This window comes from Bufo gargarizans, chromosome 3, assembly GCF_014858855.1.
Source record: "Bufo gargarizans isolate SCDJY-AF-19 chromosome 3, ASM1485885v1, whole genome shotgun sequence".
NCBI classification, from domain to species: Eukaryota; Metazoa; Chordata; class Amphibia; order Anura; family Bufonidae; genus Bufo; species Bufo gargarizans.
In genome coordinates, this window is record NC_058082.1 from 217,703,079 (window position 1) to 217,775,167 (window position 72,089).

Below are 72,089 nucleotides of genomic sequence, written 5' to 3' on the forward strand. Positions count from 1 at the left end.
CAGTGTGTTCAAGGTGGACTGTAGCCAAACCAGCAAGAGCTGGATGGATGACGTGCTCGGCTGATGCTTGACCTGTGAAAAAAAGAGAAGCCAGGAGGGATGATGGAGTAAAGAACCGAGTAGGTGCGAGAAAACGGACATATGAACGTACCCGAATACAGAACACCGCAACACGGACTAGCAAGAGAAAATTGACCTGCCTGGATAGATGAAGAATCTGATTAACCGTGAAACATTGACCCGATGGGGTCGCAGAGGATGTCAGTAAGCACTTACCTGGACAGGACTGACTGGAATCTGGAAATAGGCTAGAACCTGAAAGAAAACAGGAAAATAGAAAAAGAAACAAGCGAACCTGAGAGTGCTGTATGAGGAATGACCCCAGACCTGTTGAGCCAGGCGTACTGGCCAATATGGGGCGTACCCCCGGAGCCAATTAAATGATCTGAGTGTATCAGATTGGCTCTTGATGGAAGAAGGCAACCTGAGCATACCAGGTGGTCGGAAAGAAAGAGATGGCGCGTTGCCATATGACGAGACAGAAGCTGCGCATAGCAGCGGCCTGCGGAGGGCCGGACAACATTACCTGTGAGCCAGGTGGACAAAGAGCATGGAAAACCTGAGGATCAGGGAGGAAAGTGGCCCCGTGGGCTGTGCTAGATCAGAAAGCACACTGCCAGCTAGCGGGAAGGTGGGAAAGTGCAAGGAGACCAAAGTACCAATAGAAGGTGAGCAGACCAGGAGGACCTGGGCATACCAGGAACGGGAACTGTGCCCTGAGCGAACCAGTGGACGACAATGAAACAAAGAAAAGACAAGTGACCGTGCCTAGGTGAACAATCCGGGCTCAAGAAGTGGCTGAGGACACAAGGACAACAGTGACCTGGGCGTACCAGGCAGACGATGACAGGCCTGGGCGTGACCAGGAGGAGAGAAAAGATATAGAAAAAAGGGGACACCTGGGCGACCCAGGCAAAAGAGAGAGACGACCTGAGCGTATCAGTTTTTTTTTCTTTTCTTCCGGAGCCAGTGCCGGCAGGGCCGCATGACTAGACACACACCATGCGGTAGGGAAACAGGGGGAAAACTCAAGTTGTCCTCTGACCAAGACATCCCGGGCCCTGAGGAGTGCAGGGATGCTAATGTTACCGGAACTGGCCCCCAAATTTTTTTGCCAGTGTGTACAAACATGGCTGACTCATGGCTGGCGCTGTGTGACATGCTTCCTTATGATGGTCTCTTTACACCTGCACATGCAGGGTCTGTGAACAAGATGGGTGGTGCTGAAGTCTGTGATGCGCCCCCACTACAGAAAACATGCCGGTGGGCCATGCGGTAAGACCCTTCCTGACCTGCAGATCCCACATGAACACCAGCACATTCCCATTGAACCTAGGGTCGTCTGTGCCTTATGGAGAAGGTTCCATGGGCACCCCTCTATATGTCCCATGAACAACCCCTCGAAATGATCTAGCTGGCACCGTTGGTACGACCTGTCCAGAAAATATCTGTCCCTGCTGAGTATAAGGGTGGCTTCTGCTTATCTGCATTTGTGGCTGCCCGTCCTTGCATCCTTTCTTGGTGAAAGCAGTGCGCCGCGTGCGTTCCACGGTGGAACGCACAAAGCCGGCCGAGGCATTGGTGGTTCGGCGGTGCCTAACCTGCGGAAGCTGGGTGCCACCGTTGACACGACCAGGGGGGGAACCCGCACGCAAGTCTCAAAGAGGAGGGGCCCCTACTTACCGTCCAGAGATGCGGAAGCTGCAGCGTGCAGGAGTAAACACGCGACTCCTCCTAACCGGAAGTGACGACCGGATCGCCTGCCGGGTAGCGGTGAGTTGGGCTGATAAAGGCTCAAGCCCCTCCCACAAATACAGGCTAAAGCTTCAGCCTTCCTATATATATAAAAACTCCATGGCACTTCCAAAAATAATGTGTATATTTTACTCCACCAGTGCCGTGGAGTTTTTATTTTTATGTTTGGTTGGTGGATCACATCCATAGCCACTGGCACTCCTATTTCTCTGTTTTGATTGCGGTGCTGCCCAGTGTTACATATATGTATAGACATGCTACTGCAATGCTTGTATTATACCTTTATTATACAGCGAATTGTTGTAAGTTGTTGCTATGCTACAGTATATTTGGGGGTTAACTGGCTTCTGAGTAAATTGTCCTTGTATTGATGTGTCAGTATGTCATTGTTCATTGCTTTGAGACAGGTTGATTGTTTATAGATAAAGGTTATTACCCAAGAGGCTTATTGTTCATCTTTTTGTGTCACCTTTGGCTTGTGTAACAGTGATTTGCATAGTAATTAGTGTTTGATTCATTTACTAGATTATTTATATTTTTGTGTGTATATTTTTTTATGCTTTCTTTAGACTACTACATCAGCTATACATGAAAATCAAAATGGAATTTCTACTTATCAATAAAGAAACTATCCTAGAAAATGAAGTAAAAATAAGAACGCAAAACCTTATGCACATGATCGTATTTTTCATCCGTGTGCTATCAGCAGTTTTTGCAGATAGCACTGAACCATTCATGCACACATCCATATTTTTCGCAGATTTGTCTGTCCATCCACAAATTATTGAATATGTCCTATTAAGGCTTGCATTGTCATTTCTATTGTTCAGAATTTGGAAAATGTGGTACATGGAAGGTATCCATAATTTGTGGATCAGTGGTTTGTGAACCAAAATGCGGACATAGCCGTGTGCATTAGGCCTAAGGCTAATTTCACATGAGCAAGTATTCAGTCCATTTTTACAATGGATACCATCCGGGCTGAATCAGATCCCATTTTCTTAATGGGTATATGCACCTGAGCATCGTTTTTCACTGATTATCTGTCCATTCAGGAAAAATTGCAGCATGTTCTATATTATCTGTTCATCACACAGGACTGGTCCATTCAAGTCAAATAGGTCAGTGAAAAAAACTGATGGCACACATATGCTATATGGGTGCAGTCCGTTTTTTTACTGCTGTTTGCTAGAACTTACCCTTTGTGATCTGGTGTTTGTACCGCACCGCCAGTGTGCACTCTGTATTGTTTGGGGTTTTTCCCTTCAATAGTATACAGCAATACCCATATATGTTTTATATGTTTTTCATCTTGTATCAATAAAATTATGTGACATTTTTATTCTTTGGCTCGCTCTTTTTTCTTTTTGGTTTGTTTATTTAAGATAACGGAGGCAGGGCTATCATCAGAGATTTCTGGGTCCTATATTATGAGATTAGTCAGGGCCCTGTCCCACATATCTTTATGAAGTTTATCACGCCTGTATCATACATGCACCAATAAATGATACAGTAAGCACACAAAATGTTCAGTACTGTTGCACCAATTCTATAGACATCGTCTCAGCGGCAGCATCAGGAGGCCAAAGAGTGGCACAGTGACAGTGTGGAGGTGGCAGCAGCAGCATGAGGAGACCACAGAGTGGCACAATGACAGAGTGCGAAAGTGGCGTTAGCAGCAGCATAAGGAAGAGGCTACAGGGTAGCACAATGACAGTGTGGAGGTGGCAGCAGCAGCATCAGGAAGAGGCCACAGGGTAGCACAATGACAGTGTGGAGGTGGCAGCAGCAGCATGAGGATACCACAGAGTGGCACAATGACAGAGTGTGGATATGCACATGGGAGTGGGAGGTCATTGAGGGGTCAGCCATTAAGAAAATGTAATCCATCAGTGGTGCTCCCTGCAATCCATCAGTGGTGCTCGTGCTTGAACACTATAGGAAAAAGTGCTGGCCTTTCTGGTGGTTGGCACCATGGGAGCACACATAGGCTAGTACTTTTTCCTATATTGTGCAAGCACCATCACTTATGGATTGCAGGGGGGTCTGTAACAATGGAAACGAGCAAGGTATAATGTGATGGAAAAATGAATTCAGCCAGTAAAGGAAGCAATATGGATAATAATAATATATTGGTAAGTGGCTTGTATTAACTTTCTCTACTTACTGAAGAGAGACAACCCCTTTAACCACCTAACTGTTTTGCCCTAGTCCAGCTCCAGCAGTAGAAAAAGTTGCTAAATGGAGAGGGGAGGGCTGCATTAAATGCTGCTATCTCCTGAATGGTAGCAGCTAGAAACATGCACAACAAAGCTGACATCCCAGGCTTTCAGACAATGCCAGAATGACAGCTAATGTCCAAGCAACAGAGGAGAAATCAATGTTAGAAATTGGGATGCTGTGAATGTAGCCGAAAGTGAAAGAAAAAACACATTTTACCAGCAATTATTCCTGTCTCAATTTCTAACAGTGATTTCTCCTCAGTTGCCTTGAATGTCAGCTTTCAAACAAGACCAGTTGCATGTTTCTAGCTTCTACTATTCAGGAGATAGCAGCATCTAAAGCAGCCCTCCCCACTCCAGTTAGCTACTATTCCCACTGCCCGAACAGTTAGGTAGTTAATTATGTGTTAAAAAGTCTAAAAATGTGATGATGATATGTATGGCATGTAATTTAAAACATGGGGTCCTGATGCTTATGCTCATCCCTGACTGGAAAGGGCAGTACGGTTTGGACTCATACATGAGTGCATAGTGTGCGAGTGTGTGGTTCAGAAAAATAAAGCCACTGTCTTGGAGCCAGGTGTTATACAATGGCCACCAGAGGAAAGACCACAGCCTCAGAGGTCAGGATACACAGACGGCAAAACCCTATCCACCAAAAGTCATACAGTATCCAAGTCGGCAGAGCATTGGCGCTTCAGAGCAGTCTGTTACAGCCTTACTCAAGAAATAGACATCTGGTGTATGAAGAGAATAATTGCAAGGGGAAGTAAATGAATTAGCCTCCCAGATTATCATTGAAGACCCTGACTTACACTGTTTGGAGCTGTTCTCGTTATTGTTCTTAGTCAACCCAGGGGAAAGCTGTGTTATGCCTCGTTTCCACTGAGCGGATCGGTTCGGCTCGGCACAGTTTGGAAGATTTGTAATGGTCCGGTCTATTTAGTTGAGCGTCTCCACTGCAAATCGGTCCGCCGGGTCCATACGTGGTTTAGGAAAAAAATGCGTAGCGTGACGTCACACTAGTGCGACAACAAACGCGACGCTACAAACAACAAAAATGGAGGTCATCCAGCAGCTTGTGTTTTCACTACTTGCATTTTGGTGTATGGTAGTTAAAATACATGCTGCTCTGTATGACAGAACATTGCGAGCGGCAAAGAGAAATACAGCACAAAAGAGACGAAAACTTCAATCTTGGATCTTGAGCCGGGAGGAGAAATACAGGCTTGTGCGACAAAGACAAAGACGGCAGATGCTTTTCCTTTCGTTAAAGCAGCGCCGCCGACCAGTCATTTGGGCTCTACCCCGTTCCAATGAGTGGTGGGATGTGACCGTCCTCGGATTTACACACACACAGTGGCTGCGCAATTTCAGAATGTCGGAGGAAACCTTTGGATACCTTTGTGCAAAGGTAAGTCCAGGAATGGAGAAGCAAAGCACCAACTTCAGAGCTAGTTTGCCAGTGAAGAAAAGAGTTGCCATTGCACTGTGGAAGCTGGCTACCAACAGTGAATACCGAAGTATAGGCCACCTTTTCGGTGTGAGCAAATCAACAGTGTGCCGGTGTGTGCAGGACTTCTGTAAGGCTGTCTGCACTTTGCTAGCTCCTGAGATTGTTCATTTTCCAGACAGTGAAAAGCTAAAAGACATGGCTAACTACTTTGAGGACAGGTGGGGCCTTCCACAGTGTGTTGGCGCTATTGATGGTTCACACATACCAATAATAGCACCACAAGTATACCACACTGACTATTTTAACCGCAAAGGCTGGCATTCCATCATCCTCCAGGGAGTAGTGGATGGAAAAGGACTATTCTGGAGTGTGAATGTGGGAAAACCTGGAAGTTTGCATGATGCTCGAGTTCTAAGATTGTCAACATTTTGGGACTGGGTTGGCCAGGGAGGCCTGTACTCTGGTCACACTAGGAACATTTCAGGGGTGAATGTTGGCTATTATGTGCTCGGGGATTCTGCATACCCTTTACAAAATTGGCTCCTGAAACCATTTGCTGACAATGGCCGCCTGACACCAGAACAGCAAATCTACAACAGGAAAACATCCAGGGCAAGGGTGGTTGTGGAGAATGCATTTGGAAGACTAAAGGGTAGATGGCGGTGTCTTATGAAAAGGAATGACAGTGACATTGAACTTGCAAAAGCCATGGTGCTTACTTGCTGTGCTCTTCACAATATTTGTGAAAGACATGGAGAAGACTTCTACCAGGACTGGAATACGAATGCAGAAGAGCCAGTACGGGTAGTAGCACAGGATATGGAGGAAGAGTGCAATGAGGTACGTCAGGCTCTGATGCGACACCTTAACACTTAATTTTTTATGTTGTATTCATTTTTTATTGGTCAAATAAAGTTTACCTTACATCAGACACAACCAGGGTCTCTCATGTCTTGCATTTTAAAAACAAAAAGTAATCTTGCTATATACTAAAAAATATACACATTTACATCCAATCTTTACATCAGAACAGTGCTGGCAGAGAGGGACTATTCCCTTGGTGGTGGTCTGGGATCACGACTGGCTCCTAGTACTTGAACAAGCTGCCCAAGGACACCCAGGAAGGCCTGGTTGAATGTAGCCAACTGCTCCATCTGTTGCCGTGCAATTTCAGCCTCTTGGCGCATAGCTTCTTGGGCATCCTGACGCAGTGCCTGAAACCTCCGCTCAGAAAGGTTATCCAGCCTTTCCAGCTGCCTTTCCTCAGCTGCCCGCATATCCTCCATGACTGTGCGCAGATCCAGCTGCGAGCGTCTCCTTTCAACTGGAATATACAACAGAACACAATAGTGTTTTTGTTAGAAATTGGTATGTCTAATATTAGATAATAACACACATATGAAACGTACAGACAGAAAAAAGTTCACAAGTAATCTTGCTATGTACTCTTTCAAATGTGAGTGGACAAAATATATGCACAAATTAAAAAATAAGAAAAAAACCTGATCATGTCTTACCTGTTTGCCGGGGTGCATTGGGTGTACTATGTGGTTGGCTGGAAGGTGGTGATGCAATAGTGCTGGTGCTGCTGAACGACATAGACGGACTATCATCAGACAAGTTTGACGCATCATTGGACAGTCCTTCAACTGTATCTGAAAATGCAAATATGGTTATATATATATATTTTAGAGGCTTCGTTCACATCACCGTTCAGCCTTTCCGTTCTCCTGCTCCGTTTAGGGCAGGCATGTTCACACTGCGGCCCTCCAGCTGTTGCAAAACTACAACTCCCAGCATGCCTGGATAGCTTACAGCTATTATGGCATGCTGGGAGTTGTAGTTTTGCAACAGCTGGAGGGCCGCAGTTTGGACATGCCTGGTTTAGGGGCAGGAGAACGGAAAGGACGGATAAGCACATAACTGACGCCAAACTGAGTCAAACGGAGCCTGAGGACCCCGTAGACTATAATGGAGTCCGATAGGTTTCCGCTCACAAGATGATTTTTTAGCGGAGACAAAAGTCCTGCATGCACAACTTTGGTCTCCGCTTAAAAATCATCTTCTGAGCAGAAACAACCCCATAGTCTATATGGGGCCCTCAAGCTCCGTTTGACTCAGTTTGGTGTCAGTTATGTGCTTATCCGTCCTTTCTGTTCTCCTACCCCTAAAAGGAGCAGGAGAACGTAAAGGCTGAACGGTGATGTGAGCGTAGCCTAAGGTTAGCAGAGCGAAATGATATGCAGAATCCCCCAAAAAAACACTTACCAACAGGTTCTATCATGGACTCGAGAAGTGCAGTAGCAGAGTCCAGACCTCCCTCCCTGCCTTGGTTTGCCGGCCTATGACCGTAAATGGCGTCCATGGCATCGTACCACTTCCAGGTACTGCGACTGTTTCCACTACGGCCGTTGGCATCCTTAATTTTTTTATATTGTATTTTAAGCTTCTTAAGCTTAGCCCTACACTGACCCGACGTCCGTTCAAATCCTTCGGCCGCCATCCGCTGAGAAATATCTTGGAACACCTTTTCATTTCTCACTGATCCATCAAGCTCACACTGAATAGCGCCATCCCCAAGAATAGTTAAAAAAGTGGATAGTTCCTGAGACGACCACAGCTTGCTGTGGTTTGCAGGCATCCTCCTATTATCTGTACTAATCGCGGCGTGCTGTTTATGTTGCGCTTACGTTTGACGTAATTCAGGCCGCCAATCAGGAGAATGTATTGTGTGACGCAAGTAGCTCCGCCCTAACCGAACCGTTCCATTTTTCTATGGCCCTACATCAGAAGCAGGACCCTGAATGGTGCGGTACGGTTCGCTTGTATGGATCGCTTTCATAGTGGAAACACCCAAAATAGCGAACTGTACCGTACCGACCCGAACCGATCCGCTCAGTGGAAACGAGGCATTACAGAGACTGTTTAAGATATACAGAGTTGTAGAGAACACCTGTTGCAAATGGACACTGCTAAGATTCACTGCACTTTTAGTAAAAGAAGAATTATCTGCACTGGCCTAAAGTTGTCTATACACCTACCTGACAAACTTCTCCCAATAAAAATAAACATGAATGCTTGGCTGAGCTGAAGGTGCATGCTTACAGGGGATTTAGAAAAGATAGCTGTCTTTACAGTTCAGTTATCTTTCCTTCCATCACCCCGGCTTCCAGCACAACCAGTTCCTGATTCCTGTCTAGTCTAATCTCAGGGAGAGCAATTACTGTAAAGGTCCGCAGAATGCGGTGAAGAAGACCGCTGTATTTACATGCAGCAATATCCTCCACAGTATGGGGAGGAGCGACCTCTAATGCCATTGCTCGTCCCCATACAGAATCATTGTTTGCCGGCAGCAATTTGCTGTGTTTAGACAGCACAATCTGCTGCTGCCAAACATTGATTCTGGTGAATTGCACAAATGATCATATTACTTGATGAATGAGAGTTTTGCTCATTCATTGGGTAATCGGCAGCACCTTTACACTGGCAGATAATCACTAATCAGTGATCATACGAACGCTTGTTAGCAATTATCTGGCCAATGCTCAGCCAGTGTAAAGGGTCCTTCAGATAAAAATAGTATTATTATTTATTTAATTGCAGCTAGAGACGAGCAACCTTTGAAAAAAATTGATTGAGTAGCTTCGCTAAAGTTCTCCAAGAAATTTGACTTGTTACGAATTAATTTGTCATGAATTGCTATAAATTAGGTATACCCGGGCTACTCTCCCTTATGGTGCGGCCACGAGGGACGGGCGTGCAGCGGGAGGGTTGTGGCCATGCTGGGGTTAAGAACAGCATGGCAATTAACCCGTAGCTGCCTTTAATTTAATAATGAAGACTGCATTGTATAGTCCTTCTTCATTGTTAATGGCTCAGCGGCACTTTTAATGCACCTTTAAAAGGGTTGTCTCAATTCAGCAAATGGCATTTATCAGGTAGAAAAAGTTAATAAAAGGCACTTACTAATGCATTGTGATTGTCCTTGTTGCCTCCTTTGCTGGCTTGATTCATTTTTCCATCACATTATACACTTCTTCTTTCCATGGTTATGACCTGCTTGCAGTCTCCCAGCAGTGGCCATGCTTGCACACTATAGTAAAAATCAACAACATATGCCTCCTACTGCAGTCACCAGAGAGGCTGGAGCTTTTTCCTATAGTGTGCAAGCACAGCGACTGCTGCTGGATTGCCTAGTGTTTTCTGTCCCTAGTGTACGAGCGCTTGCCACGTCTTTCCCTATGCTCAGTTCACAGGATAATGGCGAAGGCCGCGTGGGATGAGAGTTTTATAGGGCTGTAACATCATAGGGGATGGCTATCTACAGATTGGCTGGCATGCATGGCATTATCAGCGATCTTGCATTCCTGGGTTTGTCTCCCCTACACTTAGCTTCGCTTTGTAACACATGCTGCCGCCAATTTAGAAAAACCTGATTTGTTACCACGAAGCGCAAGGAAATTCGGATTTGTTACATGTTATGAAACTATGACAAAAACTAGCAAATACATTAGCTGACCTGAGCATACAGAGTAAAGCTGGCCATACTAAAGTATATGGGGGCCTGCCAACTTTACTATGACTGCATATGTAGGGGACAGGCATTTTGGTTACTGACAGCGGCTGTTTCCCCGCTCCCTTTCACAAACGTGCATACCTGTCTGAGATGAGGGGGATCGGGAAAATAGCTATCAATCAAACAAGCATTCAGTTAAAAGAGTGTATAGCTGGCTTAGGCTCCATTCACACGTCCACTTCTCAGTGGGGCAGGAATGGATGCGGAGAGCACACCCTGTGCTCTTCGCATCTGCATTTTCGGAGCGCGGACCCGATCTTCTGGACCGCAGCTCCGGAAAAAAATAGAACATGTCCTATTCTTGTTCGCAATTGCGGATCCGCAATACACTACAGACGTGTAAATGGACCCTTAGACTAGCACAAAGGCAGTGGATCATTTCAAGTCATACACACACATGAACTCAATTTCACCATGGATGAAAAAATAATATTATTATTTCATCACGCTAGGGATGCCCAACCTGCGGCCATCCAGATGTCGCAAAACTACGACTCCCAACATGCCCTGATAGCTGTAAGCTGCCCAGGCATGCAGGAAGTCATAGTTTTGCAACAGCTGGAGGGAAGCAGTTTCAGCATCCCTGGGCTAGACAATCACAGAAGTCAATATGGTGCTTTGGTATGATTGCTTCCTATGCTCTGTAAATTATGTTATTTTTATGTTACCATTTTTAGTCTCAACTGTTACTGTAACTGTACATTATTAGGTTCAGGTGGAAAATAAAACTTAGCTGATCCCCTGTGACATGTATGGTTAACAAACATAATTACTACATTACTAGTATACTGCAATAAACACAATGGTATAAAACTGTTATAGTACCGTTCTTGTACGATTGGTATAGAATATTATACAATGAAGTGCAGAGATCTCACTGTTATCTTCAGCAAACTGTCCTTTCCTCTTGAACTGATGTAAAGCATAAGCCTTTAGGGGAAACAATCCACCTAGTGCGTTAGATAAAAAGATGAAGGACAATATGATATTAATATGAACACTGCCTTTCACACTCTTCTTGTGAAAAACACATCATCATCATTAATAAAACCTTAATAGAAAAAATATAAAACAGTTCCACAACACAGAAGGGTTGCACTGCTTTTGCTTTCTTTCCCTTTCTTAAAAAAATATATATCTCCAAGACTGTATCTTTTCTACCTCTCATGGCGGTGCTTCTGCCTCTAAGTCTTTCAAATGTACAACAAAGAAGAAACAACTAGTCGGCACTCACTAAAAAGTGTTCTTTATTTCAGATGTCATAAACATTCACTGATACAGACATGGGGCAGACAAACAAACAGCGTAGGCAAGTAGCTTGTGGCGACGGCCGTTTCGTGCCTTAGCGCTTCCTCAGGCCACTAACGTTCTGATGTGATTATGTCATCTTTAAGCGCTGCTTCATCTGTGAGGGGCACATTGATTCCGTCACAGAGGAACCGACAAATACATATAAACACCAAAAATGTGCAAATAAAACAAACAATAAAGATACATATATTTTTACTGAAATACTCAAGATCGTTTCTATCATTCAGTCCCAAAGGGCCCATAGCTCTGGATCACATGATCCATCTTGCTTCCTTCCTTAGGAGGGTACGATGTCTATCTATCCCTTGTGGGAGACTATGCACTATCTCAATCTCGGCAAACCTCAACACCTTACATGCTCAGATTTCACATGTTCTATTAACCTTTTCCTGTAACAATTGAATTAACATGTTCCCTAAATCTCTCACCAAGGCTTCTAATGGTTTTTCCTATGTAAAACCTACCACATACACATAATATGAGGAACACTACATATTTACTTTTGCAAGTAATCAAGGTATTTACTTTATGATGTAATCAACTAAAAAACAGTAAATCCCTTTGGGGATTGCATTTACAGTAGGAACAATTACCACACTTCCAGTTTCCCGCAAGTACCCAATCTTTAAGCAACATATCAGATTTTGGTTAAACAAAACAATGCCTAACCAGCCTATCTTTCAGAGTTTGGCTCCTCCTAAAGGCTACTAATGGTTTAGACCCTTTGATCTCTTTTAAACTTTCGTCAATTTCCACTATGCCCCAATTTTCTCTTATAACTTTCCTAATTTGATCCGCCATTGGACTATATTTAAAGGAGAAAACAAAAAATTTCTGACTGTCCTTTCTCTTCATAACATTTGTATTCCCCAATGTTACCACATTTCAGAGCAAAGATGAAGTCTTCTGCATAGGCTGTTTCAATAACACTATCGGGTACCCTCTAACTAAAAATCTTTTTTCAGATCTAAGAACTCTCCTCCATCCCGTTAATCCTTCTTAATCTGATAAACTGTCAATATGGGACTGCTCTCTTCACACTATCCGGGTGGTAACTGGAGAAATGTAGAGAAATGTAGAAGTGAATTGGTCGCAGTTGGCTTGCGATAGCCCTCGGTGACCAATTCACCATCTTTTACCAATACCAATACATCTAAAAATTCTAATTTGGAGCCTCCAAAATTATGGGTGAGCCTCATATTCATTTTATTCCCTGTATTGAGATACTCCACAAACTCCCTGAAAGGAAGTTCCGTGCCCGACCAAACAATAAATATATTGTCTATGAATCTTGAAATAGAGCTCCACTGAATACACATAATTATCTTTCAACCTTGCAAGATAAATATTTGCAAACGTTACATGCGACTGGGGTGCCCATGGCCATTCCAAATTTCAGTTTGCGCAACTTATCCCAAAACCTTTAAGCATTATTCTTCAAAATCAAGCCTAAAGCTTCTCTTATAAAATCTACAAAAATCTCACTTTTGTCAGTGCCACTGAATACTTCAGTCACTGCTTCAATTCCTTCATCTTGTGGGATACCCGTATACAAACTCTACATACATCTAAAGAGACCAGTTGGAACCGCCCTACCACTGAAAAGACTTTAGTGCCAGTAACAGGTCCTCTGTGTCTCTAAGGTAAGATGGTACCTGCTGAAGCAGAGATCTAAAGGTTCACTCATCATTTTGGAGGTTCCAAATTAGAATTTTTAGATGTATTGTTATTGGTAAAAGATGGTGAATTGGTCACCGAGGGCTATCGCAAACCAATGGAGATCAATTCACTTCTACATTTCTCCAGTTACCACCTGGATAGTGTAAAGAGAGCAGTCCCATAAGGACAGTTTATCAGATTAAGAAGAATTAATGGGATGGAGGAGAGTTTCAGAAAAGCAAACCTAAGATCTGAAGAAACTATTGTTAGCTAGAGGGTACCCAATGGAGTTATTGAATGAGGCTATGCAGAAGGCTCATCTTTGCACCAAAGTGTGTTAACATCGGGGAATATAAATGTTATGAAGAGAAAGGGCAATCAGAAATGTTTAGTTTTCTCCTTTAAATATAGTCCGATGGTGGATCAGATTAGGAAAGTGATAAGAGAAAATTGGGACATAGTGGAAAGGAACGATAGTTTAAAAGAGATGAAAGGATCAAAACCATTAGTAGCCTTTAGGAGGAGCCATACTCTGAAAGATATGCTGGTTAGGAGTCGTTTTGTGGAACCAAAATCTGATATGTGGCTGAAACCGCAGGTGCAGTAATTGCTCCTAGTGTAAATACAATCCCCAAAGGGATTTACTGGTTTTTGGTGAATTACATGATAAAGTAAATACCTGATAACTTACAAAAATTTATATGTAGTGTGCCTCATATTATGTGTATGTGGTAGGTTTTACATAGGAAAAACCATTAGGAGCATTGGTGAGAGATTTAGGGAACATGTTAATTCAATTGTTACAGCAAAAGGTTAATAGAACATGTGAAATCTGAGCATGATGGTAATAGTAAGGTGTTGAGGTTTGCCGGGATTGAGAGTGCAAAGTATCCCACAAGGGATAGATAGACATCGTGCCCTCCTAAGGAAGGAAGCAAGATGGATCATGTGATCCAGAGCTATGGGCCCTCTGCGACTGAATGATAGAAACTATCTTGGAGGATTTCGGTAAAAATATATATGTATCTTTATTGTTTGTTTTATTTGCACATTTTTGGTGATTATATGTATTTGGCCTGTTCCTCTGTGATGGAATCAATGTGCTCCGCACAGATTAAGCGGCGCATAAAGGTGACATAATCACATCAGAAAGTTAGTGGCCTGAGGAAGAAGCTACTTGCCTGCTCTGTTTGTTTGTCCACCCCATGTCTGTATCGGTGAATGTTTATGGCATCTGGAATAAAGAACATCCTCTTTTTGGTGAGTGCTACCTAGTTCTTTATTCTTTGTTGTACACTTAATAGGAAAAAAGGTGGACACTGTATGTCAAAACAGAAATCTTCTGAATACTGTGAGATACTGAGCCAGTCACTGGAAAAGACAGATCTCTGCATATTAATTTGACTTTTATGAAATAATTACTTGTTTTACGTGTTACATTAAAATGACTGCACATCAAAATGTTATCAAGTGTCCGATACTCACCTTGCTTAAAAGACAATCCTTGTCTTTCCCTGGTTTGTAGGGGGCTGATGTGCAGGTAGTTTGATTACTCTGTAATTCACTTTCATTTTTTCTGTGCAGTAGCACAGTCTTTATGTTTAAAATTTCTCAGTTCAATGAAATTATCATTTACCGCAGTGACCTTACTTCTTGATTTAGCTCAAGGACACTGTAAGAGGAACTGTGAAAGTTCAGGCATTAGACGGTCCTAAAAAACTGATTCTAATACCAAAGACTCATTTACAGAAGAAAACAATTAGTCAGATTCGAGGGCTAATGAGCGAGCTCACTTAATAATAAGTGAAGTATGTGAACAATTAGCAAAAATAACCATTGGTCATTCTGACATTGTAGAATAGAACTCTGCATTGCCTGACATGACAATTTTAAATAAGAACAAAGAATTATGTTTTTTTGCAAACTTTAAAATACTGATAGGAGTTTGTTATAAGCCACCCAATTTAACAGTCCACAGTAAATCTACTACTAAGGGAAATACACGAGGCATAATAGGGTCGTTATTATGGTGGACCTCAACTTCCCAAATATACAGTAGACTGGGAAACTGAAACCTCTGGATCTCAGAAAGGAAACAGGTTCTTGGCAATAAACAAAGACAATTACCTTTTCCAACTGATTCAGGATCCAACTAGCGGGATGGCCATACTGGACTTAGTATTAACCAATTGACCTTTTAGAATAACAGATGTGCAGGTTGGGGGACACCTGGGAAATTTTGACCATAAAATAATAACCTTCCAATTGTCATTCAAAAGAGTGTTTCTTCAGGGAGGAACAAAAAAAATAATTCAAAAAGCTATATTTAACCAGCTAAGAGAGGCTATTGGCCTCACAAACGGGGACAGTGTCCTCAAAAATAAAAATACAGCCACAAAATGGGATATTCTTAAAGGCATCCTAAACTCTAATTGTGAGAGTTACATACCCAGGCTCGGACTGGCCCACAGGGGTACAGGGGAATCCCCCGGTGGGCCCCTGAGCAAGGTGGGCCCCTAGTCTCCCACCTTCTGCACAAGTGGCACATAACACATTAGATTTAGTACACTACATAGATATATTCAATGTACAGCACCTGAACCAGCTTATGTTCATATAAAAAACTTAATGTATCCGTACCGTGGGCCCCCAAAATACATTTCCCAGTGGTCCCTAGGTACCCCAGTCCGACACTGTACATACCTTATGGCAATAAAAGGGTAAGGAACAAGAAAAAAACAATATGGATAAATAGAAATGTAAAGGAAGCAATAAATGACAAAAAAAGCATGTAAATCATTAAAACAGGAAGGTATCGAGAAAGCAGTGAAAAACCATAAGGCAAAAATAGAATTTGTAAAAGGCAAATGAAAGCGGCCAAGCTGGAGAGATTCATTGCCAAAGAGAGTAAAACTAACCCTAAAATGTTCTTCAGTTATAAATGTATAAAATGGTAAAAAGTGTAAACCTGATAAGGATATAGTTGTAGAGAGCAATGAGGAGAAAGCAAAGCTGTTTATTTATTTTTTCAACCATGGTATTTACTAAGGAAAATAAATTGCATAAAAGAAAATTTCCCATTAAAAGTGCCCTGTCTGAGCCAGGAAGAAGTACAATTGCGTCCTAAAAAGATTAAAATAGACTAATCGCCGCAACTAAATGGCATACACCCCTGTTTCCTAAGAGAATTAAGTAATGTCATAGACAGACCCTTATTTCTGATAGTTAAGGACTCTATATTGACAGGGAGCATTTCAAAGGATTGGCGCCAATATATAAAAAAAAAGGTCAAAAACAGAGCCTATAAATTTAACATCTGTCGTAGGTAAACTGTTTGAAGGTTTTCTAAGATATGCTAACTTGGAGTACCTAAATGAAAATAAGCATATAAGGCCATATCAGCATGGCTTCATGAGGGATCAGTCATGTCAAACTAATTTAAACAGTTTCTACGAGAAGGTAGGTTCTAGACTTGACCAGGTGAGTCAATGGGTGTCATATTTTTGACTTCTCCAAAGCATTTGATACTGTGCCACATAAAAGGTTAGTATATAAAATTAGAATGCTTGGACTAGGGGAAAATGTCTGTATGTGGTTAAGTAACTGTCTCAGTGATAGAAAACAGAGGGTGGTTATTAATGGTACAGACTCAGATTTGGTCACTGTTAGTGTTGGTCGAGCACCAAAGGGCTCGGGTGCTTGAGTAGAACAACTCGGGATGCTCGGATGCTCTTCTGAGCACCGAGCACAATGGAAGTCAACGGTAGAACCTGTCACACTGGACAGGATACAAGATACACAGAAGACCACCAAACAAGTGTCTAGGCAAGAAGATGGAGATAAAGGTCACCTCCTGACAAATCCCTACCAGCTCTACCTAGACTTCTATGCCCATGTTCAGACCCTAAAGATGGGAATAAACGTGTCCCCGTGCCTAGTCTGAAGATTCCCTAGAATCCCTAAGATGGTGAAAGGGGGAAAGAGACAGCCTGCTTCCTCAGGACCTGGAGGGGGCAGGCATCTCTCTAACAGCCTAGACAGAAAACCACAAGAAAAACAAAAACAACTTATCTTGTTACTGAGCAGGAACAGCAAATCCTTCCTTCTTCCTCTGAGCAAGACAGAAGCTAAAATCTGCAGAGGACACTGGGAATGGGCGTAATTTAAACTCATACCAACGACCCCACCCAGTGCACCTGAAGGGAGGCGGATACAGCTCAAATCCAAAACAAAAGGCTACACACATGCTGCTAACCTGCCAGACCTCTGCACATAACCTGAGCAGGGCATGACAGAACCTGAGCATTAAACCAGGCACCCCCTGCTCTGAAGAGGGGAGGGTATCTGGTTCATAGTAAAAGGTCAGAAATTGATGGAAACACCACTGAAATGGTCCAGGAACAGCATGGGGAGGATGTGTGGATGCATCCTGGACTCCCAGGTCGCTGCTTAGGAATGATGTTGTCTGAGTAGTATGTCAATTTTGCAGACTGACAATAATACACACTAAAGTGAAGATAAAATCGATTTTAGAAGAAAAATTGTTAGGAAACAATCTTTCCTGTATATTTACTTGTATATAAAGTGCAAGTGCTGCCAAAAATTACAAGGAAGAGGCACTCCGATACAACCTGTATATCACATAAAGGAGGGCCTCCTTCACATTGTGGTACAATTGTTCAGGTAGTAGGACTCCTACACTCATAAAGCCTAAGGGAAAGGGCTGCCATAAATGACAAGAAACCGGCGCTCCAATACACCCTTTATTACACATGAAGGAGGGCATCATACACACCCTTGAAAAATTATGATTGATGGCCTTCTGGTGACCCTCAAAAACTATTGGAACAAGGGCCTGCTGATCTGACCATCTAACACATTAGAGGTGAGGACCTGCTGCTGTGCTGACCCCTCTAAAACATTAGGGGTGAGTGCCTGCTGCTGATCTGACCATCTAAAACATTAGGGGTGAGGGCCTGCTACTGATGTGACCATCTAAAACATTAGGGGCGAGGGCCTGCTGCTAAGGGTGAGCGCCTGCTGCTGATCTGACCATCTAAAACATTAGAAGCGAGGGCCTGCTGCTGTGCTGACCCTCTAAAACATTAGGGGCGAGTGTCTGCTGCTGAGCTGACCATCTAAAACATTAGGGGCGAGGGCCTGCTGGTGACCCTCTAAAACATTAAGAACAAGGGCTTGCTGGTGACCCTCATAAACATTATGGGTGAGGGCCCACTGCTGACCCTCTAAAACATTATGAGTGAGGGCCTGCTGCTGAGCGGACCCTCTAAAACATTAGGAACGAGGGTAGCCTAATGAGCATAATGATATGATGGAGGAGGAGGATGAGAAAAAGGAGATTGAATCATATACCCATTTTAGTGGTGGAAGGGGTGCATGGGAATACAGTGTATTCAATACACCATAAAAGCCACATTTAGAGTGCCTTTATGTTCAGCTGGTTCCCTCTGGTGGAGTAGAGAAGTCAGGGGCAATCCAGGCTTTGTTAATATTTATAAGATTCAACCAGTCAGCATTTTCAATTGACAGGTGGATGCTCTTATCAGTTACTATGCCCCCAGCAGCACTAAATACACACTCTGACAAAATGCTTGCGGCGGGCTAGGCCAGCACCTCCAAGGCGAAGAGCGACATTTTTATGCTACGTGTCCAGCTTGGACACCCAATAGTTGTAAGGCACACAGGGATCACTGAGGACACTAACAAGGTCTGCTACGTACTTCACCATCTTCCAAAATTTTCCCTCCTTGTGACACTAGGTCACACATTAGGTTGAGGGTGCTGGCTGGGTGTCATAAAACTGTCCCGGGCCTTGGAGAGTGTTGCCCTGCCTCTATTGGAACTGCTGTGCGTTCCCCTCGTCTCCCCTCCTTGGTTGGCCAGGGAACTACGTACTCTGCAGCCAGCGTTGTCAGCTGGAAATTTTTTGAGCAATTTTTCCACAAGGACCTTCTGGTATTGCACCATTTTGCTTGTCCTCTCCACCACAGGAATGAGAGATGAGAAGTTCTCTTTGTAGCGGGGGTCGAGAAGGGTGAAAGGGTGAACAACCAGTAATCGCGTACAACGCGAGGGTCACGGGAAAGGCAACCTAACATAAAGTCAGCCATGTGTGCCAGAGTCCCAACAGACAAAACTTTGCTGTCCTCATCAGGAGGATGACTCTCAATCTCTACGTCCTCTTCCTCTCTTCTGCCCATCCACACTGAACAGATGAAATAAAAGTTCCATGGGTACTACCCTCTGCAGAGGAGGCAACAGTCTCCTGCTCCTCATCATCATCCAATTTGCACTGAGAAGACGAACTGAGGGTAGTCTGACTATCACCCTGTGTACTATCTTCCCCCATTTCCAGCTCTTCAACATGCACATAATTGTGACCAACGAGCGTTTGAGTAAACACAGAAGTGGGATGGTTACGCTAATAATAGCGTTATCGCCGCTCACCATCTGTGTTGATTCCTCAAAATTGCGTAAAACATCACAGAGGTCAGACATCAATGCCCACTCGTCGCTCGTGAATAGCAGAAGCTAACTAGAAAGGCTCAGAAAGCCTGGCCAACATGTGGAACGTGGAGTTCCAGCGCATGGTCATGTTGCATAACAGTTGGTGAGCTGGCAGTTGCAAGTGCTACTTCAGAGTTGTTGGACTGACGGAAGCTGCCGATGACTTGTGGAAATGGGCACACACGTGGTGCACCTTCACCAGTAGCTCAGGCAAATTGGGGTAGGTAGGTAGGTTTTGAGAAACCGCTGAACCACTAGGTTGAACACATGGGCTAGACATGGTATGTGTGTGAGCTTGCCGAGCTTCAAGACCGCCACCTAGTTAAGGCCATTATCAGACACAACCATGCCTGGTTCTAGGTTAAGTGGCGAGAGCCACAGCTCAGTCTGGTCCCTTATCCCCTCCCACAGCTTTGCGGTGGTGTGCTGTTTGTCACCTAAGCAGATCAGTTTAAGTGCGGCCTGTTTCCGCTTCCCCACTGCAGTGCTACACTGCTTCCAGCTACTGACTGATGTCTGACTGGTGCTGTAAGATTATAATTCAGAGGTGGAGGTGGAGGAGGAGGTGGATGAGGAGAAGGGGGGTTGCAGCTACTAACGTACAGTACAGTTAAAACGTTTGGACACACCTTATCATTCAAAGAGTTTTCTTTATTTTCATGACTATGAAAATTGTAGATCAAGAGAATGCCAAGAGTGTGCAAAGCAGTAATCAAAGCAAAAGGTGGCTAGAACCTTGCAGCGACATTACCTATGCTACATTGGTTTCTTCATAAAGACCATGATCACCGAACAGTGTGTTGTCTTCCTGGCGCTAGAGTTCGACACATTGCGGATCGGGTTGACAGATTACTGGGAGAGGCTGGAGAAGACCCAGTGGTCATGGTCCCCATATCGGAACCAATGACAAAGTTAGAGGAAGGTGGGGAGTCCTTAAAAATTATTTTAGGGATTTAGGTCAAAAGCTTAGGGCAAGGACCTCAAAGGTAGTGTTTTCCGAAATACTGCCTGTACCACGAGCCACACAAGAAAGGCTTGTGTAGGAAGGAGGGGTTTGAGTTCCTGGAGAACTGGGCCAACTTCTCTGTCAGCTACAGGCTCTATCGTAGGGATGGGCTGCACCTCAATGGGGAAGGGGCAGCTGTGTTGGGGGGAAAGATGGATATAAGGTTGGAGGAGTGCTTAAACTAGGGACTGGGGGAGGGTAATTACATTATAGAATGGGAAGATAGTGCAGATAGTGACCAGGGGTAAGGAAATGGGACTGGGGGAGGAATGGAAGGAGGGACTAGAACAGTTCAGAAGGAAAGGTGTAGGGTAAAAACTATACATAAACCTCTTAAATGCATGTATACTAATGCCAGAAGCCTGACTAATAAAACTGGTGAACTTGAATAGTGATGTGTGAGGAACACTGTGACATAGTGGGAATAACTGAGACATGGCTGGATGATAGCTATGACTGGGCAGTTAATGTACAAGGTTACAGTCTGTTTTAGAAAGGATCGTCAAAACCAAAGAGGGGGAGGGGTCTGCCTTTATGTAAAGTCCTGTCTAAAGCCCACAGTCTGAGAAGATATAAGTGAGGGACATGAACATGTGGAGTCACTGTGGGTAGAAATACATGGAGGCAAGAACAATAATAAAATACTAAAAGGAGTTTATTATAAACCACCTAATATACCAGAGTCCACAGAAAATCTAAATTCTAAAAGAGATAGACAAGGCGGCAAATCATAATGAGGTGGTTATTATGGGGGATTTGAACTACCCAGATATAGACTGGTAAACTGAAAGCTGTACATCTCATAAAGGAAACAGGTTCTTGGCAATAACCAAAGACACCTTTCCCAACTGGTTCAGGACCCGACTAGAGGGACGGCCATACTGGACTTAGTATTAACCAATAGACATGACAGAACAACAGATGTGACGGTTGGGGGACACCTGGGAAATAGTGACCGTAAAGTAATAACCTTCCAATTATCCTTCAAACAAGCATTTCTACAGGGAAGAACTGTAAAGAAGGCAATGACAAAAAGAAAGCATTTAAATCACTAAAACAAGAGGGTAGCGAGGAAGCACTGAAAAACTATAAGGCAAAAAATGTAATATGTAAAAAAAAAAACGCCAAACTATAGACCGAGAGATTATTTGCCAAAGAGAGCAAAACTAACCCTAAAATGTTCTTTAATTATATGAATGGTAAAAAGTATAAATCTGAAGGTGTCGGCCCTCTACAGAGCAATGAGGGGGGAGTTGCAGAGAGCGACGAGGAGAAAGAAAAGCTATTAAATATTTTTTTCTACACTATATTCACTGAGGAAAATAAGTTTGAGCAGATGAAATGCAGAATGTAAAAGTAAATTTCCCATTAAAAGTGCCCTGTCTGACCCAGGAAGAAGTACAACAGCGACTTAAACAGATTAAAATAGACAAATCGCCAGGGCCAGATGGCATACACCCCTGTATCCTAAGAGAAGTAAGTAATGTCATAGCCAGACCCTTATTTCTGATATTTACACACTCTATATTGACAGGGAGAGTTCCACAGGATTGGCGCATAGCAAATGTGGTGTCAATATTTAAAAAGGGTGCAAAAACAGACCCCGGAAACTATAGGATGGCATGTTTAACATCTGTTGTGGGTAAACTGTTTGAAAGTTTTCTAAGAGATGCTATCTTGGAGGATACCAATGAAAACAAGCAAATAACATCATATCAGCATGGCTTCATGAGGGATTGGTTATGTCAAAATAATTTAATCAGTTTCTATGAGGAGGTAAGTTCTAGACTTGACAGCGGCGAATCAATGGATGTCATATATCTGGACTTCTCCAAAGCATTTGACACTGTACCACATAAAAGGTTATTATATAAAATGAGAGTGCTCGGACTGGGAGAAAACATCTGTTTGTTGGTAAGTAACTGGCTCAATGATAGAAATCAGAGGGTCACCGTTACTAGTCGGGTACCACAGGGGTCAGTGTTGGGCTTTATTCTCTTCAATATATGTATTAATGATCTTGTAGAAGGCTTGCATAGTAAAATATCAATTTTTGCAGATAACATTAAACTGTGTAAAGTAATTAACACAGAAGAGGACAGTATACTACTACAGAGGGATCTGGATAGATTGGAGGCTTGGGCAAAAAAGTGGCAGATGAGGTTTAACACTGACAAATGTAAAGTTATGCACATGGGAAGGAATAATGCTAGTCACCCATACATACTAAATGGTAAAACACTGGGTAACACTGACTTGAAAAAGGACTTTGAAATTTTAGTTAACAGCAAACTAAGCTGTAGAAACCAGTGTCAGGTAGCTGCTGCCAAGCCCAATAAGATAATGGTTGCATCAAAAGGGGCATAGACACTGATGATGAGAACATAGTCCTGCCACTTTACAAATCACTAGTCAGACCACACATGGAGTACTGTGTACAATTCTGGACTCATGTGAACAAGACAGACATAGCAGAGCTGGAGAGGGTACAGAGGAGAGCAACTAAAGTAATAACTGGAATGGGTGGACTACAGTACGCATAAAGAATATTAAAATTACGGTTATTCCGTTTAAAAAAAAGATGACTAGTGGGAGATCTAATAACCATGTATAAATATATCAGGGGTCAGTACAGAGATCTCTCCCATAATCTATTTATCCCATAATCTATTGATCTATTTGTGACTGTGACAAGGGGACATCCTTTGCGTCTAGAGGAAAGAAGGTTTGTACACAAACCTTGAAAAGGATTCTTTACGGTAAGAACAGTGAGACTCTGGAACTCTCTGCCTGAGGAGGTGGTGATGGTGAGTACAATAAAGGAATTGAAGAGGGAACCTCTGCTCTCTTTATGCATCAGTCATGTAGACGGTCCTACTCACATGATTATGATACATAAAAAGAGCAGAGGTTTAAATGAATGAATTAGAACTTGTACTGAATCTTTTTCCACAAAACTATATATATATATATATATATATATATATATATGTCTGCTCAGTTCAGCCTTCTCTATAACCTTTTGCTTACAGATTGCACAGCATTTCATGGTGACAGGCCGCCTTTAAGGCCTAATTCACATGTCAATATTTGGTCAGTGATTTCTATCAGTGATTGGCCTCATGCACACGACCGTAGTTATGAGCCGCATCCGAGCCGCAGTCTTTGCGGCTCGGATGCAGACCCATTCCCTTCAATGGGGCTGCAAAAGATGCGGACAGCGCTCCTTGTGCTGTTCGCATCCGTTGCTCCGTTCCGAGGCCCCCCCCAAAAAATATAGCATGTCCTATTCTTGTCCGTTTTGCGGACAAGAATAAGCATGTCTACAATGGGTCACCCGTTCCGTTCCACAAATTGCAGAAGGCACACGGGAGGCTTCCCTTTTTTGCGGATCTGCGATTTGCGGACCGCAAAAAACGGCATGGTCGTGTGCATGAGGCCATTGTAAACCAAAACCAGAAGTGAAGCCTACACAGAGATCTTTAGTGTTTTTGACCCACTCCTGATTTGGGCTTACAATCACTAATGGAAATCAATGATGAAACTGTCTGTGCGCATAAGGCGTTTTGATACACATTAACTGGTACACAATTGTCTTCAACATCATCATCATTGGTATCATGGTTCTTTCTACGTAGGTGCCTAGGAGATCCTAATAGGCCAATGCTACTGTAATCATCGGAGGCAAATAAATACGTTTTTAATATTATCTTTTGAACTTATTTTATCATTTATAAGTAAGCTATGCTCATCAAATTCAGACATTAAATAGTTAAGGGAAAATGCCCATTAGGGATCTTGAGGCTCTAAATTTGGGGGCAGGAAAACAGATATCACACAGTAAACAATGTACACCTTTTAATGAGGTTGACATCCTTGGACGAGGTGACACAATTTGCATATTTTCTAAAAGTGAGACTTTATTAGTGTGAACTGCGAGGACAGATGTGCCCCAGCAGGGCTGCCACCTTAGACAACCTGCTGTGTTATTATCACCAGATTATGTCACAGACTTCTGTGATTCCTCTTAGCTTGCCATGAACTGTTGACATTGCTTGCAAATGCTAGTTAAAAAATTACCCATGTATAGTCTTATGCCAACATGAACATATATCAGGAAGTAAACTTGCATGACAAACAGTAAAAGATGGGAGATTAAGGTCTCATAATGTCAGTGAAAGTAGTTAGAATGTTCTACGGATATGTATATTTATACATATACAGAGTTGCCTTTTATACTGAGATGGTTTTACTTGTGTCTAATTCTATTTTGCTAAGTGTAAAATATCAGTTGTCACCAAATTAAAAGATAGTCACATAATGTGGCAAAATATATTGTATTTTGAAAAGTAGTTGTAATTAGGACGTTTTTTTTAATATATTAAATTGATAGCCTATTTGTGAGATAGACTATCAATATATGATCCTAGTCACTTTAATGGTAACCAGGTCCATCGACACCACAATAGAGAAAGCTGTGTAGTTTCACCATCTACTTCTGGTCCTGGAGATATTGCAAAACAGCTGATTGGTGGGGGTGCTCATTGTTAGACCCTTGCTGATCAGATATTGAAAACTTATTAATCAATGTAAATGTACTGGGAAAGCCTCACATAGTGTTTCAAAAGTTACAGTTAATGGCCTAATCAGTAGAGTTGCTTTTTCTTCCTTTGTCACGTTTGGGATTTGATCAGGCTCATATTTTTTTGCCCCAGTGTTTTTGGTTTAGTTTTGATTTCTAATTTTTCCAACAAATATAGACAAGATAAAAAACACACGATAAACATTATTTTACTTGAATTTTGCCCATCTTGTATTGTTTCACTCTGTTTTACACAATGTGGATATAATAAGCCCTAGCATTTGTTATCCTAATCCTAAATGTAATAATAACGCCATGGAGTGACTAACTCCAACATAAGTTGACCAATATCAAGACACAGTGATTCAATATTACAGTAAATAATACCCAATGAATACCCACTGAAAAATACTCACATATAATAGTTAGGCCGTACCTTTTTTTGCATCCCGTATACGGACCGTTTGCCTTCTGTTTCCGTATTTCCATTTTTCCGTTCTGTTCAAAGATAGAACATGTCCTATTATTGTCCACATAACGGACAAGGACAGTACTGTTCTATCAGGAGCCAGCTGTTCCGTTCCGCAAAAAACGGCATGCACACGGACGTCATCTGTATTTTTTGCGGATCTGTTTTTTTGCGGACCGCAAATTACTGAAAAAGCCACACGGTCATGTGCAAGAGGCCTTAATAATACAAACAAAGAGTGCCCAAGTAATACCATTAAAGCGGTTGGCCACTTTCTGGCTACTGTTGACCAATGTGTTTGTGAAATGATTATATGGCACTTACTAATATAGTCTTTGTTGAAATGCACTATTTCATAATGTATGCTCCCTTGTTTAAAAGTCTTTTGTGCTGTCTACACAGAGGTCCTGTCCATAATATGGCTATTGATTGAGGGTCATGTGATCAGGCAAATCACCTCCATAGAGTGTCTGCTCCATTCAAGTACACTGCACCTGCCATCTATACTTGCTCTGTTGGGAGTTTAGTGTAGGTACAGTGTGTTTGAATGAAGAAGACATCACATGGAGGGGATGTGCTTGGTCACATGACCCTCAATCAATAGCCATCTTATGGACAGGACCTCTGTGTGGACAGCATAGCCTACAAAAACTTGGGATGTGGTTAAACTTTGTCTCAGTCCCAGTCCAGTTATTTTTAAGAAACATTGCACTTTAAGTTTACATGTGGTAGCAACAATACACTTCAACAGCCTGATCTCTTCCCATATACATGGCATTTAGTTACCTCTGTATGGCTTGGAATAAGTGTTCAAGATACTCTTTTAGTGTGTCGTACAAAAAGCATATGCTCTATCAAGCTATCTTTTAGAAACCTCTAGTTCTGGACCATGTCTAGCTCTATCTCCATTCCTTTGTTTTTATGGCAGCTATTTGGATGTCCATCACTTCATATGCTCAGTACTCTCGGCCCATACCAAGTCCACCAGAACACTCCTTTAGTAACTGGCTACACTTAAACCATTGTATGGAGAGCTTTTCACTTAATTACACCAGGTTGTGCTACTTTATACTACTCATCTCAACTACTGCTCTACGAATAGTGCTCAATCCAGGCATACAAGGGCCTGTATAACCTTACCCAGGGACACTGTAGTGCAATGCTCCTAGTGCCACAATATTCATCGTGGATTCAGACATTAATAATGGAAGCCATTCCACCTGTCAACACCTAATGTAAGGGTGGCAATGTTGCAGATCACCAACCCCCTTTTTTAGTAGCTATTCCAGATTAAATCAGGACAATACAATGTAGTAAACAGTAACAGTACAGTACAGTAAAACATTAGTAGTAGAAGTTCAGCATTTACATAACTGACACAATGGTCTATGGGCAACCTGTGGAGCTCAGCACATACACACATGCCTAATTACCACATGTGTGCATACATACATACTCACACATTCTGTGTATGCAAGCCTACGTCAGTAATGTAAGGATAGGTAAAAGATTGCAAATGTGGTGTTCGATATTAATGATTAGACCTTATAGGGACCAATTTGAAGTGTCCTCCTCCTGGGACCTCAGCTGTGATCTAAGGGGAAAACTTGCAATAACTGTTCAATTTCTCAGTGGAGCCACCATGGGTAAAAGTAAGCATTACCCAATACACATTCAAATCAATAAGTAATCCATGTAAGGCAAAACAGGACAGGTCCCCAGAGAGTGAAATCCCAGCGCAATCACCTGGTGACATCATTTCCATTTGATCACACCGTGAGCGCGAGGTGACATCATCACGTTCAGCGCAGGACTATCGGCAGGTCTTTTCAGTCAAGAGAGGAGCATACTGCCTCTGCGCGAGCAAGTGGATGAGGTGAGCATTTTCTTTCCAATCTTTCTCAGACAACTCCAGCTGCCATTTTACAAAAAATGATTTGTTACCATGAAGAACTCCTAGATCCTGCTCTTCTTAAGTCCACCTAACACAGAAATGCCAATATGATACTCAAGTAGAGGGTTCTTTCTTCCAAGTGCAATATTGCAGTGCATACCAGTTATAGTAATAAATACTCCTGGTAAGTATATTTGAATTTCTGCTTCTATTGAGTCTGAGAAATAAGGGAGAAATTTAGACTTCGAATATAGGATATAGATTTTTTAGAAAAAAAAAATTATGTTCCCTGTTTAAAGCAGGCATGGCATAAAATTGAGCAACAGCCTTGAAAGAATTACACATTCAAAATCCTTACTATTCAGTGCAATGACTGGGCATAATTCAATTATGATTGGGCACAATCAATATCAATGGAAGCATAAACATATTTTATGGAGAAAGAAAATCATGCAGTTATATAAAATTTATCCAACAGGTTCTTAAAGAGTGCTTAAACTCAAAATAAAGAAAAACTAAAACTAAGTATTATTTCCCCATTTTGAAATAATAAGTATTAAGGAATTGACATTTATGCAGTTCTTCGTGTAGTGTATATAATAAGTGAATAATAAGTAATAATAGTAAGTTTTCCTTGAATAGAAATGTCGCACAAATAGATGAAGTTGAGATAATTTCAAAAACCATTTCAATGTTTTCACATTGACTAGTTGAATAGTTTGATGGCTCCACAAGCGCTCTATAGAACAATGGGTGAGATTTAATCATACAGGCATACATTGATAAATCTCATGGCTCATCATGTATTGCAAAGGCTTTAAGCTGAGGTTTTCACCTAACATTTACAGATCATTAAAAGGACTGTCTGAGATAACTCATGATTGGAGGCAGTGTAAAAAAAAACATCACTCTCTTTTTGAAACTCCCTTTCCTGACATTCCTTGCTGGACTCACACTGATCATTCCCGTTCTTTGTCACCTCTGTAGTCAATAACTGGCCTCAATGGTCACATGTGCAATAATGGCACATCACCGCTGAGCCTCAATTAAAAGGCATCATGCACTAGAACACTTTCCCAATTAAAATATAGCTTTTATTAATAATGAACTAAAATCTGGCCTACAGCCGGACTAAATATAACAGGAGAGTCAGCAAGACATACAATACATTACTATAATCAATGAGACAAGGGGTATACTGGTAGTACATGTGACAACATCCAATAAGGGAATCCTTGACATGTATATAGGAGACACCTGAGAAATCAATTGCGATACGATAAACGACAATTATAGCTCAATGATGACCTGATATTGGTGGGGCCATCATAAAACAAACAGTAATGCAATATGGTCAATTGACTCGACATATATTCCGCAGTTAGACACGGTTTGCTGAATTACTATGCATATATTCCGTGAAAATTCACGCTTTGCTGAAATACTAAAGAAAAGGTTTTGTGGTTACTCACGGTTTTCTGAGATACCAGTAGGTATAGAACTTAACGGTTTGCTGAGATGTCAGTGGGTGTAGTTCTTAATAGCCAGGTGGAGAACCAACACTGGTGAATGAAGCAATCAGATGGATATATAACATTACTGATAACCAGGATGGTCCAGAGGCCGTAATATTAGTGCAGCTCAGAGACGTAATGTCCAATAGCTATTGAAATCCTATCCTACATGAATCCCTCCGTGACCCTACTTAAGCTCAGCCCAGGGACACCCCTTAAGGGTAGAGGTTCCCTGTCCTCGTAACTAATCTGACTCTCCCTGTATGCCCCTATCCTCATTAACCAATAGTATATAACATAACAGACACACTAAAGAAGAACAAGAAAAAAAACACAAATCCCAACGTTACGTTTCCCCAGCCAGTATGACTTCTGACTGGTTCGTCAGGGGAAGTGGAGAACAATACTCCAGCAGCAGTGTCTCACAATGGAGATTTTCAAATTTAGCGTCCCTCAATCAAGACCCTCCAGGAATAGGAGCCCAGATGTAGGCAATAGATGACCGGTGTCAATTAAAAGGCAGTCAATAAAATACATATCATGGAGGCAGATGATATGGCTATCAATGGATTTATATAGAGGAGGCCCAGTTGTGGTTAGTTTCATCTCATTTGCTATATGGTGACAACAACCATATGCTGTGAAGATACGAGATGTGCAGCACCTGAAACTACGGATACTGGAAGCCTGTGCTAGCATTTCTCCTGCGGTGTTGCTATCAGTGTGTGAAGAGTGGGAGAAGAGGGTTGCATTGACAATCCAACACAATGGGCAGCACATTGAACACATTTTATAAGTGGTCAGAAACTTGTAAATAACTCATGAAAGAATAAAGTTATGTTGAAAACAAGCATGCCATTGTTTTTCTTGTGAAATTCCCAATAAGTTTGATATGTCACATGACCCTCCTCCTATTTAAAAAACAAAAGTTGGATTCAAAATGGACGACTTCAAAATGGCCGCCCTTGGTCACCACCCATCTTGAAAAGTTTCCCCCCTCACATATACTAATGTGCCACAAACAGGAAGTTAATATCACCAACCATTCCCATTTTATTAAGGTGTATCCATATAAATGGCCCACCCTGTAGTATCCTTTGGGTTGATCATCAATATTGGATTGGTGGGGTTCTGAATTCCGGCACCTCTGCTGTTTGAAGAGACAGTGACGCTCATACATGTGCTTTTTCCACTTCAAAATTACCTGTGCACCAACATGCTTTGACTGTTGCACAGTGTAATTACAACTGCTCGTCCTACTTACTACAACACCATGGACAATAACCTTCCCAACATCCTTCGTACATGTACAGCGAATGTCAAGTCTTAAAGCTCTGGAGCCGAGTGAGTACCATAGCCTCTGAGTGCCTGCTGTTTCATACAGCAGGCACCCACAGCTAATATCCATGATTTGTGGTAATACTGATCGTGAACATTTAACCCCTCAGATGCCATAGTCATATGTGGCCACTGTGTCTGAAAAGGCTAAAACCCCAAAGTGCATTCTTATGGGTCAGGGACCTAGTGCCCTGTTGTAGATGCCATGTTGTGATAATAAGCCAGAGCCTGTACTAGACTTCCAGGCTCATTATTAGTATATTCAGTTCAGGTGGTAGCACTGACCTGGGATATAGTGATTTTTGTACAGAATAATAGAACAAATTCCTTTATTCTGTACAAGTTGAAATCTGATGATTGCAAGTTGTAGTCCACTTGGGGACCAAACAAAAAGTTTTAAAAAAAATAAAAAAAAAGTTTTGAATCCCCCTCTCCCCAAAATCAAAATAAACAAATGCAAAATAACATAATGGGCATAGCCGTGTACAAAAAGCCATACTATTAAAATATATAAAAAAGTTATCCTATACGGTGAATGGTATCACGGGGGAAGGGGGGTTTGGAATGGCCGATTCACAGTTTTTTTTATTGTGGCAGAATTGCATTTTTTTCCCAATTCCACCCCATTTGAAATTTGTTTCCCCACTTCCTACTACATCCTATGCAATATTAAATGGTGGCATTAGAAAGTACAATTTTTTCCGCAAAAAACAAGCTCCCATGTTAACAGAAATGGCTTTGGCAAGGCAAGGAACAAAAAAATTAAAGAGCAACACAGAATATCGCCATCAGGAAAGGGTTAAATTAGGAATGACAGTTGTATAAGATATGAATATTAAAAGTTATATTTTACCAACACAATCATACCAGATATAAACTGAAATTTTTTAAGTGTATTTGTTTCTATATGTATTTATTTTATGCATAAACATATTAATTTTATTTGTTCCATGAACTGGAATTTAGCAATCTGGCTATAGTGAAATTTGCTTTCTACTGTTACAAATTGATTTTGCACTATGAAGTGTCAGTTGCAAGAAAATAAAACTGCAGTGGCAATATTTGCCTTATCATTCTTTATATAATAAAACAGTGAACGTATGGGCAATCTTCCACCTACAGCCTCTAAGAACTACAAAAGTCCTCTCATGGCTAGATTCTACGCTTTTCAAAGTTTATCACCTTGCTTTCAAACCCTCTAGTGTTTCTTTTACACAGGGAATTATCATCATTGTTGAAGGGGTTCCAGTTGAGTTCCTGCCTATTGTACAAGTTAATAGCTCTGAATATGTCCTAACTGATTTCTACTGAAGCTAATCATTGCTGAATATGTGAAATAGTCTCTAGATGGAAATGCATAATACTATTTAAAAATTTTAAAATGATGGGTGAAGAAAACTACAAAATAATAATTTAATGGGTAAATTCTATTAAATTATTTCCATTTATATTTGTGTACATATTTCATGTGTATATCCTTTATCATAAGCTATATATTCAGTATTTTATTACTTTTACCAATATTCCACTGATATTAATCATACATAATGACTAGAATGGAGACTAGAATATTATATATGTTGTGATAAGGTGGACAGTGCGGGAAGGTGTGCATATCCCACTCAGATACCTCAGCTGGGTGGGATAGCTAAAATCCGGGATGCAATAGTCAAGGTTGCTTTTAATATATTCTGGGCTGGATTTTAGTTGGATTGGCAGATAGGACTGGAAATGGGATTTGCCAATTTTCCTTGGTCCAGAGAGGATCGGAGGTGAGGTCTGTGATAATCAAACTGGGATAAAGCATCTCCCAGGGTGTCAGTTAGGGAAGAGTGATTTGGAAAAGAGACCTGAGGAGGCTCTGAGTGGTCTTAGCCAGGAGGCTTGAGGGGTCACAAGGCTACATGATAGCCCGAAGTTTGGGGGACCCAGCGACGCCTGTGGAACGAGTGTCACACGGCCAGAGTCAGGAGGACTACTGGGCCATAATCCTCCAAAAGGTACTGGAGTTGTCACAGCCTAGAGGCTGCTGGACTGTTTGGTTGAGGAAAGACGCATTTGATCTCCGTGTGTGAACAGGGCTCTTTAGGTGAGTCAGGGATACATTATTTTGTATTAGCAAGTGCCTAGACGGGCAGGTGTTTATTTTGTATCATTTATGTTTGTGCTGATGTCAAATAAAAGCGTTGTTTGAACTTTAATCCTGGTGTCCTGAAGAAGTATGTGGTTGCGACCCCCTGGAAGAAAGGCGTTCCTTTACAATGTATATAGTATATATACAGTGTAGATATGTATATATATATATATATATATATATATATATATCTACAATGTATGCACTCACCTAAATAATTATTAGGAACACCATACTAATACGGTGTTAGACCCCCTTTTGCCTTCAGAACAGCCTTAATTCTACGTGGCATTGATTCAACAAGGTGCTGATAGCATTCTTTAGAAATGTTGGCCCATATTGATAGGATAGCATCTTGCAGTTGATGGAGATTTGAGGGATGCATATCCAGGGCACGAAGCTCCCGTTCCACCACATCCCAAAGACGCTCTATTGGGTTGAGATCTGGTGACTGTGGGGGCCATTTTAGTACAGTGAACTCATTGTCATGTTCAAGAAACCAATTTGAAATGATTCGAGCCTTGTGACATGGTGCATTATCCGGCTGGAAGTAGCCATCAGAGGATCGGTACATGGTGGTTATGAAGGGATGGACATGGTCAGAAACAATGCTCAGGTAGCCCGTGGCATTTAAACGATGGGCAATTGCCACTAAGGGTCCTAAGGTGTGCCCAGAAAACATCCCCCACACCATTACACCACCACCACCAGCCTGCACAGTGGTAACAAGGCATTATGGATACATGTTCTCATTCTGTTTACGCCAAATTCAGACTCTACCATTTGAATGTCTCAACAGAAATCGAGACTCATCAGACCAGGCAACATTTTTCCAGTCTTCAACAGTCCAATTTTGGTGAGCTCGTGCAAATTGTAGCCTCTTTTTCCTATTTGCAGTGGAGATGAGTGGTACTTGGTGGGGTCTTCTGCTGTTGTAGCCCACCTTTCTTTCCCATTCTAAAATTTAGTTTGGACTTCAGGAGATTTTCTTGACCAGGACCACAACCCTACATGCTTTGAAGCAACTGCCATGTGATTGGTTGACTAGATAATCGCATTAATGAGAAATAGAACAGGTGTTCCTAATAATTCTTTAGGTGAGTGTATATATTTATATATATATAGTATATATACAGTGTAGATATATGTTATATATACAGATATAATATATATATATATATATATATATATAATTATGTGTATATATATATATATATATTTTATGTATCCAAAGATGAGGCAGCACTCTAAAGAATAAAGTGAACAAAGTGGATCCTTTATTAACCCCTCTGCAACGTTTCAACAGCTCAATGCAGTCTTTATCAAGCATATAAAATGGTGTCTCACAGGGGTATATATTGCTAAAATGCATAACAGCAAATTAAGTGACAATTAAACAATCATATACAATAATAGTGTATAAAATTGTGTAAAAAACATTAAAAAGTGAAGATACAATCACATGTAAAGCACAAATACAGCGTTAATGAGAATGTGCAAAATGTGCAAATTATTATTAACAAACATGATTAATTCATACAACATATAATGTGTAAATTACACCCAATCAATCACGTGTGCATGTTTTTTAATACTAGCAACAGCCGTTGTAGATATACATAAAAAGAACTTACACAGCGGTGACAAATGCGCAGCACCAAGATCTGCGTTCTATGAACGCGACTGTGCATGTCCAGGAGCCTAGCAACCACACTGCAAACTAATGGGATCAGGAGACGCCAACCCGGCCACATGATTAATCACATGAGTGACCACATGACCTTGCGAGACCACGCAGGAAGGAACGCCTGGATATGCTAAGCCAACGGGGAGGAGCCAGCGTCAACAAGTCACAACCACCGTTGTAGAAACCAGCGTTGTAGTCATGGCAACAATTGACCACACCATGCAGGCAAAGCGACAGCCATTGTGGCAACTGGACAAAGCAGTCACACATAAAGGAAAGGGGAAACATTAGACACAAAAGGAAAAGGTACCAAGACAAGTAGATACAGGTAGTTGTAAATGTCTGAAATAAATAAGTAAAGACATAAATAATACCGCTGTACTCAAGATATATATTATGGAGTTATCATGGTTCAATAGCTTTTATAAACAAAATAAAAACCAAAAAGGGAAAGAAACCCATATATGCTACATGGCTATAGCACCATCCATGGTCCTCACCACAGATATGGGAAAGAAGTTAGATAAGGGTTAAACAGAGGGGGCCCTGTGGCTGTATCATTATGCGTGATCATCACCACGAGCCTGTAATGGGGCATAGACGTAGGACACATCCATGAAGAAAGTCATCTGACCCAAAGTCACCCTCAAACCCAATTTGAGAAATGAACTTAAACCACCACTCCCAAAATCTCCATGTACATGCGGCCAACAATACAGTATAATCAAAGCAGAATATCATTGTGCCCAATGAGTCCCCCTCTTCTTAGTGATACAGCATATGAAAACTGACACACAAGATCTTGAGGATGCCTTCTGTACACACCACTGCTAAGATGTTGATAAAGATAATCTAAAAAAAGGAAAAGAGAATAAATATAGTTGTCATAAAATAGTGACACCATTTGTTATCACAAAACCAGAACAGAACCCAGCAAAAAAATAGGTGGAATACAACCATAGAAATATAGAATGTGTCGACAGATAAGAATTATTTGGCCCATCTAGTCTGCCCAATATACTGAATACTATGAATAGCCCTTGGCCCTATCTTATATGAAGGATGGCCTTATGCCTGTCCCATGCATGCTTAAACTCCTTCACTGCATTTGCAGCTACCACTTCTGGTCTGAATATACTCCCTATACTCCATTGACTACAACCCTCTGTTGTCTGTCCCTCAGCCACTGCCTAATCCATTCAACAATAGGGAAGTCCAAGCCCAAAGACTCTAATTTATTGATAAGCCTTCTATGTGGGACAGTATCAAAAGCCTTACTAAAGTCTAGATAAGTGATGTCTACTGCACCTCCGCCATCTATTATTTTAGTCACCCAATCAAAAAAATCAATAAGATTAGTTTGACATGATCTCCCTGAAGTAAACCCATGCTGTTTTTCATCTTTCAATCCATGGGATTTTAGATGTTCCACAATCCTCTCATTGAGTATGGTTTTCATTAATTTACCCACTATTGATGTCAGGCTTACTGGCCTATAGTTGCCTGATTCCTCCCTACTACCTTTCTTGTGAATGGGCACAAGATTTGCTAATTTCCAATTTTCTGGGACGACTCCTGTCACCAGTGATTGGTTAAATAAATCTGTTAATGGTTTTGCTAGTTCACCGCTGAGCTCTTTTAATAGCTTTGGGTGTATCCCATCAGGCCCCTGTGACTTATTTGTATTAATTTTAGACAGCTGACTTAGAACCTCTTCCTCTGTAAAGACACATGCATCAACAGATTCATTAGTCTTCCTTCCTAACTGAGGTCCTTTCCCTTCATTTTCCTTGGTAAAAACTGAACATAAGTATTCATTGAGGCAGTCAACTAGTTCTTTATCTTCTTCCATATACCTTCCTTCTTTTGTTTTTAATTTGGTAATTCCTTGTTTTAGTTTCGTTTTTTAATTTATTTATCTGAAGAATGTCTTATCGCCTTTTTTCACTGACTGAGCTAATTTCTCTTCTGCCTGCGCCTAATTACTAAATGCTAACCTTTTGTTTTTAATGATTTTGGCCACTTCTGCTGAGTACCACAGTGGTCTCTTCCTTTTTTTGCTTTTACTGACAAGCCTAATGCAATTTTCTGTTACCTTCAATAGTGCCACTTTTAAGTAGTCCCATTCCTCCTGGACTCCATTGAAACTGTTCCAATCTGATAGGGACTCGTATACCATAATCTAATTTTAATAAAGTCAGTTTTTCTAAAATCTAAAACTTTTGTTTTTGTGTGGTGTGACTCAGTCACTGTACTTATAGTAAACCACACTGACTGGTGATCACTAGATCCCAAGCTGTCCCCTACAGTAATATCAGATACCAAATTCCCATTTGTGAATACTAAATCTAAAATGGCCTCCTTCCGGGTTGGCTCCTCAATTACTTGCTGTAGAGATAATCCCAGTAGGGAATTTAGAATATCTGTACTCCTGCCAGAACTAGCTATTTTGGTTTTCCAGTTTACATCAGGAAGATTAAAGTCTCCCATAATGATAACTTCCCCCTTCAATGTCATTTTAGCTATTTTCTCAACTAGTAGATCATCTAATTCTTTGACTTGGCTAGGTGGTCTATATATCACACCTACACGAGTTACCTTATGATTATCAAGCTGAAAGGTAACCCAAACTGACTCTAACTTGGTCTAGCTAACTTGTATTAAATTCGATTTTATGCTATCTTTCACATACAGCTACATCACACTCCATTTAAATTCAACATTTAGGCCAAATGGTCTCAGAGTATGGAGGCCATGGATCCAGTTTAGCTCCCTTTGTTTGAGAGCCAATGTCCAATCGCCACCCCTCTTTGACAAGATGATCTGATCCAAAATCATAAATTTGATAAAATGGTTTTTACTTGAGTGCTGTCTTTAATTTCATGAATTGTGCAAAGGGATCTTTAATCCACTAACATTGGAGGTATGCAGTGCTGGTTATCTATGGGTTAAATATATACTGATCAGACTTAACATTAAAACCACTGACAGGTGCAGTGAATAATATTGATTATCTTATTATCATGGCATCTGTCAAGGGGAGGCTTATATTAGGCAGTAAGTGGACAGTGAATCCTTGTGGTTAGTCTGTTGGAAACAGGAATAATTGAGAAGAAAAAGACCAGAGTAAGGCCTCATCCACATTTCTATTTTTCACAGAAATGTGCTGTGCATTTCCTGCGGACAGTACACATAATCATTGATTTAAATGTGTCTGTTCAAATTTAGTATTTTTTTACTGACCAAGACGGTCACGGAGATGTGAACTATTTTGATCCATGATGCGGATCAAGCACCCCTATTGAATTCTATGGGAAAATCACAAACACAAAATGGATGTCATCCATGGTGCATCTGTTTTTCACAGACGACAGATAGGAAATGCTCTTGAAATCAATTTTCAGCTGAGCAATGTCCATGAATTACGGATGACAGGTGGAAGGCAAAAAAGGACACAATGATCCTTTACAGACATCTTCACGAATGATACGCGTTCGTTTTTTGTTTTTTTTTCACGGACATTACACTGACATGGAAATATAGACAAGGTTTAACTTTGACAAGCTGGCTAAAAATTGGGTCAGAACATTTCCAAAGTGTCAGGAGTTGTGGGGTGTACATATTAGGCAGCAGTTCCTACCATACCTATAAAAAGCTGTCCAACTGGTGTATCAGAAACAGGGTCATGGTTTCCTTCGGCTTACTCATACATGTGGGGAGCAAAGGCTAGCCTGTATGGACAGATCGCTCTCAAGAGCCAGTGTTGCAAAAAATGATGAAGAATTTAATGTTGGCTCTGATATTAATTAGTTATCAGAACACATCACAGTCTGCTGTGTATAGGGTTGTGTAGCAGCAGATTAGTCAGAGTACCCATGCTTACCCCTGTCCATCACTAAAAGAATGCACAAAGGAAAACTGAGTATCACAAATGGAGCAATAAAAGAAGATGGCCTGACCTAATCAATTACATTTTCTCTTACTTCATATTGACAGTCAGGTGCATGTGCATCACTTACTTTACTTACAGAAGAGATGGCACTACAATTTATTATGAGAAGTCTTAATAGCAGAGGCAGTATGATGCTCTACTTGGAAACCTTGGGTCCTGTATTCATGTGGATGATATTTTGACATGTACTACCTACTTTATGATGGTTCCAGATCAAGAACAGCACTTAATGCCAATGGTGTTCACTAACAGCAGTGGCTTCTTTCAGCAGGATAATATGCCCTGCCTGTTTAGAAATAGTAATAGGAGCATGACCAAAAGTTCAAGATGTTGACTTGGCCTTCAGATCTTAATATAATAGCGCATTTGTGGGATGTGATGCTAACGTTTTGGCTCCAGATAATACAGGACACTTTCAGAGGTTGTGTGGAGCCCATGCCTTGGATGGGTGAAAGCTGTTCTCTTGGCACAAGAGTGACCTACACATCATTAGGTAGAGGTTTTTTAATGTTATGACTGATCAGTATATATTAATTTCATAACAGGTTTTACATAATGCACATGTATATGCTTAATTTAATCTAATATTATTGATATGAAATTATGAATTATATAATTTTAAATTGGATAGATAGTAGATAGATAGATAGAGTTGGTTAAACGTTTGATAACTCTATTAATGTACTTTAAGTGTATAAAAAGTAATAAATAGCCATTGTGCTTACTTCATAAACTTGTCAGATTGTCTTCATTTTATTTTCCTGAACAAACTGAATTTCAGCAAAGCTCATCCCCAGCCAGTTAATAAATACATCACCCTAAAAACTGCTGTGGTATTAAATTTACAGCAGATAAAATATGGATGAAGTTGCTGCGCTTCAGGTACGTCAACTGTGATTTAATATCTCTCACTAGTCTTATGAGGAGTAAAAGATTACTCGGCTGCTCAGACAGCAAGATAGTGACCTTTGCTCCTCAGTAACAGCCACTCAGCAAATAGCATCAAATGAAGAAGTAGAATAACATATAGATTTACCATAAGAAAAAATTGATCTCAAACCATATATCAAATCTGCTGATCAGAGCTGTAGAAAAATACCTCATAATCTTGGTATGTAATTGCAAAAGTTTTAGATTGAAAGAAAATGCTTACGGTCATGAAACACACTATGTTTCCTTTCATCCAATGTCAGATTAAGACATTTTAGAGGCTGACAATACTTGATTACTCTATAGTACAGTATTTCAACAGGCTACTACCAAAAAATCATTGTGCAGATTTGAAAGTGACTAAAAGTGGCATCAGGAAATGGTTCAATTATCTTTTTTCACTCTATGGTCACATTAGTTGGATCCATTTCTAGATTTATAGTAATTTCATCGTCTTCAAAAATTGAGGGAACTATTAGGAATTTCTCCTTATCCATCTTGTGTTTTATTTATATACCTAGAAAAATGCTTGATGTGCCGTCCTGTTTTCTTTGCCTTCCTCTGGATTGCCAGGACTACCAGACCCAATAATTGGGATACGGTCATATAAAGAGGACCTGTTATCTCTCTTGTCTAGTTTATGTCTAGTTTAGTAAATACTTGCATTCCTCCTAGAAATGTATGAAAAAATGACAACTGAGTGTTACAAGTTGGGGTTGGGGTGTCTCTGCATAGTGAGACTGTCCAATCAGGGTTGCCAATGTCATGCTCTGTTGGGACACACCCCTTTGTCAAGAGGAATGGCTAAACCTATTTTTTTCCCAATTTTTTGGACTGACTGACCTTCATTTCTTAAAGTAATGATGGCCACTCGTTTTTCTTTACTTAGCTGCTTTTTTCTTGCCATAATACAAATTCTAACAGTCTATTCAGTAGGATTATCAGCTGTGTATCCACCTGACTTCTCCACAATGCAACTGATGGTCCCAACCCCATTTATAAGGCAAGAAATCCCACTTAGTAAACCTGACAGGGCACACCTGTGAAGTGAAAACCATTTCAGGTGACTACCTCTTGAAGCTCATCAAGAGAATGCCAAGAGTGTGCAAAGCGGTAATCAAAGCAAAAGGTGGCTACTTTGAAGAACCTAGAATATGACATATTTTCAGTTGTTTCACACTTTTTGTTATGTATATAATTCCACATGTGTTAATTCATAGTTTTGATGCCTTCAGTGTGAATCTACAATTGTCATAGTCGTGAAAATAAAGAAAACTTTTTGAATGAGAACGTGTGTCCAAACTTTTGGTCTGTACTGTAGGTACTGTTATACTTTTTTCAGTAGATTAATAACCAATAAGCCTTAGATTTTGTGAGTGTCTTTTAATTTAAAAGGTCAGGTAGGAGAGTATTAAATATAAGTATTTGATCTAAATTAAGAAAAAAACCATATGCAAGAGTATTAAATGTGTGGATTTGTAATTCAACAGTTCCTTAAAATGTATCATTAGTGACCTAAATCATTCTGATTGACTATGTTTGTGAATCTGGTGGCTGGGTGGTGTAATTCTAGCCCAAACATGGGTGTAGCAGGAATATAGCTGCTATGAGTGCCAATAACTAAGGGGGCTCACTTTGTGGAGTCAGTCATGTATGTGGACAATGAAAGAATACACTCCCTTTTGCATGTTTTCTATGCTGCGACATAATTGATTTATTTCTGTGCATTACCATGCATTTTATCATACTATTGTGACACCATTGTGAGCCTTATTGCTGTACTGTAACATCACTGTGCACATTATGCCCAATATTGTGATATCACTTTGTGCAATATCCATATACTGTACTGTACATTGAGAAACCAAGATAATCATAAGCTCCTCATGTCGTGAAGTTTGCTTGAAAATGGTCATGATGGAGTGGGGCCCCTTTCCAAGTGTTGCCAGTGGGCCCCATGAGTCCTTGTTATGTCCCTGACAGGTTTCTGTAAAGGGACTTACTATACCAAAATATCCCTTATAGACAATACAAACAAATCAGACGAAATTGCACACAAAATGAAGATTTTGTACTACAGGCAAAAATAATACAAAAAATATTCAGTGACAAAGGATACCCCAATAAACTGATAAAAGATGCATATGAAAAAACTACACATACACTCACCTAAAGAATTATTAGGAACACCATACTAATATGGTGTTGGACCCTCTTTTGCCTTCAGAACTGCCGCAATTCTACGTGGCATTGATTCAACAAGGTGCTGATAGCATTCTTTAGAAATGTTGGCCCATATTGATAGGACAGCATCTTGCAGTTGATGGAGATTTAAGGGATGCACATCCAGGGCATGAAGCTCCCATTCCACCACATCCCAAAGATGCTCTATTGGGTTGAGATCTGGTGACTGTGGGGGCCATTTTAGTACAGTGAACTCATTGTCATGTTCAAGAAACCAATTTGAAATGATTCAAACTTTGTGACATGGTGCATTATCCTGCTGGAAGTAGCCATCAGAGGATGGGTACATGATGGTCATAAGGGATGGCCAAATTCGGACTCTACCATTTGAATGTCTCAACAGAAATCGAGACTCATCAGACCAGGCAACATTTTTCCAGTCTTCAACAGTCCCATTTTGGTGAGCTTGTGCAAATTGTAGCATCTTTTTCCTATTTGCAGTGGAGATGAGTGGTACCCGGTGGGGTCTTCTGCTGTTATAGCCCATCCGCCTCAAGGTTGTGCGTGTTGTGGCTTCACAAATGCTTTGCTGCATACCTCGGTTGTAACGAGTGGTTATTTCAGTCAACGTTGCTCTTCTATCAGCTTGAATCAGTCGGCCCATTCTCCTCTGACCTCTAGCATCAACAAGGCTTTTTCGCCCACAGGACTCCCGCATACTGGATGTTTTTTCCCTTTTCACACCATTCTTTGTAAACCCTAGAAATGGTTGTGCGTGAAAATCCCAGTAACTGAGCAGATTGTGAAATACTCAGACCGGCTCGTCTGGCACCAACAGCCATGCCACGCTCAAAATTGCTTAAATCACCTTTCTTTCTCATTCTGACATTCAGTTTGAAGTTCAGGAGATTGTCTTGACCAGGACCACAACCCTGCAAGCATTGAAGCAACTGCCATGTGATTGGTTGACTAGATAATCGCATTAATGAGAAATAGAACAGGTGTTCCTAATAATTCTTTAGGTGAGTCTATATCACAAAAGACCTGCCTAGAAAGAGGAAACAAAAAAGAACACAAATCTGAAATGCATCTAAGCCTAATCACCCAATATAATACATCCAATAAAACCATCCGTGCAATATTAGCCAAACATTGGCAGCATCTTACAACAAGACCCCTATCTTGACAAATTCCTGCCAACACAACCAAGAATTATCTATAGAAGAGCCCCCACTATGAAAAACATGCTAGCTCCCAGCAAACCGAAACAGCACGAAAAAAATCACTGAAAGTGACAAGCCAGGTCTGAAAGGCAGCTATAAATGTGGAACAAAAACCTGTCTATGCTGCAAGACTATCTCACACAATTGCACACAATTTACCTCAAACAGAAATGGGTCCACCTTCATGATTAGACAAACGTGTTATGTAATATACCTCGTCGAATGTAAATGTGGCCTCCAGTACGTTGGGCGCATGACCCAGGCCCTACATAACCGTTTAAATAAACACAGATACAATATACGCAGGCAATATCTCAAACATAGCCTCTCCAGACATTGTGCGTCCACAATAGAAAAAGAAAAACACCCCCTAACCATAACCCCGATTGATTTCATACCAGAAAATCCTTTTAATAGATTCAACACTCTACAAAAGAGAGAGGTTTACTGGATATATCAGCTGGACACCCTTGCACCATATGGACTTAATAAAATCTCAGAAACCATACTATAAACAAAACAAAACAAATCATATTCATTACTATAAATTTGAATTATTAATAATTATCTACGATGACACAATCATGCACACAACTATTTCCTGTGTAACAAATTAATAATGTAGATATATATATATATATATATATATATATACACTACACTATATACACACACACCTACACATTGCTTTTATATAAATATAAAAAATATAAAAAATTAAACATTTTTTTTACAAAGGTATTTTTATACATCTACTATTATTCACACTTCCTGTAATACAAACAAATTTTACATATTTAAACATATTTATATATAGATTTTAAAAAATTCTTTTAAAAATTTTTTTTTTTTTTTTACGGGACTATTATGATCAATAACTTTATGCTTCTCTGTCACAATCATGGTACACCAACCAAAATTATGCATTCTAATTACCCCACCATTTTTTAAAATTCCCATTGACTTCTATATATAAATTAAATTTCACTGTACTAATGCAAAGTACAACATACATTCAAAACAACAAGCTCACATACAATTCTAATCGAGCATGCAAAAACCAGCCCCTACTTTCAATAAAAATGTAACTAATAGTGATTACAATTTAACATCGAAATATAAAAACATACTGTAATTTTAATATTTGCTACTGTACGTCGGAACGGATATACCTTTTCTCTCCTCTGGCTAAGTAGCAACATAATATCGCTAGTACATCGACACCTCATGCAGTATACAGCTTTACACAGGAGATGTGGTGTGGATAATTTAACTGTCCGCAGCGGACACCGTTTAGGGAAAAAGTACACTGTATGTCGCTAATATTTTAGGGATGTCCACACTTTACCCAGGAGATGTGGTGTGGATAACTAACTGTCCACAGCGGATACTTTCTGCGGAAAAAGTACACTGGATGTCACTGATATTTTAGGGATGCGCACACTTTACAAAGGAGATGTGGCCCGGATAATTTAACTGTCCGCAGCGGACACCGTCTGTGGAACAAGTACACTGGATGTCATTGATATTTTAGGTATGCGCACAGTTTACACAGGACATGTGGCGCGGATAATTTAACTGTCCCCAGCAAACACCGTCTAGGAAAAAAGTACACTGGATGTCACTGATATTTAAGGGATGCGCACACTTTACACAGGAGATGTGGCGTGAATAATTTAATTGTCCGCAGCGGACACCATCTACAGAAAAAAAACACTGGATTTCACAGATATTTTAGGCTGGGTTCATACCTGAGCGTTTCTGAGACGCGCGTTTAACGCAATAGTAAACGCGCGTTTGACGCGCGTTTCTGTGATTGACTGCAGTGTTGTCCAATGAGCAAATATCCCTGTGTATATGAAGTTTGGCCAATCCTAGGGCATTGTAGGTGTGAAATTCCATGTGTGTTGGTAGAGTGTGTGGTTTGTAGTCATCATGGAATGCTATAGACGGCGACGTGTTGCGGCACTTGTTGCAGCTATCCACCTGGAACGCTTGAGGAGAAGGCGGGACAGCAGGCGACGTTTCTGGGTCCATCCTGTGATTGCGAATAGACAGGAGAGGGGCCAGTTCTGGGCACTGTATGCCAACCTCCGTGCCCATGAGGACAAGTTTTTGGACTACACCAGGATGTCCATCCACAGGTTAGTACGTATACGTGGTTGCAATGTTTTTGCAATGGTTAAGCTAAGTGTTTTGTACTTTTTGTATAGTTAACCATGAACATTTTATTGTTTCCCAGCTTTGACGAGCTCCTGGTTCTGTTGTCTCCTCATTTGCAGCGTCAGGACACCTTCATGCGGGACTGCATCCCACCAGTGGAAAGACTGGTCATTACTTTGCGGTAAGTAGCCTATTATTGTGGCCATTTAAACCATTTGCAGTGTGTTGTGCCATGATCTGAGTTTCGCCCTGTTTCTCTTGCTGTTTGTGACGTATGAGTGTTTGTGCGGGGGGTATGTGATGTGTATGTTGTCAACGTGTGGCATAGATATCCCATACATGCATCATGTATCCACATTTGGCCATGTTTTACCCCTCACTTTCCAAAAATAGTCCAAACAGTTGCTTCAATTTTTTTAACTTTGGTGAATGTATTCACATCATACATTTCCAAATAAAATGTGTTTAAACTGTTTTACAAACAAAGGAGCAATGTAGTATAAATAACATAAAAATATTACAAACATTTTTCTATATAAGTGCCCTTTTTGGCTCCCAAACCCTTGAGCCGGAGAATTTCCCTCTTCTAAGTTTCTCAAAGGGTTTCATATTGCGGCCCTGAAAACTCTGCCTCGGGATCCCGCCGTGTCTCTCTGGCTCCGCGAGACTGATTGGCGGGTGGCATTTCAGTGGTGGTGATGGTGGAGGTGCTTGGGCCCGTGCTTGAAGAGGGATATGGGTATGATGTGTGTTGTGTCTGCCATGTCTCAAGAGGGTGTTGTATGTTACTTTGTGTGTATGTGTGTGCTGGGTATGTGTGAGGGTGTTGTTGTGCATGTTGGGGATGTAGTGGGCCATATTGTGGGCCATATTGTGGGCAATATTGTGGCCCATATTGTTGCCCATATTGTGCTGGCTGCTGTGGTGGCTGCTGTGGGGGATGCTGTGGGGCACTGATAGACGTTGCTATCTCATGGGAGGCAATACTTATCAATGGTGTTAGTCACCTCCTCCCTTACTTTTGTGACCAGATGTCTCGACACATGTAGCATTTTCTCCTCTAGACTGAGGAGAAAATAGGCATCACTGCTAAGTTTTGGCACAGGATGTGCCAGGGCATCCAGGCAGCCGATTAGCCTGTCCTCCTGCCTCTCTGTTCTCCTCCTTTTATGTCGGGGCTGCCGACTTGCCTCTGGTACGGCTTGGACAGTCTGCATGGGGCTGACGAAACTCGGAGTGGGGGGGGGCCTGGAGGACTCATTGGCCCCATAGATGGTCCGGGCTCACTGTCCATGATTGTGCCCTCGTCCTCTTCCTCATCAGCTTGCGCCTGGCTGTGTTCCCAGCTACTATCGGTGCTGTGAAGTGGAAAATATAGGTAAGTATGTTCCCCATATGAAATTGAATGTATGTAATGTCATACCACATCCTCTCCTCAATGTGTATGCCCTTGACTCAGCCCCGCATTTCGGTGCACGGTATCAAAAATGACATTTGTGCTGCATGCACATAACTGGAGCGTGCTCCTGGGGACGATCCGCTCCTCTGCTCCCTTTGTTTGCGGCGATGGCGGATAAAGGCGTCTTTCAGGCTTTTCCATTTGCCTTTGATAGTGTTGACTATGAAAAACGAAATAAAAAGCATCCGTTCATGTCTCTTTATTTTCTTACATTTGTTTCAGGTATTTAGCTACCGGACAGTCATTGGCCAGTCTACACTTCGCCTTTCTCATCGGGAAGTCCACAGCCAGTATGATCGTCCCTGAAACCTGCGTGGCAATTTGGGACGTCCTTCATCCTGCTGTGATGGCCCAACCACAGAAGGAGGACTGGCTGCAAATTGCGGATCAGTTTTTCGAATCCTGCAATTTCCCAAACTGTGTCGGCGCAATAGACGGCAAACACATCCGCGTTCAGAAGCCCATAAGGAGCGGGAGTCAATTTTTTAATTATAAAAAATATTTTTCATTTGTTCTTTTTGCGGTGTGTGATGCAAACTATTGCTTCAGGTACATTGACGTGGGGTCCTACGGCAGCAGCTCAGACTCAGCTGTTTTCAGGCATTCTGCCTTTGGGGAAATGCTCAATAATAATGAGCTGGACCTCCCGGGGAACACCACACTGCCTGGGACCACTTTTCCGGCTATGCCCTTTGTTTTTGTGGGGGACGAGGCCTTTGCGCTGGGGGAGCATCTGATGAGGCCGTACTCCAGCCGGGGACTCTCCATTGCCAGGCGGGTATTTAATTACCGGCTGACAAGGGCACGCAGGGTGGTGGAGTGCGCCTTCGGCATTTTAGCTAACAAATGGCGCTTTCTCCATTCTCCCATTTATTTAAAATTGGAGACCGCCATCTCGGCCGTAAAGGCAGCGTGTGCTCTGCATAATTTTGTCCGTGTACGGGATGGCTTTAATTTTGAAGATTCCCTCAGCCATTCCTTTGAGAGTCGTAATCTGAGCGGTGTGCGTGGGAACCGGCACGGTGCAGCTGTCCGGGACCACTTCAATGCATATTTTTTGACACCACATGGGGCGTTACCCTGGCAATTGGAAGCCATCTAAGTTTATGTTCATTTATATTTTTTGTCTGAAAATAGTGTTTATATATTATTTGATTTTCAAATTTGGTTGATTATTACTATGGCTAAATTAGAAATTTGGAAATGATCTTTTGTGCATTTCTTTTTTTTCACCTATATAGTGCCCCTTGAGGATGCCCCTATAGTGGCCATCAATAGTCGCCCATTAACAAGGGTTATAAATATGGGCGAAATCATGTGTCCCATTTAAGTGGCCAATACTCGGCCAGTAGAATATAAGCCAAGGAGGGTGAAATAACGGATCCCATCAAGGTGCCCAATACTGGCACGTTACAAACCGAAGCACCTAACATATGCCTTGCCACCCATAGCCCACAAACAGTCTAATTCTAAAAAGTACACAATATCAATAACAACTTAGGATTCAAATCCCTCAACCCAAACTTAGGCCTACATTTCAAAATGCCACTACATTTGCGGATTGAAAGAGCGCAGTCTGGCACAAGACAGTGGAACCACTGCAAATTGAACATACTGGGCCATTGCATTGTACCAGAATGTGGGGGAGGGTGAACCAGGACAGTACTAAAAACTAAAGGGGCGAGGGGACACTATTACAACATGTAATGTGCACATCATTCTTTGTAAACTAAGGCCACTGAGTGCCCATATACAAGAACAGGGATGGTGATGCTGCGTCCCTCCAGCTGTTGCTAAAATCCAAGTCCATGCATGCCTGCACAGGCTCCAGCAAGTAAAATACAGGCCAGCATTTGTGGAGGTGGCGTTTGACAACAGCTGGAGGGCTGCAGGTAGAGCTGGCCAGGGCTATTACATATAGTTGGGACACCACTGCACACAAGGTGTTTACTTTTCACATTAGAACACACATTGAAATACCTTTTCCCTGTTTCACTGTCTTGGTGAAACTTCTCCAATCTGGCCAGATGCTTTTGCCAATATCCTCCCAGGCCTGCTGCCTGCTCCTCCGATTTTTGTAGTTGGCATCCTGTGTGTCATACAGGCAGCGTTTTCCTTGCACCAGCCTGATGAGGTTCTCGGTGTCACACAGAGACTCCTCCATGCTGGATTCTCTACACAAAACTGTGCTTTGCACCTGGTGTTGGGCCTTTTCCTGCATGTTGCAAAATCCAAGACGCGCGTTCGAACACGCGTTTTATTGCGCGTTCCCATTGAAGTCTATGGGCCGAAACGCGTGACAAACGCCCAAAAAAAAGCTCATGAACTTGTTTATGCGTCGGGCGTTTTACAGCGCGTTCAAACGCGCTGTAAAACGCTCAAGTGTGAATCAGGTCCATAGGGAAGCATTGGTTTTCCAGTGTTGAGCGTTTTACAGCGCGTAGGAACGCGCTGTAAAACGCTCAGGTGTGAACTGAGGGTAAGGGATGTGCACACTTTACACAGGAGATGTGGAGCGGATAATTTAACTGTCCGCAGCGGACACCTTCTGCGGAAAATGTACACTGGATGTCACTAATATTTTAAGGATATGCACACTTTACACAGGAGATGTGGCGAAGATAATTTAACTGTCCGCAGCGGACACCGTCTGTGGAAAAAGTACACTGGATGTCACTGATATTTTAGAGATGCACACACTTTACACAGGAGATGTGGCGAGGATAATTTAACTGTCCGCAGCAGACACTGTTTGTGCAAAAAGTACACTGGATGTCACTGATATTTTAAGGATGCACACACTTTACACTGGAGATGTGGCGCAAATAATTTAACTGTCTGCAGCGGACACAATCTATGGAAAAAGTACACTGGATGTCACTGATATTTTAGGGATGCGCACACTTTACACTGGAGATGTGGCGCTGATAATTTAACTGTCCGCAGTGGCCTAGTAGGCGCTATTTTGCGCAGGATGCGCTATAAATATATATTGCTGCTATCACACACAATAGTCCTTAAAAGGACTTTTGGGTCTTTGAAAAGTTTTTCTAATAAAAAATGTCCAATAACACTTCCTACACTCTGTCCCTTTCTATGCACAGCTCTCCCTAAGACTGAGCAATTTAGCGCAGGTTGCGCTACAAACATATATTGCTGCTATCACACCCAATAGTCCTTAAAAGGACTTTTGGGTCTCTGAAAAGATTTTGTAATAAAAATCGTCCAAAAACACTCCATACACTGTCTTTACCTTCTTATTCTCAGTTCTCCCTGACTAATACTGAGCCGAACTGAGCTTTATAGCATCTGATGACACTTTCCAGCCAGCCAATCACTGTAATGCCAGTAGCCAACATGGCTACTGCATTACAGTGCGTGCCAGTACCTCCCTATGTAGCAGCCAAGAAACGTTCAGCATTGCGCTCGAGCACATGCGCTACTCGGCCGAGTACCACAATGTGCCGACCATGCTGGATCATCACTACTAAGGACTTTAAATCATTACTTTACAGTATATATGCATAATAATGAATATAAATGAGTACATGGAAATAGTTTTTTATCACAAGAATGCAGTTCTACTGCATGCAGTCATTGAATGAACTACTGCTAATTTATTAAAAAAGTAACTTTGACGGTTACCATTCTCATAGAGTAGAACATAAGAAATATATAACAATAAAAATTATTAAAAGACAGTGTTAAATCAGTCAATTGAGACTGTTTCACTATAGTCCAACACATCCTGCCTAATCTTTATTGTATGCAGCTTTTGGCAAGCAGTGAAGGTGCAGAGAAGAAAACTTTCTATTGAATCCAAAAAAAGTGCAGAATTGTGTTGAATTACTGAAGCTCCTCTTGCAGTTGGACCATTTTAAATCTCAATACAATTTGTTTTTAAATTATTTCAGAATGAACAAATTCATTTTTCTTTACTTGACCAGGAAAAAATCTTAAATTTACTATAGTGACCCGTGGACAATACGAGCAATTGAAAACTGGTCTATTTCTAAAACCGGAAAGAAACTTCTATAATTATGAAAGTTAGCTATATTTGTTTGGAGGAAGCTGCTGCTCAGTGTAGTTGTTGCTTCATCAAGAGGTAGAAAATGTATAAAACACAGTCTCTTAGTTCTCATATTTTGTCCCATCTGCCTTTGGTTATAACGTTGAAGAATAGTAGATGTTTCTAACAACAGCCCCTCCACTCCTGGTAACACAATAGATTGCACCGTCTTAGGTGACAGATGTGCATGCTATCACAAGCATATTGTAGACGAAAATGTGTGAAAAGCTTGTTTCCTTTATGACGCTCTATCTTTGTTCATCCTCAATCATTTTAGTAAAAAAAAAAAGTTGAATTATTGTAAATGGAAACTCATCCAGTGTGTAAAAGTATTCTCTCTGAATAATCTGAAGCATGTTTTATTTAATAGATACAGATGGAACAGGAAGTGAAGCAACTCTGTGCATGGAGAACTAGGTCATGTTTTATTGTTGTTTACGTCGGTTTCTAACTTACAGAAACTTGCATTTTATAGCACTACTATTAAAAATATTAATGGTGTTAATTTGGGTTCCATATGGCATACTTACTCTAAGTTTGGAGAATCAGCAATGATCAGGAGAAAATGTACAAGTAGCTCTTCTTCAGAAGAAAAGGCTTACACAGACATAGGGGGCACATAGCAAAGATTAAAATGGAAATTAATTTTGATGTTCATTAACACTTTCACATTGTACTGAATGATATGGCGCTTGTTTGTATCAAGTCCACAGACTTGTCAATGATTCTTTGGTTAATATCCACACACACTTGTTTCAAAGATCTGTAAAGAGGGTAAAACCTATGCTGATTCTCACTATCCATCAATAAAATGGATGCAGTCAACCTGGTCTAAATTCTCTTTTCCCTAAGGTCTTATTGCAGCAGGACGTTCTGCCTACATGGTATGTGCAGTGAGGAACAGAAGTATTTGAACACCCTGCACTTTTTGCAAGTTCTCACACTTAGAAATCATGGAGGGGTCTGATTAATCACATTGTAGGTGCATTCCCACTCTGAGAGACAGAATTAATAGAGAGAATTCAGGAAATCAAATTGTATGATTTTTAAAGAATTTATTTGTCTCGCACTGCTGAACATAAGTATTTGAACACCTGAGAAAATCAGTGTTAATATTTGGTACAGAAACCTTTGTTTACAATTACAGAGGTCAAACGTTTCCTGTAGTTCTTGACCAGTTTTTCACACACTGCAACAGGGATTTTGGCCCACTCCTCCACACAGATCTCTTCTAGATCTGTCAGGTTTCAGGGCTGTTGCTGAGCAACATGGAGTTTTAGCTCCCTCCAAAGATGTTCCATTGGATTTAGGTCTGGAGACTGGCTAGGCCGCTCCAGAACCTTGATATGCTTCTTACAGAGCCACTCCTTGGTTATCCTGGCTGTGTGCTTCTGGTCGTTGTCATATTGGAAGACCCAGCTTCAATGCTCTGACTGAGGGAAGGAGGTTGTTTCTCAAAATTAGAGTTGAGCGGACACCTGGATGTTAGGGTTCGGCGGGTTTGGCCGAACTTGATCCGAACTTGACCCCGAACCCTATTAAAGTCAATGGGGACCCGAACTTTAGAGCACTAAAATGGCAGTAAAAAAGTTATGGAAAGGGCTAGAGAGCTGCAAATGGCAGCAAAATGTGGTTAAGAGTATGACAAGTGCTCTGCAAACAAATGTGGATAGTGAAATGACAAAAAATAAAAAAGTAAATAATCTTGATCTTGGAGGACGAGGTCCATATGGAGTAGGAGGTTGAGGAGGCGGTGGATGTGGCGGTGGAGGTGGAAGCGGCGGTGGGGGATGAGGAGGTAGTCTACACTGCTTTTTGTTTTTATTTTTAATTTTTTTTTGTTTAAATTAGGGTACACCCCAAAACATTGGGAAATATAACCTGTGATAACCCCCTCCAGCCGTGCTAAACAAACGTTCAGACAATACACTGGCTGCAGAGCAGGCCAAAACCTGCAAGGTGTAAAGGGCAAGCTCAGGCCATGTGCCCAATTTAGAGACCCAGAAGTTAAAGGGGGCAGATCCATCATTCAGTACGTGTAGGTGTGTGCACACATACTGCTCCACCATATTGCTGAAATGCTGCCTCCTGCTAAGACGTTCCATATCAGCTGGTGGTGCTGGTTGTTGTGGCGTGCTGACAAAGCTTTTCCACATTTCGGCCATGCTAACCCTGCCTTCTGGTGGGCTAGTGGTGCCCCAGCTGCGTTGGCGACCTCTTCCTCCTCCTCTGCCTTCGCCTTGTTATTCCACTGTCCCCCCGCTATCAGGTGGTAATGACACCAGCAGCACATCTACCAGCGTGCACTTGTACTCGCACATCTTACGATCATGCTCCATTGACGGAATTAAGGACGGTACATTGTCCTTGTAACAGGGATCCAGAAGCGTGGCCACCCAGTAATCAGCACAAGTTTGAATGTGTCCAACTCAACGGTCATTGCAGAGACACTGCAGCATGTAATCGCTCATGTGTGGCAGGCTGCCCAAAGGCAGCGAACAAGCTGTCCTCTGTGGTAGGTGTATCGTCCGTGTCCTCTGTATCCCCCAGCCACACAACAGTGATGGCCATGAGCTGGTTTGGGCACCAACCTGCTGTGAACACGGTTCCTCCTCCTCAATCTCCTCATCCTCCACCTTGTCATCCTCCAGAACTGTGCCCTGGCTGGACAATTGTGTACCTGGCATATGTTGGTGCAGGAACCAAACCTCAGAGCCACTTGTGAATGACTGGCCTGAAACCCTTGTAAATGATCCTTCTTCCTCCTCCAATGCCACATTATCTTCCATCATTGCCAGAAGCGTATTTTCAAGGAGGCATAGAAGTGGTATAGTGACGTCATCGGCACTGGTAGAGTACTCAAAACAGCACGATAAGGCACACAGTTCTCGCATGGAGGCCCACTCATTGGTGGTGAAGTGGTGCTGTTCTGCAGAGCGACTCACCGTGCATGCTAAACCTCCACTATCGCCTGCTGCTGCTCACATAGTCTGGCCAGCAAGTGCAAGGTGGAGTTCCATCTTGTGGGCACGTCGCATATGAGGAGGTGAGCGAGAAGGCCGGAGTTACGCTGCAGCACTGACAGGCGAGCAGCAGGGTGAGAACGCTGAAAGTGCGCACAGACGGCCCACACTTTCTGCAGCAGATCTGACATATTGGGGTAATTTTTAAGGAATTTCTGCACCACCAAATTCAGCACATGCGCCAGGCAAGGGATGTGCATCAAACCGGCTAGGCTCAGAGCTGCTACGAGATTTCGCCCATTATCGCACATCACCAGGCCAGGCTTGAGGCTCACTGGCACCAACCACTCATCGGTCTGTTGTTCCATGCCCATCCACAGCTCCTTTGCGGTATGGGGTTTGTCCCTCAAACAGATAAGTTTTAAAACTGCCTGCTGTCATTTACCCCTGGCTGTGCTGAAGTTAGTGGTGAAGGTGTTACGCTGACCGGATGAGGAGCTGGTAGAGGATAAGGAAGCGGAGAAGGAGGAGGAAGCAACAGGAAGAAACATCCTACGATCCTCGGAGGTGGAAGGACATCCGCCAAACTACTATCCGCATTAGGCCCAGCCGCCACTTCATTTACCCAGTATGCTGTTAGGGAGATATAATGGCCCTGACCATGCTTACTGGTCCAGGTACCTGTAGTTAGGTGGACCTTGTCACATATGGCGTTGTGCAGTGCACACCTGATTTTGTCCCCCACTTGGTTGTGCAGGAAAGGGAAAGGCTCGCCTTGAAAAGTAGTGGCAGCTGGGAACGACGTACTGTGGGACAGCCACCACCATCAGACGGAATGACAGCATTTCAAAGGCCAGGGCATTCAGGGCCAGGGTTCGCGGGTGGGTAGGGGGGTACTTTCTCTTTCGCTCTAGTGCTTGGGAGATAGACAGCTAAATGCTTCCATGGGACATTGTAGAGATGCTTGGTGACCCAGGTGGTGGCGTTGCTGGCGCATCCTCTGTTTGCGGGGTGGAAGGTGCCACTGTTACTCCAGAGGGGGATGAAGAGGCCGAGACTGCAGCAGAAGAAGAAGCAGGAGGAGCTAGAGACCCTTCTTGGTTTTTGAGGTGTCTACTACACTGCAGATAGTGCTTTGCACTTAGATGCCTGGTCATGCAGGTTGTGCTCAGGTTTAGAACGTTATGCCTCACTTCAGGCTCTGATTGCACAGCGTGCAAACCACTCGTGTCCTGTCATCAGCACATTGCCTGAAGAACTGTCACGCCAGGGAACTCCTTGGAGCTGGCTTTGGTTTGCTCGGTCCCTTGGTGCGGTGGGGAGTAGCAGGCGTACTGTCTAGGGGACGGCCACTTCTCATTTGCACCCTGCTCCCTTTTCTTCTGTGCTGTTGGCTCTATGCGACCACCGCCTCTTCCTCCGAACTACACAGGTCACTCGTATGACCTTGTTACCATATGGGGTCAAGGACCTCATCGTCCTCCACATCATCTTCCACCCAGTCTTCACCCTTGCCCTCCTTGTCGGTCTGCACATTTTTGAAAGCCACAGCAGTTGGCACCTGTGTTTCATCATCATCCGATACGTGCTGCGGTGGTCCTCCAATGTACTCATCCTGAAACATAAGTGGTTGGGCATCGGTGCACTCAATCTCTTCCACTTCTGGGGCAGGGCTATGTGGATGGCCCTGAGAAACCCTGCTAGCAGAGTCATCAAAAAGCAGAAGAGACTGCTGCATGACTTGAGGCTCAGACTGCTTGGCTGATTTAAAAGAGGGTGAGGTGAAAGACTGATGGACATGGGCTGCAGGTGCCAACTCTGATCTTTCAGCAAGAGACTGGGTTGGAGACAATGTGAAGGAACTGGAGACACTATCAGCCACCCAATCTACTATCGCCTGTACCTGTTCTGGGGTCCCCATTTGTAAAGCCGCATTCGGCCTACCAAATAACGCTGAAGGTTCTGTCACCTATTTGTACCTGAGGAAGGTGTAGCTGGCACAGATCGAGCATGTCCTCTCTCTGCATCAGGAGCTCCACCAACACTAGCAGCCCCCAAAACGTTTTTGATTGCATCACACTAAATAGGGTGTCTGGGGTCCACAGCTGTGTGACCCTTCCCCCCCCCCCTCCCCAGGGGTCCTGCAGCTTTCCCCCCTGCCTCCCCCCCCCCCCCAATTTTTTTTGGGCAAAAGCTTTTTTTTTTTTTATGCGTACGCTGACTGTGGCAGGCACTCTTAACGTCTGGCCACTGTTAGCACATCACACACCTGATCAGTGAGATTGAATTTTTAATTTTTATTGGCCCTTTTGTTGGCCCTTTTTATTTTATTTTTTTAATTTTTTGTCTGTTAGGTTTAGGGTAAGTTTGTGAACACCCGTGACCCCACACACACACACCAAATAAAGTTTAACACACACGCACACACACACACACACACTCCCCTATGGTCCGCCAGATATTCTCGGCCAAGGAGGCATACGCCCAGCTTGCCTCCGAGCCCCGGGGAGGACGAGGATGACCCCACTTTCCTTTTGTCATCCGCGTCCTCCTCATCATCTAGCGATGATGATAAGCCCCCACTGCGGCAGAGACGCCGCCAGGCGGAGCAAGGGGACCGCCATGCTAGGGACCCTGTGGCCCACACTAGTACGAGCAGCTCTGAAGCTTGTACTAGTTTTCCGGCCCACCAGATAAGTGCACTTGAGCCCCCCTACCGGTGAACTTGTCTGGTGTACCCCAGAGAATTTTGAGCCTGCGATTTCAGATTTTGTTGGTCAACCAGGAATCCAGATTTCCACAGTGGGCTTCACTGAATATGACTATTTTAGTCTTTTTTTCAGTGACCACTTTGTAAATCTGGTGGAGCAAATGAACCTGTACGCCCAACAGTTCATTGCTCAACACCCGGGCTCCTTTTTGGCTTGGGCCGGTGGCTGGACTCCGGTCAGTGCAGCCAAGATGAGGACGTTTTGGAGTCTCGTGCTGCACATGGGCCTAGTCAGAAAACCTAGTGTCAGGCATTACTGGAGTGAGGACGTCCTCTACCAGACCCCACTTTACAGTACGGCCAGGACACGTACCTGGTTTGAGGTCATCCGGAAATGCCGCATTATGCAGATAATGCAGCATGTCGCCCCAAGGTGATCCTGCCTATGACCGCCTGTACAAAATCAGGCCGGTCATCGATCACTTTGGGGCCGAATTTGTGCAGGCCTATGTACCTGGAAGGAAGGTCGAGGTTGATAAGTCTCTCATTGCTTTCAAGGGGAGACTCATTTTCCGCCAGTATGTTCCCTCTAAGTGGGCAAGGTATGGCGTGAAGCTGTACAAACTTTGTGAGAGTACCTTAGGGTACACTTACAAGTTTTGTGTGTACGAGGGGCAAGATTCCCGTATTCAACCCCCAGAATGTCCCCCCACTCTGGGAGTTAGCAGGAAACTTGTGTGGGACCTTATGCACACACTGCTAGATAAGGGTTACCACCTGTACGTGGATAACTTTTATACTAGTATCCCCGTATTCCAGTCCCTCGCCACCAGATCCCCGTCCGCTTGTGGGACCATGCGGAAAATTCTACCCACCCTCTCCAGATACCTATACCCAGGGGTGCGACCCGTGCCCTTACCAGTGGAAACCTGTTGCTGGTCAGATATAAGGACAAGAGGGATGTCCTTGAACTGTCCACAATTTACGGTAACGGCATCACCCCTGTCCCTGTGCGAGGTACCACGGCAACGGTCCTCAAGCCCGATTGTATCGTCGACTACAATCAGTATATGGGAGGAGTTGATCTCTCTGATCAAGTCCTTAAGCCATATAATGCAATGCGCAAAACCCAGGCATGGTACAAAAAAGTTGCAGTCTACTTGGTACAGGTTGCCTTGAACAACTCTTTTGTGCTGTCCCAGAACGTTAGCAACACAGGGAAATTCCTTCAGTTCTCTGGGGCAGTCCTCAAGGCCCTGATCTTTTCTGACCGGGAAAGAGCAGGCCAGAGTACCTCGGGAACTGGAGGCGCCCGGATCGTCCCTGGCCAACTCTTTCCACGTGTGGTCCACCATACTGGAAAGAAGGGACGGACCCCCAAAAAAGTGCAGAGTGTGTCACAGAAGGGGGATACGGAAGGACACCACCACTCAGTGTGACACATGCCCCGATCATCCGTTCCTCTGCATTGACGGTTTCTTCAGGGAGTACCACACTTTAATGGAGTGCTAAATTTATATTCCCATTTCCTAATTTAGCCACTGACAATCGGATAAAAAACTATGGTTCTCAGACTTGAGACACTAAACCCCCCCCCAAAAAAAATCTAAAATATTATTTGCTCTATAAAAATTCCCCATGACCTAACCTAAAAGGTATTTTTTTGGTCATCTTACATCACAAAAATTGTAATTGCAAGCGGTCAAAAACTCATATGCCCCCCACAATAGTGCCGATAAAACCGTCCTCTCATTCCACAAAAAATGAGCCCCTACCTAAGATAATCGGCTAAAAAGTAAAACAAAATTGACTCTTAGACTATGGAGATACTAAAATGTTTTTTTGTTTGTTTATAAAAAGATAATATAGTGTAAAACATAAAACAAAAATTTAAAGTAGACATATTAGGTATTGCCGCGTCCGTAAGATCCTGCTCTATAAAAATACCCCATGACCTAGCCCCTCAGATGAAAAAATAATATGGTCAAAAATTTTTAATAAATCGGTGCAAAATTTTTTATTTTTTTGTCACCTTACATCACAAAAAGTGTAATAGCAAGCGATCAAAAAGTCACATGCCCCCCAAAATAGTGCCAATAAAACCATCCTTTCATCCTGCAAAAAAAGAGCCCCTAACTAAGATAATTGGCTAAAAACGAAAAAGAAATATGACTTTTAAACTATGGAGATAATAAAATGTTTTTTTTTTTGTTTATAAAAAGATAATATAGTGTAAAACATAAAAACAAAAAGCAAAAGTAGACATATTGGGTATCTCCGCATCCGTAAGAATCTGGTCTATAAAAATACCCCATGACCTAACCCCTTAGATGAACACTGTCAAAAAAATTATAAAAACGGTGCCCAAACAGCAATTTTTGGGTAAATTTTCCATTTTAATCAGTTTTTTTCCAGTAACAAAGCAAGGGTTAACAGCCAAAAAAAACTTAATATTTATTACCCTGATTCTGCAATTTACAGAAACACCCCATATGTGGTTGTAAACTGCTGTATGACCAAACGGCAGGGGGGCGCAGAAGGAAAGGAACGCCGTTTGGTTTATGGAAGGCAGATTTAGACGACCTTTTTTTGGGCACCATGTCCCATTTGAAGCCCTCCTGATGCACCCCTAGAGTACAAACTCCATAAAAGCGACTGCATCTAAGAAACTACACCCCTCAAGGTATTCAAAACTGATTTTACAAACTTTATTAAGCCTTTAGGTGTTCCTCAACAGTTGATGGCAAATGGAGAGGAAATCTCAGAATTTCTATTTTTGGTAACCTTGCCTCACAATAATGTAATATAGATAAACCAAAAATCATATGTACCCTAAAAATAGTACCTACAAAACTGCCACCTTATCCCATAGTTTCCAAAATGGGGTCACTTTTATGGAGTTTCTACTTTAGGGGTGCATCAGGGGGGCTTTAAATGGGACATGGTGTAAATAAACAAGTCCAGCAAAATCTGCCTTCCAAAAACCACACTGCACTCCTTTCCCTCTACGCCCTACCGTGTGCCCGTACAGTAGTTTACGGCCACATATGAGGTGTTTCTGCAAACTAGAGAATCAGGAAAATAAATATACCATTTTGTTTGGCGTTTAACCCTTGCTTTGTTACTGGAAAAAATTGATTAAAATGGAAAATTTGCCCCAAAATATAAATTCGCAAATTTCATCTCCATTTGCCAATAACTCTTGTGCAACACCTAAAGGGTTAACAAAGTTTGTAAAATCAGTTTTGAATACCTTGAGGGGTGTAGTTTCTTAGATGGGGTCACTGTTATGGAGTTTCTACTCTAGGGGTGCATCAGGGGGGCTTCAAATGGGACATGGTGTAAATAAAGCAGTCCAGCTAAATCTGCCTTCCAAAAACCACATGGCGCACCTTTCCCTCTACACCCTACCGTGTGCCAGTACAGTAGTTTACGGCCACATATGGGGTGTTTCTGAAAACTACAGAATCAGTGCAATAAATATAGTGTTTTGTTTGACTGTTAACCCTTGCTTTGTAACTGGAAAAAATGGATTAATATGGAAAATTTGCAAAAAATTCTGAAATGTTATCTCCATTTGCCATTCACTCATGTGGAACACCTAAAGGGTTAACGACGTTTGTAAAATCAGTTTTGAATACCTTGAGGGGTGTAGTTTCTAGAATAGGGTAATTTTTGGGTGGTTTCTATTATGTAAGCCTTACAAAGTGACTTCAGACCTGAACTAGTCCCTAAAAATTAACGAATATGTGATGGCAAAAAAAATATCTCAGAATGGCCTGGATAAGTCAAAGCGTTTTAAAGTTATCACCACATAAAGTGACAGTGGTCAGATTTGCAAAAAATGGCCTGGTCCTTAAGGTGAAATATGGCAATGTCCTTAAGGGGTTAAAGCTTGTATTGGACTGTCAGAAATGCAGCAAAAGCCCCAAATGTACTGTCTTGCACTAAATGGGTGTTTTTTTTTTAAACCAGAATATATAAGAGCAGTAATTAACGCTTGTATTGGACTTTCACAAATGCAGTAAATGCCCCAAATGTAGTATCTAGGACAAAATGTTTTGTTTTTTTTTAAACCAGAATATAACTGTACTATTTAAAACTTGTATTGTCTGTAGTATCAGGCAGAAATGCAGCAAAGGCCCCAAATGTAGTGTCTTGCTCCAGAATATAACTGCAGTATTTAAAGCTTGTATTGGACTGTCACAAATGCAGCAAAGGCAGCAAAGGTACTTTATGGAGAAAAAATTATATTATTTTTTTACCAACAACTAAACAGATGGATTTAAATGATTTTCTTTCACTAGCACAAATGCAGTGCAGAGCACAAATGTACTATTTAGCAAAAAAAAATAAAAAATTAAAATTGTCCCCACAGAATCTAACAGATGGATTTACTTGGATTGTACTTTACAGAATTTTTTTTTTAATATTCTGGGTCCCTGAACTCACAGACGGATTCCCTATATTATTTTCCCTCCCCCTGGCACATATGCAGTGGAGGTGCACTTAAAAAATGGGTATATATGTTGCACACTGAACTAAAAGAACAGGGTGCTGGTGCACTGAACTTGCACAAAATGGCAGCCTACGCCCACATAACTAACAGACGGATGAAACTTATTTTTCTGTGTCACTGGGCTCAGGCCAGGGTACAAAAATGTTGCACTGCACCCACAAAACAAAATTGCTGCAGAGTTAACAACAAGTTCTGATTCTCTCCCTCACAGGAGCAGCATTCTATCACTACACTAGTAAGAGCAGAGTGACGTGTGGCGCTTTGTGACTCCAGCTTATATAGAGGCTTGGTCACATGCTGCACTGGCCAATCACAGCCATGCCATTAGTAGGTATGGGTGTGATGGCTTCTAAGAGCACACAAGTTAAACGCTTGTTTATTGTCTGCCCTGCAGCCTTTCAAAAAGCTCCATTAAATCGCCGAACACCGAAATTGAACCCGAACTTTTACTGAAAAGTTTGGGTTCGGGTCCGGGGTCCAAAAACCCTAAAGTTTGGTACAAACCCGAACTTTACAGTTCAGGTTTGCTCAACCCTTCCAGCTACTTCTGACGCTGCCCAACTGCCACCACGTCCCTGTCCAATCTGCAGCAGGACAACAGCTTTCCCCCTCACAGGCTAACTATGGATAGTGTGACGCCGTGGAACTCCACCCTCCACATGCTGGAGAGGTTGTGGGAGCAGCGACGGGCGGTCAAAGAATACCTACTGGACCAAGGCACTTTCGGGCCATCACACCCAGTCCTCTACATCACCAATGCGGAGTGGCCCCAGCAGCTCCAGCCGAGCAGGAGATCTCATGGATGAGATCAGGTTGTTTTACCAGTCTGCAGTATCCAGTAGTAGCAGCAACAGCAGTCACCACCAGCGGCTGGCCCGCATTTTAGCAGACTACATGGGGTCCGTTGGTGCTTCCGACAGCATGAGCATCGACAACCCCATGGACTACTGGGTTGCCAGGCTGGACACCTGCCGTGAGCTCGTTCCTTATGCGCTGGAACTACTGTCTTGCTTCCCCACTCCGGCGTACTGTCTGTGAACGGACATTCAGCGTGGCAGGTGGGGTGGTTATTTAATATATTTATTTATTTAGTTATAAATTTATACTTTAATGAATTATTTGAATTGAGTTTTTGTAGATTAATGTATTTATTTATTGATTGCAAAACATTTTATATATATTTATTTATTTATTTAATTATTGTCATATGTATATATAGACAAATAAGTTTAATCATGTATTTGTTGATTGATTTATTGATAGTTTGATTTTTTTTAAATGTATTTATTTATTTATGGATATATTTTTATATGGTTATTTTTTTATTGTAATGTATTTAGTAATTACTTTATTTATGGTTGAATGATTGAATGTATTCATTAATTTATTTATTGATATAGTTCTATATTTTTTATTTGTTTAAATCATGTATTTATATATTAACGGGCGCCATATTGGCACACAGCGCTCCACATGCCGCCTGCACCAGTCTGCTTTCAGTTTCCTTATTTGGCATTTTGAGTCTGTAGCAGAACTCTGCGGTAATGCAGATTCGTTAGGTTCATGAAAAACGTACAGTAATCTGGTCCGATACTATTGTTATGTCTGGAGGTAGAGAAGAATGCAGCGCTTCCAGGGAGAGATGGGGTAGATCGTTACATTACATGTGTCTCATCCTGTTTGAATTTAACGATCTATCTCATCTCTCACTAGATTCTTTTCCCCCTCCAGACCTAAAAATAGTATTTGACCGGATAGTTGTACGTTTTTCATGAACATGACCGATCTCATTTTCTATGTCAAGTCGACAGAGATAAAGCAGAGCTGCATTCGTTTTGTGGGTGAAGTTTACCTACAGTTCAATTTTTTGGTGAACACCTGGTGGTTTCAGAACAGACTACTAACTCGCCTCTGCTGGATTACAGTGGAGATGCTCCCAAGTTCCTGTCAACCCCTTCCTAGTGATGTCTGGCCCGGGTTCTTTGACACAACCCCCCATGTGTATTCAAGCATCCCAGCTAAAGGCTTATTCAGCAGCCTGACCTGCGATCGATGATCCAGGCTGGGCACCGGAGGCAGCCATAGAGCACCTGGCCAGCAACCGTGGACCGTGGCTGAGTCATCAACGACGGGAATGGGAAATGATCCCAGCGGCAGAGCCGGGGACACTTCCAGACTCTGGCCGAGGCAAGGTGGTTCATCACTGGTTTCTGTGCTCAGACAGGCAGAGGACAGATGGGTCCAACGGGTGGAGGATGAGAGAGCCGCTGCTAAACCTCGCCACTCCTACTGACCTATGGCTTGGAGGAATCAGCACTCGGTGAGGCAGGCTGCGTTACCGTAGAGTTCTGCTACAGACTCGATTTGCCCGATATGGAATCTGAGAGCAGACCGCTGCTGGCGGCAAGTATATTAATAGTGTGCTTTCAAAAATGAAAATACCTTTGATAACAAGATTATAAATGGAAAATAGAGCATTTTGTATTCATGTTACCACATTAATGATGTAGACAAAAAACATGCTGCTGTCAAAGGTGTCTTAGTATATCTTTGGTGTTGCCCAGGTCTGTTGTGGCCCATTCCTGGGAACAGATTCCTGCTGCAAACTAAGAACCTGTTTCTGTCAGAGGTGTCTTAGTTTATTTGTGGCGTTGCCCTGGTCTGGTGGGGGCCCATTCCTGGGAACACATTCCTGCTGCAAACTAAGAACCTGTTTCTGTCAGAGGTGTCTTAGTTTATTTGTGGCGTTGCCCTGGTCTGGTGGGGGCCCATTCCTGGTAACACATTCCTGCTGCAAATAAAAACAATCTGCTGTCTGTCCTTTAGAGTTAGGCTGAGCTATGTGTAGGCCTAATACTCGACCGTTAACATCTACCTGCTGCTGATGCTGTCTGTCCTGATCATGCTGAGTTATGTGTAGGCCTTATAATACACCATTACCTTTACCTGCTGCTTGCCCTGTTGAGTTAGGACGAGCTATGTGTACGCCGTATACTCGATTGTTATGATGTACCTGCTGCTGATGCGGTCTGTACTGATCATGCTGAGTTATGTGTAGACAAACAAAGGATAAACTGAGACTAGACGGGTATAGTAGCAAAAATGTACATATACTTTATTAAACAATTCATTAAAAATTCATATTTTGTTGGGTGATATATCACATCAGATAAAAAGGTGGACTACACCTAAGGGGACATAACAGGATTACATAAATGTATGTAATCATGTTATGTCCCCTCAGGTGTAGTCCACCTTTTTATCTGATGTGATTTATCACCCAACAAAATATGATTTTTAATGTACTGTTTAATAAAGTATTTGTACATTTTTGCTACTATACCCATCTAGTCTCAGTTTATCCTTTGTTCGTGTATGCTTATGTACACTGAGTGGGTATCTCACTATATAGGGTACTTTCCATCACATAGGATCACCAAAAGTGAACTCAAATCTATGTGTTTCCTGTGACTGTTGTTCTCTGAGTTATGTGTAGGCCTTATAGTACGCCATTACCTTTAGCTGCTGCTGCCTGCCCTGCTGAGTTAGGCCGAGCTATGTGTAGGCTGTATACTCGACCGTTATCATGTACCTGCTGCTGCTGTCTGTCCTGATCCTGCAATGTTGAGTCAAACAATGTTTAGCCCTGATACTACAGAATTACCATTTACATGCTGCTGTCTGTCATGATCCTGTGGCCCATCGATGTGTAGGCCTCATACTGTTGTGTTACTATCTACCAACTATTGTATGCCCTTATCCTGCCAAGTTATGTGTTGGCATTATAGTACAATTTTAAAAATTACCTGTTGATGCTGTCTGTCCTGATCCTGTGGAGGACAACCAGCATGGACCACTTATTCACTCTAGGACTTTGTCAACAAATGAGTATTATAATTCTCTTAAACTGATGTGCATGTTTCATATTTGCACATGTGCTCTGTTCATAATATATTGTCAATATTTATATTTTTGTAAATATATAATACATCTTTTTAATAAAATAGAATCATGAGGTGTTACATTCTCAAATTAAAATTTTCTTTATTTTATATTTTATTATTTTGCTTAACTTGGGTTTTGGCGGGCCCTGTTGTGATTCTTACTGTAGAAAGGTGGGAACTGAATGTGGCCTACCCTTGACAAAAGGTCTTGTGCAGTTAACATTGTACAGGACTGATTGACGAACCTACTAAAGTTGTATTATTTTATTCAATTTTTTTTATAAATACAGATTTAGGTTCATTTAACAAAACGGGACGCATTCTCGGATCCATGCTGGTTAGTTCTTCGCCAACTTCATTCATTTTTTTATCGGAACAGCTGTTTTTTTTTTAAACTCCATTGGTTTTTGAACAATTTTGTTTTTACTTGTCACTGTGAATAATTAAGCACATATAATTAAGCAACATAGTGTTGGTGAAATTGTTATTCTCTTCACTGTATGGATACTTGTCTATTATGTACCTTATATTTTAAAATATACTTTATTTATACTCACATTACGAAGCAGGCAAATTTTTGTTGATGCACTTAATAATATTTTTAGTTTAAAAAATATCCTGATTGGGTATTTAGCTTTGAACTTGACACTATTCACTTCTGTTACTGCGTGATAAAAGTCACATTGTGTGGACCAAAAATTAGCTTTTTGTTTAACACACAATTTCTTGAGGAAAGGACGTGGCATTTGGTTTTCTCCATCTCTTTCTCTCCATATATATATATATATATATATATATACAGTACAGACCAAAAGTTTGGACACACCTTCTCATTCAAAGAGTTTTCTTTATTTTCATGACTATGAAAATTGTAGATTCACACTGAAGGCATCAAAACTATGATTTAACACATGTGGAATTATATACATAACAAAAAAGTGTGAAACAACTGAAAATATGTCATATTCTAGGTTCTTCAAAGTAGCCAGCTTTTGCTTTGATTACTGCTTTGCACACTCTTGGCATTCTCTTGATGAGCTTCAAGAGGTAGTCACCTGAGATGGTCTTCCAACAGTCTTGAAGGAGTTCCCAGAGATGCTTAGCACTTATTGGCCCTTTTGCCTTCACTCTGCAGTCCAGCTCACCTCAAACCATCTCAATTGGGTTCAGGTCCGGTGACTGTGAAGGCCAGGTCATCTGGTGCAGCACCCCATCACTCTCCTTCATGGTCAAATAGCCCTTACACAGCCTGGAGGTGTGTTTGGGGTCAGTGTCCCTGTTGAAAAATAAATTATGGTCCAACTAAACGCAAACCGGATGGAATAGCATGCCGCTGCAAGATGCTGTGGTAGCCATGCTGGTTCAGTTTTGAATAAATACCCAACAGTGTCACCATCAAAGCACCCCCACACCATCACACCTCCTCCTCCATGCTTCACGGTGGGAACCAGGCATGTAGAGTCCATCCGTTCACCTTTTCTGCGTTGCACAAAGACACGGTGGTTGGAACCAAAGATCTCAAATTCTGACTCATCAGACCAAAGCACAGATTTCCACTGGTCTAATGTCCATTCCTTGTGTTCTTTAGCCCAAACAAGTCTCTTCTGCTTGTTGCCTGTCCTTAGCAGTGGTTTCCTAGCAGATATTCTACCATAAAGGCCTGATTCACACAGTCTCCTCTTAACAGTTGTTCTAGAGATGTGTCTGCTGCTAGAACTCTGTGTGGCATTGACCTGGTCTCTAATCTGAGCTGCTGTTAACCTGCGATTTCTGAGGCTGGTGACTCGGATGAACTTATCCTCCGCAGCAGAGGTGACTCTTGGTCTTCCTTTCATGGGGCGGTCCGCATGTGAGCCAGTTTCTTTGTAGTGCTTGATGGTTTTTGTGACTGCACTTGGGGACACTTTCAACGTTTTCCCAATTTTTTGGACTGACTGACCTTCATTTCTTAAAGTAATGATGGCCACTCGTTTTTCTTTACTTAGCTGCTTTTTTCTTGCCATAATACTAATTCTTTACAATCTTTAAAAAACTAAAAGTTTATTATGAAAAATATAAAAATTTTAATGGATGGAATGACATTCCTGATGTAATTGAAGAACAAACATACTGCTGTTGCATAACTCGGGGTTGCATAACTCTATTTTAGTAGTTTCACCAGTATGGCAGGGGCCCATTCCTGTGAACACTTTCCTGCTGCAAACTAAGAACATATTTAGGCCTTAAACTACACTGTTAACTTACCATCTACCTGCTGATGCTGTTGTTCTTATCCTTCTGAGTTATGTGTAGACCTTATAATACACCATTACCATTACCTGCTTCTTTTGTCCTTATCCTTCTAATGGATGTCTAGCTATTATAATGCAAAGATACTATTACCTGTTGCCATTGTCCTTATCCTTCTAAGTTATGTGTAGGCCTTATAATACAACATTACCATTAACTGCTGCTGTTGTCTGTCCTGACATGTTAAAACTGAAAAAAAATAATTATTTATAATATTTAAATAACTAAAAATTTGATCTATGGCAATTTGGTCAGTAGCCCCTGGAGGTCACATAATTCCTGCAGATCAGTATGCTGCATTTCCTCCAGCTGCTGCACCATTTTGTTCAGACTCCGCAGCTGCACTTGGATGTCTGTCACAGCTGTTTGCTGAGTCTGCTGCATTTTTTTTTATTTTTCATTTTAATGATTACTTTAATAAAATAACACAAAAATAAGAAATTCATATTTAGCAGGAATTAGTTTATAGTGAGTAGTATTTGTGTAAGCACTGCCAATTGACATCTCAATCAGTTATTTAACAATATTTATTATAATAATTATACAGTTGGTTAGTTAATGATAGTTTAGTAGTGAATAATGTTAGTTATCTGGTTAGTAAATGGTTTATATGTCGAATATCGAGTTTGTGTCCAGGGTTGTTTTTTTCTATTTCTGTAGTGTGCACAGTTTCATGTAGAGTGGCACATATGGGGTGTTGGTGTTTTGGGGGGGGGGGGGGAAATGGGGAACTAAATGTGTGGTGTCTTTAGTCCTATTACCCCTTATGTTAGTAAAAAATGTGGGGGAATAACAACTTTTTCATGACAATTTTTTTTATAGTTTTTTTATTTGAAAGCGTTTACAAAATTTGTATAATGCCTGATGGGTAAAAGTGCTCACTATACAGCTTGAAAAATTAGTTCCGGAGTGTAGTTTCCGGAATGGGGTAGCTTTTTTTTTGTTTTCAGCCTTTTGGGTTAGCTTTGGATTTCTTCACATGTGACGCCAATTAGCATTTGAGCTAAACCCTCTCTCCTTATGCCATATGGTGCTCACTCTGAACACTGCTGTGTGCCCATACATCGGTTTCTGATTGCACATGGGGTGTTTTTGTAAACTCTGGATTCAGGATAATAGATTGGGTGTTTAGTTTTGCTGTAAATCCTTGATGAGTTGTATAAAATATAATTAAACATCCTGCAAAAAAAATAAAAAATATTGAAATGTCTTTTACTTTTTAAGTGAATTTTCTTTAGGCAACAAAAGGGTTTACAAAAGTTTACAAAATTATTTTTGTAGTTAAAAAAATGGGGTGATTTATGGATTGTTTACACTATGTAAGCCCCATAAAGTTACAATTGGTCGTTAAAAAATTTGGTTTTGCAATTTTTCTTATAAATAGTATAAAAATTTTGATATTTAATTTAATAAATTAGCCATTTAAAAAAAAAATTGTGAAAAAAAATTTAAGATAAAAAAAAAAACTTTCATCAGGAAGTACAATATGTGATGAGAAATATCCCAATGGCCTGGATAATTTAAAGCGTTTTAAAATTAACAGCACATGAAGTGACACAGATTTTCTAAAAATGGACTTGAAAGAATGTTGAAATCTGACATGGGGTAGAAAGGGTTAATGTTTCTGTAAATTTTATGGGTACATATTTATTTTGATGTGTACACATATTCGCCCTCTTGGCGGGGGGTGGTGACTACCTCATCCTCCTCTTCATTAACTGGGCATGGGGGGGGGAGTGACACCTGGGAGGCTTCTGCCTCGACCACCACAACTTCACCCACTTCAGGTGGGGGAGGGGCATCTTGCTGCCCAGAGGGTCGGACCTGCTCTCCATCCTCCTCTTCCTTCTCCTCCTCCTCAGAGCCCTCCACCACCCTCGGATCCTCTTTAGAAGATTAGTGGTGGACGGACGGAAGTGGAACACCTATAATCACACAATGTTCAGAATTCATAACAAATCCAAATTAAGTGGGGGATGATTGTAATGTAAAGATTGACAGGGCCTTTTACTGGAATACAGAATAATGATTGCAGTTTATGTATATACACACACGTGTATATATATATTTGTGTGTTTGAAACTTACATAATCAGTCGGTTAAATCATACATCTCTACCTTGCTGTGTGTATAAATATATATATATACACTCACAGCGAGGTAGAAACATTGAAACATAGAATGTGTCGGCAGATAAGAACCATTTGGCCCATCTAGTCTGCCCAATACACTAAATACTATGAATAGCCGCTGGCACTATCTTATATAAAGGATGGCCTTATGCCTGTCCCATGCATGCTTAAAGGGAACCTGTCACCAGTTTTATGGTATCCTAACTAAGGGCAACATAAATAAGTGACATTTAGCAAAATGTTGGATCACTTTATTTAATTGACTCAGTCAATCTGCAAACATCTTGTATTGAAAAGCTCCAGCTGATGATGATGAGTCATGAATATTCATGAGCTCCTGGCTCTCCCCGCCTACCAACTGCATATTGACAGTTTTATTTCCCTATGAATCAGCAGCAGGTGGGCAGGGGAGTGGCTATAGCTGTTAATTAAATATACGCTGGACTCAATGACATCACGCTGGACTCAAATCAGCTCATTAGCATGCGGCATGCGGCATCTTTGTGTATATATTATGAGATAACCATCTGTCACACCAGTAAGTGAATACATCTAAGGTACTTTTTAGTAGTTAATGATTGTATATAATTAGTTAGATTATAATCAAATATCCACATGATAGGTTCCCTTTAAACTCCTTCACTGTATTTGATTCCCTTTATGTATTTAAAAGTTCTGTCTCGTCTTTCTTCCAAGCTATACATGTTAAGGTCCTTTAATCTTTCCTGGTAAGTTTTATCCTCCAATCCATGTACTAGTTTAGTAGCTCTTCTCTGACCTCTCTCCAAAGTATCAATATTCTTCTGGGGATATGGTCTCCAGTACTGCGCACAATACTACAAATAAGGTCTCACTAGTGCTCAAAGCGGCATGAGCACCTCCCTCTTTCTACTTGTAATGCCTCTCCCTATACACCCAAGCATTCTGCTAGCATTTCCTGCTGCTCTATGACATTATCTGCCTACCTTTGTCTTCTGAAATAATGACCCCTAAATCCCTTTCCTCAGATACTGAGGTTAGGACTGTATCACTGATTGTATATTCTGCTCTTGGGCTTTTACACCCCAGGTGCATAACTTGCACTTATCAACATTAAATTTTAGTTGCCAGATTTTTGACCATTCCTCTAGTTTTCCTAAATCCTTTTCCATTTGGTGTATCCCTCCAGGAACATCAACCCTGTTACAAATCTTTGTGTCATCAGCAAAAAGACACACCTTACCATCGAGGCCTTCTGCAACCATGGTCTGAATATACTCCATTGACTACAACCCTCTGTTGTCTGTTCCTCAGCCACTGCCTAATCCATTCAACAATATGGGAGTCCAAGCCCAAAGACTGCAATTTATTGATAGTATCAAGACAGTATCAAAAGCTAAAGTCTAGATAAGCAATGTCTACTGCACCTCCGCCATCTATTATTTTAGTCACCCAATCAGAAAAATCAATAAGATTAGTTTGACATGATCTCCCTGAAGTAAACCCATGCTGTTTTTCATCTTTTAATCCATGGGATTTTAGATGTTCCACAATCCTCTCCTTAAGTATGGTTTCCATTAAGGCTACTTTCACACTTGCGTTCAGAACGGATCTGTCTGGTATCTGCACAGACGGATCCGCTCCTATAATGCAAACAATGGTATCCATTCAGAACGGATCCGTCTGCATTATATTTCTGAAAAAAATCTAAGTCTAATTGTTAGTCAGACGGATCCGTCCTGACTTTGCATTTAAAGTCAATGGGGGACGGATCCGTTTGAAATTGCACCATATTTTGTCAACGTCAAACGGATCCGTCCCCATTGACTTACATTGTAAGTCTGGATGGATCCGTTTGGCTCTGCACGGCCAGGCGGACACGAAAACGCTGCAAGCAGCGTTCGGATGTCGGCCTCCTGAGCGGAACGGAGGCAAAACTGAGCCATACTGATGCATTCTGAGCGGATCCTTATCCACTCAGAATGCATTGGGGCTATACGGATCCTACTGGCCTATAGTTGCCCGATTCCTCCCTACTACCTTTCTTGTGAATGGGCACAACATTTGCTAATTCCAATCTTCTGGGATGACTCCTGTTACCAGTGATTGGTTAAATAAATCTGTTAATGGTTTTGCTAGTTCGCCGCTGAGCTCTTTTAATAGCTTTGGGTGTATCCCATCAGGCCCCTGTGACTTATTTGTATTGATTTTAGACAGCTGACTTAGAACCTCTTCCTCTGTAAAGACACATGCATCAAAAGATTTATTAGTCTTCCTTCCTAACTGAGATCCTTTTCCTTCATTTTCCTTTGTAAAAACTGAACAGAAGTATTCATTGAGGCAGTCAGCTAGTTCTTTATCTTCTTCCATATACCTTCCTTCTTTTGTTTTTTATTTGCTAATTCCTTGTTTTAGTTTCCTTTTTTCGTTTATATATCTGAAGAATGCCTTATCGCCTGTTTTCACTGACTGAGCTAATTTCTATTCTGCCTGTGCTTTAGAAGCTCTTATAACTTGTTTGGCCTCTCTCTGCCTAATCTTATTAATTTACCTGTCATCCTTGTTTTTTTTTGTATAATTACTAAATGCTTTCTTTTTGTTTTTAATGATTTTGGCCACTTCTGCTGAGTACCACAGTGGTCTCTTCCTTTTTTTGCTTTTACTGACAAGCCTAATGCAATTTTCTGTTGCCTTCAATAGTGCCACTTTTAAGTACCGTATTTTTCGCCATATAAGACGCACTTTTTTCCCCCCAAAAGTGGGGGGAAAATAGCAGTGCGTCTTATACGGCGAATGTAGCTGATTTTGCCTTGTTTTCAATGATACACCCGCCGCGATGCCGTGCAGCGGGTGTATCAGCTGTGAGGGAGGAGGGGCTGGGGGCGGCATCTGCATTTATAATGACAGAGGGGCCCGTGCAGTGACTATTCTACTACACGGGCCCCGCTTACTGTATAATCATATCCCTAATAGTTAATTGTTGTATGCATGTAAAAGCAAATTGAGCGTTAATGAGCGCTGTGTATTACTTACAATTAGAAGCGCTCGCCGTTCGGAGCAGAGAGGAGGGAGGAGGCAGGCCGGGAGGACGGGTGCTGGCAACATGAGTCATAAGTCACGCGCCTGTGCCGCCCACTTTATGAATGAAGCAGGTGGCGTGGGCGCATGACGTATGACTCACACTGCCAGCGCCCGTCCTCCCGCCCTGCCTCCTCCCTCCTCTCTGCTCTCTGCTCCGAACGGCGAGCGCTTCTAATTGTAAGTAATACACAGCGCTCATTAACGCTCATTATGCTTTTACATGCATACAACAATTAACTATTAGGGATATGATTATACAGTAAGCGGGGCCCGTGTAGTAGAATACAGTCACTGCACGGGC

General features: G+C 41.8%; 2 protein-coding genes across 2 annotated transcripts; one reads left to right on the top strand and one right to left on the bottom strand.

Annotated features, from left to right (window-relative positions):
* Positions 1-5,415: 5,415 nt before the first annotated feature.
* LOC122931490 (protein ANTAGONIST OF LIKE HETEROCHROMATIN PROTEIN 1-like) lies at positions 5,416-6,369 on the top strand. Its single transcript, XM_044285555.1, has one exon. It carries the CDS (start codon positions 5,416-5,418, stop codon positions 6,367-6,369), a length of 954 nt encoding a protein of 317 aa, XP_044141490.1.
* A 173-nt stretch (positions 6,370-6,542) lies between these two features.
* LOC122931491 lies at positions 6,543-8,134 on the bottom strand. Its single transcript, XM_044285556.1, has 3 exons — positions 7,762-8,134; positions 7,011-7,148; positions 6,543-6,817 (listed from the first exon to the last, which is right to left on the bottom strand). The coding sequence occupies exons 1-3, from the start codon at positions 8,132-8,134 to the stop codon at positions 6,543-6,545; spliced, it is 786 nt and encodes a 261-aa protein (XP_044141491.1).
* Between the last annotated feature and the right edge of the window lie 63,955 nt (positions 8,135-72,089).

Bases quoted from the DNA above. Each gene is read 5' to 3' on its own strand.
- LOC122931491 (XM_044285556.1), bottom strand. From the start codon at position 8,134: ATGCCTGCAAACCACAGCAAGCTGTGGTCGTCTCAGGAACTATCCACT. The intron at 7,149-7,761 runs GTAAGTGTTTTT...TTGCATTTTCAG, and splicing joins GTCCATGATAGAACCTGTTG to ATACAGTTGAAGGACTGTCC. The intron at 6,818-7,010 runs GTAAGACATGAT...TGTATATTCCAG, and splicing joins CAATGCACCCCGGCAAACAG to TTGAAAGGAGACGCTCGCAG.
- LOC122931490 (XM_044285555.1), top strand. From the start codon at position 5,416: ATGTCGGAGGAAACCTTTGGATACCTTTGTGCAAAGGTAAGTCCAGGA.